Here is a 72,089-nt window from a genome sequence, read left to right as displayed (position 1 = left end):
ACTTTTCAATGAACTTACTCAAAGTTAGCGTGTTAAATCCTTTCTTGTTTCTGAGCATCATCAAATATGTGCCCCAGATTTCATGTGGCAATGCATCTGCTAACTTTTCAATCAACTCCTCATTATCTTTGTTAATACTCACCCTTCTCATGTTAACTAACAAATTGCAATATCTTTCTATAATCTGCTTTGTGCTCTCATTCTTCAACCCTCGAAACAAATCAAACTCTTTCTTCAAAAGCGATTTCTTGTTCTTGATCATTTCCTGACTACCAACAAACTTTGATCTTAACGCTTTCCAAATCGAATAAGAACTTCTATTATGTTGCAATAAAACCATGATGTCTTCTTTCACAACTTGTTGTAGTAGACTCAGCATCATTTTCTCATTTTTGTATTTTCTTTTATCATCTTCACTCATATCCTTGATAGCAATCACCTCTTCATCGTCATTCATTGGTCTCACATACTTCGTTTCAACACATTCCCAAGCATCTAAATAGTTTGCTTGTACCCAGTTTTCAAAACGACCTTCCCAACCTTTATACTCCTCAATGTTCATGAGTTTGGGAGGTTTTTGCATAGTCCCTGTTTCATTTTCCAACATCGTGTTTTGTGCAAGACTGATTGGGGTAACCGGAGTAGCGAATGCATTATAAAATTCCTTGTCCATGATTCGGATTTCAAAAAATTTCAAATTCTGTCTTTTCAAGCGAAATAAGTCTTTGAAGCGGAATCAAAAATGAATTTTCAAGCAGGATCACCAAATACTTTGGAGCGAAATCACTCAACACTTTGGAGCGGAATCACTCAACACTTTGGAGCGGAATCACTCAAAACTTTGGAGCGGAATCAACACTATACTTTCAAGCGGGATAACGATCTCAAGCGAAATTAGCAGAAACTTTCAAGCGGAATATAAATTTCGAGCGAAATCAAGACCAAATCCAAGTGGAATCACGCTGACATCATCATTCTATCGAGCATTTTCAAGCGAAATTACCAAAATGTCAAGTTTTAGATTGATTTTCGGTCTGAAACTTTCAAGGCTTTGTTAAAACATGATTGCGCACATTCTGTGTGAATTTTAGCCAATTTTAACCGTGAAAAGTTTTGAATTTTGAAAAAGAAGGTGTAGAAATTAGAAAATGCTGCTGAATTGGTATGAACTCTTCTTCCTGAGCTCTGATACTACTTGTAGGATCGTTTTCAGACCCGAACAAGTCGATCAGAAGAGTTTTACTCAGTTTGAACGGCGGAAACAGACAAACTGAGGTCAATTCAGCAAGAATATCACTTTAAACTGTCTCTTTGATTGATATAATGACTTTTACAGCGTGACAACACTTCGGCAGCACTTCGTTGCAAACCAGAATGAATGATTTTCTGATTTAGCTTGGGAGGACCTATATATAGGCTCCTGATTCCGCTTGGACACATTCCAAGCGGAATTACATTGATAAATTCAAGCGAAATCATTGACTATCTCTCGAGCGGAATTAGAACATGTGATTTCGCTTGAAATGTCAAGATGTCATTTCAAGCGGAATCTCTACTAAATCCACTTCCTCGTTTTTCGTGGCCTGATCTAACTAACTCTATAAAAGACTCGATACAAGACGAAGACGACGGACGGATGCACCAACAAATATGAACATAGATGGACTAAGCTGTTGAACGATGCAAACTGTATGGATATGATACGTAATTGTGTGATAAACTTTGATGAAAAGTTGGAACAGTCACTTGCCCTTAGTGGAGTCTTCCTACAACAGTATTTATCACACCGCTGTTAAACCGCTACGTGTGAAGCGTTAGATGGAACGTAATAAGTCAATCCCCGTCGTGTTGAACGGAGACCGAAGATAAACAATCCACTGGTCCGAGATGGTCCTGAGAAAAACTAGAGGCAAGAACATTCAGATACGTGATCATATCGAGACAGCCGCGGAATACAGAAAGATTACGCCGATGAGCGGCGGAAATCGTAAGAATTTGAGATAAGAAGTATGACTTTAATGAGAGCCTCACCTAGAGAAGGCATGGTGTGATTTGGAAAACGAAAAGGTTGAATCCCCAGTGTAGGGATCAGAACCATTGCTCACAAGATGAAACTTCTAGAAAAGATCCGTAGTGATCGCGACTCATTCTATGCGTTTAAAGGAGTCTGACTTAAGGAACAGTCATTGTTCCCACAAATAAGATCCGCGTCAATGACAAACGACAAAATTACTATAAAACCTGTTAAGGTTCCGGACCAAGAGTCCACAAGACACAGAAAAGACATAATTGATTTACATGAGTACAATAGAATTCATGTCATGACCCATAGTACATGGGAACATGAAGACAAATTTTAAACATAAGTTACCACACTTGATTCACAACCCCCCTGTGACCGATGGCATCGCTTGAATTTCGGGACGAAATTCTTTTAACGGAGGGAGTCTGTGACAACTATCACTTTTCCGTACACTCCGTACACTAATTGAAGAGTAATCCGTGCTTAAATAATTGTGCATGATCTAGTTTACAAGACAAATGAATTTTTGATTACTGTTATATACATACAATGGCATTTCATATTCGTTACTACATGCAACACGATATAGTGCTAATAATGCAGTACAGAATTGGCACCATTATCAGACAAACAAAAAAAAATACTGACGATGTTCAGTACATAGACAAACAATATTTTGAGGTCCAGTATGAGCCAGAGACCAAGTAATACACTAGTATAGTGTGTAGGGAAGTAAGGACCACAAAACTGCCTTTCTAGGTGAAAGACAAAGTGCCGAAAAGTGCCAAAAACTCACAAAAAGTGCAAAATTCTGCACTAGTCAACAAAATTCAGCATTTTAACATGCTAGTAGCATGCAAAAATATGGCAAAATGGTCCTGTATGCTTTCCTAAGTGTCAGGAATTAAAAGGGCCACTAAAAGTTACATAAAGGACACTATACGGTATAACTTAACACTTTAACGGAACGGTATTTAACCAAACAACCGGACAATACCCAGAACACCAAAATATTGTTAGAAGCATTGTTTTAGTGATATGAAGCTAGTTATGAGCACTACTCATCATATTACTACTTAAAAACACTAAAACACAATTAACCCCTAAATTAAACACTTAATAAGTAACTAGATTGTGCAACTAACAATTGAAATGAAACCATACCCCCCCCCCCACATAACCGATTAGGGACAAGGGTCCCACCACCTTGATTTCTTTTGATTATTTTATTAGATATGTAAGATGGATATGGAACACATTAACCTCTAGTTAATGGAGTGTTGGGAAATTTTATTTAAGAACCATAAGGCATAACCTCTACATCATTCATCATCTTCACTACACCATAACTTCTCCCTGTCTCTCAATAAGCTTACGGCCGAACACCCCTCCCCACCATCACCATTTTCAGTCATTCATCCATCAATTCCTAGTATGATACAAGGTGCTAGAAGGTGAATAACGAAGCTTGGAACTCACGGAACTTGAAAGACCTCTTGCAAGTGCTTTTAACCACTTCATCTTCATCTTGTTCTTCCCTAGCCATAGTGCTAGTAGTAAGTTCCATTGACCTTGTTTTTACCCACAATTTTAATGGTTAAAGTATGAAGTAACTTGGTAAATTAAAGATCATAAAGAAACATAAGCATAAACATGAACATAAAAGCTCTAAAACATGAAGATCAAGTCGTTCTAGTGTATGTATTGAGTTTGTTTGATGATTTCTTGTGTGTAAGGTGTAGATCACCATATGAAGCTTGCTAGGTGGTGATTAAACACATGATCTAGCAAGTGTAAGGATGGATCTTGAGAAGTTTATAATGATCATCCTTTATGTAAATCATGAACTTGAAAATAAACTTGTTTTAGTGAATGATGATTTGTGACATGATATATGTAACACCTCGAAATTTTACGTCCAATAATGTATTGACACATGTCTTAGGTTGACACCTGGTATTAAATACTAAATAAAGGACTAAAGTTGACAAACATTGAAAATATGTAAATTTGAGGGATAAAAATGTCAACGAGGGATAATTATACTGTTCAGTAACCCTAAATGATGCTCGTACCTTCAAACGAATGAATCATGGATCGTACGGAACGAAATACGAAAGAAAGTGAGAGATAACAAACTATAGGGGTTAAATGTGTCAACATGTTTAAGTTATACCTCTGAGTGACCCTTTGACAAACCCGAGACTTTGTAACAGTAAATTACGCTCACTAGAATGTACGATATTAATTTCGCGAAGTTCCGTTTTAAAACGAGAAAATTATGATCAAATTCGTATGCGAAGGGTTAAAAGCGTCAAACATTGAAAGTTATGACTTTTCGGGAATTAATGAATTAACCAAGGGTTAATAAGTTGGGAAAAAGTTCCGAGGCCCTTATTCGTAAATAAATGAGGCCCAAAACGCAAAGTTACCCCTTCGAAACCGAAAGGCCAGTGCAATAATTACAAAAGATTTGAAAATCTTGAAAAACAGGTCTCAGGCGGGCCGCGTTAAAGAAACAAGAGATCTTACGCGGGCCGCGCTGACAGTGTAGATATGGGCTCTGACAATAGGATTCAGGAGACCCGCGTGAAGGTTGCATGATCCTTAACGCGGGTCGCGTCAGCCTCCCAGATGCAGAAAGGTCGGACAGGAGCATTGTTTGGTGTTTTAACCGACTTTCTGAGCAATAATGAGAGAATGGGTACCCCCTAAACGTCCCCTAGCACTCAGGGACACATGTTGATGATCTAAGAACACTTGTAGCACTTATTGTCAATGATCTAAGGGCTTATGATTGCTATAAAAGGCCACATTGTTGCAACAAGTTCTTCACACCTCCAATCTGCCTTCTTGATCACTTCTGGAGCTCAAGTGCCTTCTTTTCTCATCCCTGGTCATGCATAGGACTCTTGTAAGTATGCTTCACCCTTTGTGGTTTAGTTTTTGCTTAGATTTAGCTTAAAAGTCAATCCGTCGTAATTAGCGATTGACTTAACGATAAATCACAAATGGTCCAGTGATTTGTCGAACCAAAGGTAGTTATATGTTGGTAATCATGTGGGCTTTAAACCCTTAAAAGGGCACCCTCTGATTCCCACTCTAACTAGTCCGAATGTCGAGTCAAACTTGCTTAGAAAAAGTCAACAGAATGCTAACTTGCGATTTTATGCATAATCAGTAACGTAGATGGCGTGTAACCTGTTTTAACACTCATATACCATGATAATAAGTATATTAACTAGTCTGAGCTTGTTTGATCCGACCATTTACTATTTTGACCCGGTTCGGAACCGAAAGTCGCAAAGCTTTGACTATTGCTTTAACTTCATTTTTGACCCGTTATGGTATGATTTAGATATGCCTTAGGACTCTCTTAGGACCAGGTTACATGATGGTATAACCCTCTGTGACCGGTCCATTGTTTGTCCGAGTCTTTAGCACATTTCCATTAAAAGCTTAAAAGTTGACCGTAACGCCCTTTTCACTTTAAAACGAGAATTTGTGACATAAGAAAGGACAATAACCTTAGTTACTGATTTCTAAGCATGTCCCTAAAATTTCATGTTAACCCGAGGTCTAGAATAGGAGTTATGCTAAATAGCGCAATTACGGAAACTTTGGTAATTAAACAGCGCAATTTGCGTAAAGCCTATCTAAACCCAAATTTCGACATCAAACCTTTTACACACTGATGTAAAATAATATTTTGGGATTTTTAAAGATTTTTAATTATTTTTAACCTGCTCATCACCTGCGGTTATGGCATCGATTCGGTAAATACCGAATATACCCTTTTCGGACATAACTTGAGTTCTACAAGGTATTTTGACCCGATTCCAGTTGCTACTGATTTTAAATAATAAGTAAAGTATTTTGGACTTTATAAACTGTTCAGAAAACTCAGATTTCCTGTAGAACTCGGAAATCTCTTTTATAATCTTTAAAACGACCGAAACACCCCTACGGGGCATATATTGGAATTTAACTCGTTACGGGCATTATGGAAGGTATCCTACTGATACCACAACCTCTTTAAAGCATATTGACTAAGGAAACCTGTGTAGGACTCTTACGGTTACCCGTTACGCCTTTTTGCACGCACAGTTCGGTTTATGTAACTAGTTTACATAAACTAGCCGAAACGGGTCAAACCTTGTCGTTTTTACCTCAAATTCCAGAGTGTGGTTATATTCCCCATATGAAACAAGTCTCCAAACTTGTTGGGTCCAAACCACATTCCATTCCCGGTTTTCGCCTTTCACGCGATTAAACCGTAATTATCCTTTGAAACTGACCGGTCTAAGCTAAGGCTAAATTAGGGACCCGTTAGGATTCTAATGGGTTGTTATAAACCTTCGTTCTAGAATAGGAGACCAGTAAAAGATACTTGCATTTGTTTATTGAGGTTATTACTTGCTCAGGTAAATACTTTTAACTTATTTTCCGTTATACGGGCTTGGGTTACGGTATTTAAAACACCGCTTGGTCGGGCAATTGACCCCAACTCATTAGCAGTTGGGTATTATCAATGTGACCCGTTTAAAAATTGGTTTTGTTGGCTTTACGCCTTTGGGAGCTTAATGACCATGTCCCGGATATCCTTTGCAGCATTTTACGAAATGGCCACGACCTTGACGCGCGGGTGTAGGCGTACACCCGACAATGTGTCCATAATTATAAAGGTATAACCGTTGGTTTTCCCGCCATGGTTTTATGCTATGTGGTGTGTCAATTAACCTTAAACCCGGCACGACCCGGGCGACCGAACGCATAGTGAATATGTAATTCTTTTACAAGATTTAATTGATAAATTATCCCAAGTTATAAAGAGTTTGTGCCTTGTGCATTCAAATCAATTTTATTAAACATTTTACAAAAGTGTCGGTTGAATGTATTTACCAGTGTAAACTGACGTATTTTCCCCAAAAGATTAAATGCAGGATCTACACGTAATAGGCTGGCCACTCCTTAGCATCGTTAGAGTCTCGCAAGCTTGGGATGCCACTATCTGTTGAACAATATTTCTATTTTTATTTTGATCCCCTGTGGATTCATTTCAACTACTTGTGATACTTGGATATTACATTTGATGGTTGAAATATAATCTATCTTGATGCTTTCGCTGTGCATTTAAATATTGTGTGGTTTGACTATATTGTTGCCAACTACGTCACGGTAATCCCCCACCGGGCCCACCGGTGATACACGTGGAAATCGGGGTGTGACAGGTTGGTATCAGAGCCAACGTTGTGTGAATTAAACACTATCCTTATGTGTTTAATCTCAATGACACAATTGCACATACTCGAGTCTAGACAAGAACATAGGACAAATTCGAATTGTTATTCTAGTTTGTCTTTCATTGTTTATTGTGATTTAAAAATTTGTTAAGCAGGAAATATGCCACCAGCAATTAGAAGAGGAGGAAGAGGCAAAGGGCCGATCACTACTCACAATGATCACGAGGCCGGACCTTCACATATGCGAGCTCCTTCCAGCACAAGGAGTGAAGAACCTCAGAGGCGTAGGAGGAACCTCTTTGAGCCTGCAAGACGGTCCACCTCACACAGTTCGACACCTTCATACCGTCACTCTTTTGGACCAAATTCGAAGAACGATCCCAGTAACCCTCAACCTTCATTTATACCCTTCCAGCGTTCTGTTTCGCACCGTTCCTACGGCGATCCTACTCCTTTCTTCCAAGGCTAGTTCAACCCGGCTGATTACGTCCAAGAACCAATAGGTTATAACCCTTTAGGACCTGAAGACCATTTCTCCGAAGATAATGCGGTAGATATGGACGAGGACACGGATCCCATCGAACCCGCAAGAGGTACTCCCAACCATCCTATCGAAATCTCTGATGGGTCATCCTTCCATGGAACACCCTATCAAGGTCTTGACAGTTTCCAGGTGAGGTTTAACCAGTGCGAGTGGTACTTTACACCCTCTCACCATTCAGCACCTCACCAGCAGCAACAGCAACAGGATCCCTCCGAGGATTCGCGTTTCGTGGCAGTTACGCCACCACCTCCACCGCCACCAGTTCAACAAGCACCTCCAGATCCGCCAAGGCGTAGGAGATCAGGCGCGCGGATGTCCACCTGAGGAGGGGAATTCCACTTTAGCACCCCTCGCCACTCGAGTGCAAGTCATTTTCCGTCGTTGCCTGAAGAACCACAGTTAGGGGAACCTTCGGGTCACCCTGCTGAGGTGAATTCTGCACCAGTTGCACCACCTCCGCCACCATTCGGCTATGACAATCCGATACCAGCGTACGCCGGTTCCACAGCGTACAACCCGTTTGAGCAGCCGACTCACACGCACTACAACTATAATTATGCGGATGCCGACCCATACGTGGTAGCGGCCAATTACAACGCCCTCCATCCCGACAGACCTTATGGGGATCCTTGGGGATTAGGACACGCAGTTCATGGGTATCCAGCTCCTGCTAGGACTCCGGCTCAGCACGTAACGCAGCAGCCACGTTTTTCCCCACCGGAGCAGGAAGAAATCTTTCACCGTTTAAACAGGGTAGAACGAGACTTTGAGCAAGAATGTAAGAACAATCGTGGATTCCTTAAAGGCCTAGCAAACCTGTTAAAGGGAAAGAAGAAGCGAGATCATTAGTCCTTATATGTTCTATTGTGTTTACTATTACAATCAAGTCCCTGCGAGGACATTTGTCTTAGGTATTTTAGTCCCTGCGTGGACAATTGCCTTTCAGTCCCTGCGAGGACTTATCTTTTTGTCCTTGTGCGGACATCTATCCATGTATTTGGTCCCTGCGTGGACTTGTTTTCTATAAACCACTGCGTAGGTATTTGTCTATTGAAAGTCCCGTTTAGGGCAGTATGTAATCATTATTATGATTAATGGAATGTTAAGTTTATAAATTTCATTTTTGTCATTATATACATTATTATATGAAATAAATCAAGAATCATTCCTTTTAAATTAATCTGCCTACCATCTATTAAATAAAGAATCTTAATGGTGAGACCTAGCCTGGTGTCATTATAAGACCCGGCCAAGATGGTGAGACCTGATTTAAAAGATTCAGATTCCAGTTAACCTCTGTAAACATGTTAACATTCATGGCAGATGTGATTCGTTAAAATCACACGCGTCATTCTTGTATAAGAAACCTTCTATGGGATTTCAAAACCCAAATTAATGATTTGTAAATCATGGGTTAAATCATCAATTAAGATGATTACTTATCAAACATCCATTAGTGATGTAGTGCCTACGGGCCATACTTATTGTCATATAAGACAAAAGACAGTTGTAGTCTATGACTCCCTGTCAGAAAAGGTAAAAGAACTATGGTTCAAACCTTCATGCCTTGATTCTCTGAAATCCTGGCTGATAATATAAAACGTCCTTGTGACTAGGCTTTTGTGCCACTAACAATATTGTTTGTAATTAGGATAAGTTATATTCAAATCCTAAATAAAAGTGAGTAACAAATTAACCAAACATGGTCTATGTTTACCATGGTTAATGAATTGCCATAAAAGACAATTCCATAATGAACTCCTAAATAAAACTTTGTCATTATCTCCTGTAACAGATTCAAGTTTGCAATGGCTGACCCAACAGGAGCTAATAATCAAAATGACAATGATAACGCCCAAATTAATATTTCGGGCGCTGAATTAAAAGCTTTGGTAGACAACGCTGTTAAGGAAGCCCTAGATCGGCAATATGAAGAGTACAGCGAGTCTCGAAGCAGGACCCTATCTACACCACACTCAAAGCCAAGAACCCATTCTAAATCTCACAGCAAACCACCCTCGACCCTGTCTAAGCCTAAGAAGGACGACGATCGGCACTCATCAAATGAGAATAGTGTCCGTCCTAAGAATAAAGTGTTCGAAGATGCACCTCGCGCCAAGGGTTGCACGTATAAATACTTCGTTTCCTGCAAACCCCGAGATTTTACTGAGGAAAAAGGCGCGGTGGATTGTATGACCTGGCTAGACGAAATGGACACGGTAGTGGACATTAGTGGTTGTGCTAAGAGGGACGTGGTGAAGTTTGTATCCCAGTCATTCAAGGGTGAAGCCCTAGCATGGTGGACATCATTGGTTCAAGCCTCAGAAAAGGCTGTTTTGTATAGCATGTCATGGGAGGAATTTATTGCTCTCATCAAAGAAAACTACTGCCCTCGGCACGAGGTTGAGAAGATAGAATCAGATTTCCTATTGCTGGTCATGAAGAACCTGGATTGCCAGGCATATCTCACAAGTTTCAACACTCTGTCGAGATTGGTTCCGTACCTTGTAACACCGGAACCCAAACGGATCGCGCGCTTCATTGGGGGTTTGGCCCCAGAGATAACAGCTAGCGTGAAGGCTTCTAGGCCTGCTACTTTCAGATCTGTGGCAGATATATCTCTGTCTCTCACACTGGATGCAGTGAGACAGAGATCTCTGAGAAATGCTGATAGCGAGAAGAGGAAACGTGAAGATGACGATTCACGTAGGTCTAACAAGAAGGACCAGGGGAATTGTGACCACAAGAAGGGGTCAGAGAACAAGAAGAATGATCGACAGTCGGGCGATAGGCCCAAGTGCAATGTGTGCAAGAAGCACCACTTCGGAAAGTGCAGATTTGAGCAAAAATCCCAGCTAAAAGCATGTGGGATATGCAAGTCCTCTGAGCATAGGACTCTTGAGTGCAAGAAACTCAAAGATGCAACTTGTTACAGTTGCAATGAAAAAGGGCACATCAAGACTAATTGCCCGAAGATAGTGAAGAAGGCTGAAGAAGGGAAAAAGACCAATGCGAGGGTCTTTCAGATGAATGTTCAAGAGGCTATCCAGAATGACAACGTCATAACCGGTACGTTTCTTATCAATGATGTATTCGCAAGAGTATTGTTTGATTCTGGAGCAGATAAATCCTTTGTGGATGATAAGTTCTGTGAGTTGTTAAAATTGCCTGTTAAAACCTTGAATGTGAAATATAAAGTAGAACTAGCTTATGGGACTATGGGAACAGTCTCAACTGTTTTAGATGGATGTGTTATATCCATTAGGAATCACTCATTTCCTTTATCCATGTTACCCTTTAAACTAGCTGGTTTCGACGTAGTATTGAGTATGGATTGGTTATCGCATAACCAAGCCCAAATCATGTGCAACAAGAAACAAGTGGTAATCAAGACTCCGTCTGGAGAACCGCTTACCATCCAGGGAGATACTCGTCATGGATTGCCTGCACAAGTATCTATGCTAAAGGCATCCAGATGTTTGAAGAAAGGATGTGTCATTTATATGGCACAGGTGACTATTGGTGAGGAGAGACCCAAGATTGAAGACATCCCAGTCATCTCTGACTATCCTGAAGTTTTCCCAGAAGAACTACCTGGTTTGCCACCAGACAGGCAAGTGGAATTCAGTATCGACATCATTCCAGGAGCAGCGCCTATTGCGAGAGCGCCATATAGATTGGCACCCACGAAAATGAAAGAATTGAGGACGCAGCTAGATGATCTGCTAGCCAAAGGTTTTGTTAGACCAAGTTCATCACCTTGGGGAGCTCCAATCTTGTTCGTTAAAAAGAAAGATGGTTCGGTGCGTCAATGCATCGATTACCGTGAGCTGAATAAAGTTACAATCAAAAATAGGTATCCTTTGCCCAGGATCGACGATCTGTTCGATCAGTTGCAAGGAGCAAGCTATTTTTCCAAGATTGATCTACGGTCAGGATACCATCAATTGAAGGTCAAGGACGAAGACGTGCACAAGACTGCATTTAGGACTCGTTATGGTCATTTCGAGTTCCTAGTGATGCCTTTTGGGCTCACTAATGCACCTGCCGTATTCATGGATCTCATGAATCGCGTTTGTATGCCTTATTTGGACAAATTTGTCGTTGTCTTCATCGATGACATCCTCATCTACTCAAAGAGTCAAGCTGACCACGAGAAACATCTTCGATGTATTCTTAAACTGCTTCATCAAGAAAAGCTTTATGCCAAATTCTCTAAATGTGAATTTTGGCTACGAGAAGTCCAATTCCTTGGACATGTAGTTAGTGAGCGTGGTATCCAAGTGGACCCCACCAAAGTTGAAGCCGTCATGAATTGGCAGGAGCCGAAGACGCCTACGGAGATTCGCAGTTTCCTAGGTCTAGCAGGATACTACAGACGCTTCATCGAAAACTTCTCAAGGATTGCTGCACCCCTAACTTCCTTAACTAGGAAGGGTATAAAGTTTAATTGGGGCCCTAAGTAGCAAGAAGCTTTTGATATCCTCAAACAGAAGCTAAGCAATGCTCCAGTGTTGACATTGCCGGAAGGAATGGAAGAATTTGTCATATATTGTGATGCATCGCACACCGGTATGGGTTGTGTGCTTATGCAGAGAGGCAAGGTGATTGCCTATGCTTCACGACAATTAAAAGTGCATGAAAAGAATTACACCACCCATGACTTGGAGTTGGGTGCCGTTGTATTTGCACTAAAGCTTTGGAGGCATTACTTGTATGGCATTAAATTTGTGATCTATTCCGATCACAAAAGCCTTCAGCACCTGTTTAATCAGAAAGATTTGAATATGAGGCAGCGACGTTGGATGGAAACTCTGAACGACTATGACTGTGAAATAAGATACCATCCAGGCAAGGCCAACGTAGTCGCAGATGCCTTAAGCAGAAAAGAGAGAGTGAAACCGATTAGAATTAATGCCAAGAGCATTGAAATCAAGAACAGTCTGAATGAACGATTGTTAGCTGCACAGAAAGAAGCTGTGTCAGAAACTAACTATCCCAACGAAAGGCTAGGAGTAACTGAAGAGCAGTTATCCTGTGGCAAAGACGGAATTCTGAGATTGAATGGAAGGATATGGGTTCCTGTTTATGGGGGTCTTCGTGACGTTATCCTTCAGGAAGCCCACAGTTCCCGATATTCCGTTCATCCTGGAGCTAATAAAATGTACCAGGACTTGAAGGCAAATTTCTGGTGGATAGGCTTGAAGAGGTCTATAGCCACCTACGTAGCAAAGTGTTTGACTTGTGCGCAAGTAAAAGCGGAACATCAAAAACCGTCAGGCTTGCTACAACAGCCCTAACTTCCCGAGTGGAAGTGGGAAATGGTGACGATGGATTTCATCACCAAGTTGCCAAAAACAAAGAAGGGAAACGATACAATATGGGTAATAGTTGATAGACTGACTAAGTCAGCACATTTCCTACCCATAAAGGAGACTCATAGCTCCGATATGTTAGCCCAGTTGTTTGTAGACAAGATTGTAGCCCTTCATGGCGTACCTGTGTCTATTATCTCTGACAGAGATACAAGATACACGTCACACTTTTGGAAAAGTTTCCAACAATCTTTGGGCACACAGCTAAACTTCAGTACGGCTTACCACCCTCAGGCAGATGGACAGAGTGAGCGTACAATCCAGACGTTGGAAGACATGCTTCGTGCATGTGCAATCGACTTAGGTGGCAGTTGGGATAACCACCTACCATTAGTCGAGTTCTCCTATAACAACAGCTACCATACCAGCATTAAGGCTGCACCTTTTGAAGCCCTATATGGTAGAAAGTGTAGAACGCCCGTTTGTTGGGCAGAAGTTGGAGATGTCCAGATGACAGGACCTGATATTATATTTGAAACAACGGACAAGACTGTCCAAATTCGCGATCGATTGAAAGCTGCCTGAGACAGGCAGAAGAGCTACGCAGATTTGAAGCGTAAACCATTCAATTTCGAAGTAGGCGACAAGGTATTGCTTAAGGTATCACCCTGGAAGGGGGTGATGCGATTCGGTAAGAAAGGCAAGTTAAGCCCGAGATATATTGGACCCTTCGAGGTAATCGAACGTGTCGGATCGGTTGCCTATAAGTTAAACTTACCGGAAGAGCTCAGTGGTATCCACAACGTGTTCCACATCTGTAACCTGAAGAAGTGTTTCGCTGACGAATCACTGGTTATACCGCATACAGATATACACATCGACGAGAGCTTAAAGTTCGTTGAAAAACCTGTGTCAATCGAGGATAGACAGGTCAAGAAGCTTCGCAGGAAGTATATACCGATTGTGAAGGTAAAATGGGATGCCCGTAGAGGTCCCGAGTACACGTGGGAGGTAGAATCCACGATGAAGGAAAAGTACCCTCATTTATTTCAATAAATCTCGAGGTCGAGATTTCTTTTAAGGGGGTGAGGATGTAACACCTCGAAATTTTACGTCCAGTAATGTATTGACACGTGTCTTAGGTTGACACGTGGTATTAAATACTAAATAAAGGACTAAAGTTGACAAACATTGAAAATATGTAAATTTGAGGGTTAAAAATGTCAACGAGGGATAATTATACTGTTCAGTAACCCTAAATGATGCTCGTACCTTCAAACGAATGAATCATGGATCGTACGGAACGAAATACGGAAGAAAGTGAGAGATTACAAACTATAGGGGTTAAATGTGTCAACATGTTTAAGTTATACCTCTGAGTGACCCTTTGACAAACCTGAGACTTTGTAACAGTAAATTACGCTCACTAGAATGTATGATATAAATTTCGCGAAGTTCCGTTTTAAAACGAGAAAATTATGATCAAATTCGTATGCGAAGGGTTAAAAGCGTCAAACATTGAAAGTTATGACTTTTCGGGAATTAATGAATTAACCAAGGGTTAATAAGTTGGGAAAAAGTTCCGAGGCCCTCATTCGTAAATAAACGAGGCCCAAAACGCAAAGTTACCCCTTCGAAACCGAAAGGCCAGTGCTAATTACAAAAGATTTGAAAATCTTGAAAAACAGGTCTCAGGCGGGCCGCGTTAAAGAAACAAGAGATCTTACGCGGGCCGCGCTGACAGTGTAGATATAGGCTCTGACATTAGGATTCAGACGACCCGCGTAAAGGTTGCATGATCCTTAATGCGAGCCGCGTCAGCCTCCCAGATGCAGAAAGGTCGGACAGGAGCACTGTTTGGTGTTTTAACCGACTTTCTAAGCAATAATGAGAGCATGGGCGCCCCCTAAACGTCCCCTAGCACTCAGGGACACATGTTGATGATCTAAGAACACTTGTAGCACTTGTTGTCAATGATCTAAGGGCTTATGATTGCTATAAAAGGCCACATTGTTGCAACAAGTTCTTCACACCTCCAATCTGGCTTCTTGATCACTTCTGGAGCTCAAGTGCCTTCTTTTCTCATCCCTGGTCGTGCATAGGACTCTTGTAAGTATGCTCCACCCTTTGTGGTTTAGTTTTTGCTTAGATTTAGCTTAAAAGTCAATCCGTCGTAATTAGCGATTGACTTAACGATAAATCACAAATGGTCCAGTAATTTGTCGAACCAAAGGTAGTTATATGTTGGTAATCATGTGGGCTTTAAACCCTTAAAAGGGCACCCTCTGATTCCCACTCTAACTAGTTTGAATGTCGAGTCAAACTTGCTTAGAAAAAGTCACCAGAATGCTAACTTGCGATTTTATGCATAATCAGTAATGTAGATGGCGTGTAACCTGTTTTAACACTCATATACCATGATAATAAGTATATTAACTAGTCTGAGCTTGTTTGATCCGACCATTTACTATTTTGACCCGGTTCGGAACCGAAAGTCGCAAAGCTTTGACTTCAGTTCTGACCCATTATGGTATGATTTAGATATGCCTTAGAACTCTCTTAGGATTAGGTTACATGATGGTATAACCCTCTGTGACCGGTCCGTTGTTTGTCCGAGTCTTTAGCACATTTCCATTAAAAGCTTAAAAGTTGACCGTAACGCCCTTTTCACTTTAAAACGAGAATTTTGGACGTGAGAAAGGACAATAACCTTAGTTACTGATTTCTAAGCATGTCCCTAAAATTTCATGTCAATCCGAGGTCTAGAATAGGAGTTATGCTAAATAGCGCAATTACGGAAACTTTGGTAATTAAACGGGGCAATTAGCGTAAAGCTTATCTAAACCTAAATTTCGACATCAAACATTTTACACACTTATGTAAAATAATATTTTGGGATTTTTAAAGATTTTTAATTATTTTTAACCTGCTCATAACCTGCGGTTATGGCATCGATTCGGTAAATACCGAATATACCCTTTTCGGACATAACTTGAGTTCTACAAGGTATTTTGACCCGATTCCAGTTGCTACTGATTTTAAATAATAAATAAAGTATTTTGGACTTTATAAACTGTTCAGAAAACTCAGATTTCCTGTAGAACTCGGAAATCTCTTTTATAATCTTTAAAACGACCGAAACACCCCTACGGGGCATATATTGGAATTTAACTCGTTACGGGCATTATGGAAGGTATCCTACTGATACCACAAACTCTTTAAAGCATATTGACTAAGGAAACCTGTGTAGGACTCTTACGGTTACCCGTTACGCCTTTTTGCACGCACGGTTCGGTTTATGTAACTAGTTTACATAAACTAGCCGAAACGGGTCAAACCTTATCGTTTTTACCTCAAATTCCAGAGTGTGGTTATATTCCCCATATGAAACAAGTCTCCAAACTTGTTGGGTCCAAACCACATTCCATTCCCGGTTTTCGCCTTTCACGCGATTAAACCGTAATTATCCTTTGAAACTGACCAGTCTAAGCTAAGGCTAAATTAAGGACCCGTTAGGATTCTAATGGGTTGTTATAAACCTTCGTTCCAGAATAGGAGACCAGTAAAAGATACTTGCATTTGTTTATTGAGGTTATTACTTGCTCAGGTAAATACTTTTAACTTATTTTCCGTTATACGGGCTTGGGTTACGGTATTTAAAACACCGCTTGGTCGGGCAATTGACCCCAACTCATTAGCAGTTGGGTATTATCAATGTGACCCGTTTAAAAATTGGTTTTGTTGGCTTTACGCCTTTGGGAGCTTAATGACCATGTCCCGGATATCCTTGGCAGCATTTTACGAAATGGCCACGACCTTGACGCGCGGGTGTAGGCGTACACCCGACAATGTGTCCATAATTATAAAGGTATAACCGTTGGTTTTCCCGCCACAGTTTTATGCTATGTGGTGTGTCAATTAACCTTAAACCCGGCACGACCTGGGCGACCGAACGCATAGTGAACATGTAATTCTTTTACAAGATTTAATTGATAAATTATCCCAAGTTATAAAGAGTTTGTGCCCTGTGCATTCAAATCAATTTTATTAAACATTTTACAAAAGTGTCGGTTGAATGTATTTACCAGTGTAAACTGACGTATTTTCCCCAAAAGATTAAATGCAGGATCTACACGTAATAGGCTGGCCACTCCTTAGCATCGTTAGAGTCTCGCAAGCTTGGGATGCCACTATCTGTTGAACAATATTTCTATTTTTATTTTGATCCCCTGTGGATTCATTTCAACTACTTGTGATACTTGGATATTACATTTGATGGTTGAAATATAATCTATCTTGATGCTTCCGCTGTGCATTTAAATATTGTGTGGTTTGACTATATTGTTGCCAATTACGTCACGGTAATCCCCCACCGGGCCCACCGGTGATACACGTGGAAATCGGGGTGTGACAATATAAGACTTGAAAATTTCAAGAATAATATTTTCATGAAACTAAAGTTTATTACAAGATCTAACATGATCATGATGTTTAAAGGAAATAAACATGTTTTAAGTGTTAAATAAAAGCTAGAAACATATTGTTAACAAGAAAAATACAAGAAGAAATATTTTTAGAAAATCTTCATACAAGTTGTGAAGATCTAAATTCTTCAAGAATGATATTTTTAAATAAATAACCACACTTTAAAGGGGTAACTAAACTTACTAAGTACACTAGTAAGTTACTACAAATTTTTACAAAGTTTCAAGTTCATGACATAGTGTAAATTTCATATTTTTGACATATGGTGAGTGTTGAATGATTTGTTGATGATTTTACAAAAGAAAATGATATGCTTGAAAGCATGGAAACCTCCATTTTTAGGGGAAACTATGGCAAAATTTTCTAAAAATACCAACACTTAGAAAATATTTTCTAAACAAGTGTTTATAAGTGTATTTTTAACTATGATTTTCCATATAAACTTTGCCATAGATTTTTGTAACAAAAATACAAGCATTGGAGGTTGGTTTTTACAAATAAAAAAATGGGTAAATATGTATTTAGAATATATATATTTACATTAAAATCATTGTGAGTGATTATGTGAAATAGTTATATTATTTTAGGAAAAATAATATAACTTACAAATACCAAGAATTTACAACACCAAAATAATACCAAAAATTACATGGAATGAAATATATAAGTTGCACACTTGATATTGTAAAACCAAACGCAATAACGTAATTTACGAAATATTCCGAGAAGTACCGTTACAACATATTTTTGGTAAATATTATTTTGGATACAAAAGAAACGAAAGTATGATTTGTATTATTACAAAATATATCATATTTTCGACAAAGAGGAAATATATTACTTTTGGAAGTAAAAATATATTTTCTTAGAATATTTAGAAGATACATGATTTTTGAAGAAAAATATATATTTTCTTGACGATACAGTATTTTGGACAAAACAAGTCTACGTATATTTTCTAAGTGAAAATATATTATTTTGAAAATTACAAATACAAGAATACAAGAGTACCTGAATGAAATACTCCCATCCTTGGGAAGGAAACACGACAACAAATACTTGAAAAATATTATAACTCCGAATGACGTAAAGACATAAAGATAACGTAACTCAAAACATGAATACTAAGGCAAGGCACGGCCCGCTTGTCTAATAGACCCTAGCACATTGTAGGTAGTCGTGTTTGCTGACGAGATTGAGTTACAAGTACTGAAGACGCAAAACAGTGAGTTCATGCTCCCCCTTTTCTTTAACTGTTTTTGGTTTTATAACTCTCGGGGGTGAAATACATGTTACAAATGCTTAAACGGTATGAAACGCCTATAAAATACTAGATAATGTGAGCATAGACTTAATACTAAAAATGCCATAAAGTCTTGGTGAAAACTAGTACCAAGCCATTAAAAACATTCGTTAATTAGGGACGAGGGTTAGATCTAACGGGTACGGACGAACCCCACTCATGGTCACAACTAGTACCTAGTAGTGCTTCGGAGTCCCAGTCGAGGTTAATCGACACAGTCGAGGGTAATCGACACAGTCGAGGGAAATCGACACAGTCAAGGAGTCATAACAAGTACTCCCCATGTCCTCACGGAGTCATAACAAGTACTCCCTATGTCCTCACATGCCTTAAAGGAGCCATTACGAGTGCTCCCTGTGCCTTAAAGTCCTTGTAAAACATTCCTGTTCATACACACTTTTCATACCTGTTTACAAAAGAGTCTCTCAAAGATTTACAAGAATTACGATATACAAACAAGACGCATGAACTCGCTCAACTTTTGTTGATGTTTTCCAAAATTACATGTATTTCAGGTAACAGGATGGATCTTGGACGCAGGTGTCGAATCTAGAAGCTTAGATGTCATCCATTTTTGTTGTTTTGTAACCTAGTCGAAGGTTATGTTTTAAAAACTTGAATAAACAATGTTTGTAATACTTAAATTTTATGAATGGATGAACATCGTTTTGATCATGTAGTTGTTTATTACGATTGAATGCAATGATATTAAACCAGTCACACATCATACGCTTCCTCAAAAGTCAGGGTGTGACATCTAATACACACACGGACATACGGACGGCAATTAACCCCTTTAAATTACATAAAATAGTAATGTTCAAAATAGAATAGGTAACAGAACATTTGTAATAAAATTGGGTGGTCATCGTGGTGTCTCAACCCATTAATACCTATTCTAGATATATTTGTCAGTCCTTAAACTCATCATATAATATCGATTTTAAGATAACAACATGAGTTATTCAGGAGTATCAACAGTTTAAATGAACAAAATATAAGTAACAATGATGAAGTAATATAGTAATTAAGCACGCAATATCGAAAACCTTCTTTGAGACATTTAAACAAACACTTCGCGTGAACTAAGGAACCCATAAGCAAGAAATGAAATTTAAAACCATGGAGCCTGAAATCAAAAGTCTAAAGTGCAATCAAGAATAAATTTAAAACCCAGCTTCAATACAAAACTTAGAAGAGTGAGTAAAGCATAAGAAAATTTATGGAGAATAAAACAAAGGGGAACCGAGTATAAACATAAACTCACCTTTAATGGAGTTCACAAAACTTAGATTAGAAGATTCACACTGAAAAAAGCATTGGATGAAAAGATGAAGATGTAAAGTAGAGAAAGGTATAAAGGCAGAGGAAACGTGGAAAAGGAGGAATGTGGCATTGGAGGTAACGTGGCGAGAGAAAGAAAAAGATGCTTGAATGAGTTGTACACAAAGCTTAAATAAGTTGTAAAAAAAATTACAGTGAAAACAACTCACATAAGCATTAGGGGAAATTTATACAACACCAATTGTCATATTTTATTATTATTATTTTTTTCTTTGGTTTAGGAGATTAAACTTTGCAAAGATAAAATATGTCAGTGTTGCACACTTGCATTCCTTCAACCTTTCACAAGTATGTAACTTTATTAATTTATTTTTAATTTAATGTATATTTCCTTAACCATATTAGAAGTTAAATGCCATTTTAGTGCCTGTGGCTTCGGTCATTTTGACAGTTTAGTTCAAATGTTTCATTTTTCACCTGTGGGTCTAAAAATGTTTCACTGTTGCCATTTTAGTCCACTGGGTTAACTTCGTCCATTATTTGTGTTAACGAGAAAGGCAATTCAATCATTTTATATGTCCGAATTGCCCTTCTAGTTCACAGAATTACATATAAAATGACCGAATTGCGCTTCTTGTTAACAAAAAATGGATAAAGTTAACCTAGTGGACTAAAATGACAACGATGAAACCTTTATGAACCCATAGGCGAAAAATGAGACCTTTGGACTAAATTGACAAAATGGCCCAAACCACAGGGACTAAAATGGCATTTAACTCACCATATTACTTACAAAGTTTCTGTTTATTTTTAACAGAGTAAACTGCCATTTTGGTCCCTGTGGTTTGGGCACTTTTGCCATTTTAGTCCAAATCTCAAACTTTTTAAATCTGGGTCCCTGTGATTTCACTTTTATTGCCATTCTAGTCCAAATTTCAAAACCCCCCTTTTTTAACTGTTGCAACCTGCCTATTTTGTCTTTTAGTTCAGGGGCATTTTTGTCCATTTAATTTTAATATAACATATTAATAATTAATAAATTAAATTAAATATATTTAATTCTTTTATACCCCTTATTTAACATCATCTTCCCCATTTAACCCTAACCCACAAAATGCAGATCATCTTCCCCAACGAATCTTAGCCACTTGACCGTGAATAACCACCACCACTACTGCCGTCGGTTTCCAACATCACCACAACTTCCATCATCATTCTCGATCACCATCTTCAACAACAGCAAGCCACCATCAACTTCAACAACATCAATCATTAGAGAATACAAGAAAAAGAGAAGAAAGGGGAAACCCATTCTTACCGGAAATTTGTCGAAACGAAAGTACCGCCGCTGATCACCCTCCTTGTTCACCGTCCCTCGGGCCACAACCACCACCGAAACGCCGCAGACGGCGGCGCTGCTGCCGCCGTCGTCACCATCATTGATCACAACTTTACTGATTTCAAATTCTTGAAAACCCTAACCGTAACCCTAAAAAACCTAAATCCACCGACACCCAGAAGCTACTTACAAAGAAAAAAAACACCACAACACTATCATTGATCAATACAACCAAGGGTTATTAGCTATTAGTGACCAATAATCTGGTACTGAGAGAATTGGTGATAAAGATTGGTTTCTCCGGTGGTAACGGCGTTGGAGGAGCTTCTGGAGGTGGTAACGGCGTCGGCGGCGGTGGTGGTGGCGGAGGTGATGAAGAAGATGAAGCAACAGATGGTGATGAAGAAGATTGTGATGATCTGAATCATCTGATGAGTTGAAGAGGAAATGAAGAGTTTGGAGAGATAGATGAGAGAGAGTGTGTGTGTGCAGAGATATTTAAAGTTAATACATATATATATTTATTTAAAGTTAATAATAGGTTATAATAAATTAAGATGGACGATTATACCCCTGAACAAAAAGACAAAACAACCAGCTTTCAACAGTCAAAATAGGGGGTTTTTGAATTTTGGACTAAAATGGCAATAAAAGTGAAACCACAGGGACCCAGATTTAAAAAGTTTGAGATTTGGACTAAAATGGCAAAAGTGCCCAAACCACAGGGACCAAAATGACAGTTTATTCTTTTTAACATGATATTATTAACTTTTTTTTTAATTTAATGTAAATTCCTTTAACCATATTATTTTTATATGAATTTGTCATTGAACTATGCTTATTTTTGTTAACGTTTCAATGTTAATTTTTTAGCGGTTTCCATTTTCTTATAGGAAATTTTTAATATTAATTTGTAATTTTAGCGTACTTATTATCAACCCGAACCCGCCTACTAGTTGGTGTGCAATAACGAAGTTAAATTTTATTATTAGTACCCCAAATAAAAAGTTCTAATTCCACTAGTGGACTAAATCTCATATAAACCAGTTAATATTTAAGACATTTAAGGAAACCACGGTGAAGGTGGATGCTATGAAGGAGTTGTGGTGGTTTTTTAGTCACAGAAGGATAGAAAGAAGATATCGGAGATGATAGAGAGAGTATATATTGTGTTATAAGTTTGGACTAAAATGACAAGTTAGAAAAGTTTATAATGAAAATACCAAAAATACCTCTGGTTAAAAGTAGGGTTTTTAGACCGAATTATGCAAAGTGATCAAATTGGCAATAAATGGGAAAAATCAGGGATTTAGAGAAGAAAAAAATATTTAAACCAAAATAGTAATTTAGGACAAATCTCAAGGACTAAAACGGTAATTTACTCTAAAGATGCCTATTAATCTTGGCCGAAAGTCTATTTTATTATGATCCCAATTAAAAATCATGGTTCCGCCAACGAAAAACAATAACGATCACTATACAAACAAATTATGCAGAAAGCACCCTCAAAGATTCATGCTATGACAAAACAGTCCTTCACTCTCCTTTCCCGCCACCTTCCCTTCACCGTCGGCAACACAACTTACCCCACTAGCACATCATGGAACACCCACTTCCGGGAGCTAACCAAACACGGAAACTACCAACAATCCCTCACTCTCTACCGCCATATGCTCCGGTCCGGTTCGACCCCAGACGCCTTCACTTTCCCGGTCCTCCTCAAGTCCTGCGCCCTCCTATCACTCCCAATCTCCGGCACCCAGCTCCACTGCCACATCATCAAAACTGGGTGTCACTCAGAACCTTTTGTACAAACCGGTTTGATATCCCTTTACTCGAAATGTTGGTTAATTGAAGATGCACACCAACTGTTCGACGAAAGTCCTCACTCGCAGAAACTTACAGTTTGTTACAATGCACTTGTTGCTGGGTATACCCGGAACGATAGGTTTGTTACCGGGTTTGAATTGTTTTGTCGTATGCGGTTGTTGGGTGTTCGGGTTGATGCGGTTACCATGCTTGGTTTGATTCCGGGTTGTAATGATCCCGGACGGTTGATGTTTGCGGAGTCTTTACACGGGTTTGTGGCGAAATGTGGGTTGGATGCTGACTTATGTGTTGCGAATTGTTTGCTTACGATGTATGTTCGGTGTGGGTCGAAAGAACTTGCGAGAAAGTTCTTTGATTGGGTACCGGTTAAAGAGTTGGGTACTTGGAATGCTATGATTAACGGGTATGCGCAAAACGGGTATGCAACCGAAGCATTGGAGCTTTATCGGGAAATGGAGTCGTTGGGTTTGGATCCTAACCCGATAACGCTTGTTGGTGTGCTATCGTCTTGCGCACACCTCGGTGCGCAAACGATCGGTGTAGACGTAGAAAAGAAGATACAAAATAGTAGCTTCAAACACAATATTTTCGTGAATAATGCTTTGATAAACATGTATGCTAGATGCGGTAATCTAACAAAAGCCCAAGAAATTTTTGATAGCATGGTAGAAAAGAATCTAGTATCATGGACTGCGATTATAGGCGGGTATGGTATGCACGGCGATGGTGAAACTGCAGTCCATCTTTTTAACGAAATGATACAGGCCAGCATTAGGCCCGACGGGCCAGTTTTTGTCAGTGTCTTGTCTGCATGTAGTCATGCAGGATTAACTGATATCGGGTTGGGTTATTTTGATTCAATGAAGATGGAATACGGGTTAAAACCCGGCCCGGAACATTACTCGTGTGTTGTGGATCTTTTGGGCCGGGCGGGTCGGCTTGATGATGCTCAAATGATTATTAACAAAATGCCGATGGAACCCGATGGTGCGGTTTGGGGAGCGCTTTTGGGTGCTTGCAAGATTCATAAAAACGTTGACTTAGCAGAGTATGCATTTGACCGTGTGATTAAGCTCGAGCCTACTAACATCGGGTATTACGTTTTGTTGTCGAATTTATACACGGAAGTTAACGATACGGAAGGTGTTTTACGCGTGCGGGTTATGATGAGAGAGAAAAGGCTAAGGAAGGATCCGGGTTATAGTTATGTTGAACATAAAGGAAGAACTCATCTATTTGTAGCTGGTGATCATAATCATCCACAAACAGATGAGATTTACGCGATGCTGAGTCGACTCGGTGATTTAATAGATGTTAGTAGTGGGGATATGGTTCATAGTGAAAGATTGGCTATAGCGTTTGCGCTTTTGATAACTGAAGTCGGGCAGGATATTCTTGTGATAAAGAATTTACGGGTTTGTGGAGATTGTCATGTGTTTATAAAGTTGGTTAGTAAAGTTGTAGACAGGCGGTTTATTATTAGAGATCCGACCCGTTTTCACCATTTCAAAGATGGTGTTTGTTCATGTAAAGATTACTGGTGATTTAATTGATTATTGTTTTCGTACCTTGTATTTCAAATGGTTTGCATATGAGTGTTACGCTCGGGTCAAGTTGACCCGTAACCACTTCTTTGTCAGTTTACTACGGCATGCGGGAATCATTGGCCTCCGTTGACCAGTTCTTGTGCTTCAACAGTGTTTGTATGGTGAAATGAGAATGAAAATAGATTTTGAAACCCATCTTCCTAAATTTGTTGGTTTGATACCCATTTTTAAAACCCTGCCGTATTTATAAAGAGAACTTTCGATTTGTGAATGAAAATGGGAACTGATTTAAGGATTTAGGAACAAAACAAATGATGCATCGATTTATTAACAGATTTGCATTGCTCAGATATACTTTGGAGACTCTAATAAACGGATGGTTCGGTTTGGGGATCGCTTTTGGGTGCTTGCCAGATTCATAAAAACGTTGACTTAGCCGAGTATGCATTTGACCGTGTGATTAAGCTTGAGCCCACAAACATCGGGTATTATGTTTTGTTGTCGAATTAATACACGGAAGTCAACAATACGGAAGGTATTCTACGCATGCGGGTTATGATGACAGAGAAGAGGCTAAGGAAGGATCCGGGTTATAGTTATCTAAGCAGTCAATAGCGGTGCTATAGCGGTTAGCGGACCTCAGGGTGTGTAGCGGTCCAAATAGCGGTGGCCTATAGCGGTTCCGCTATTAGCGGCGCTATTTGGCCACTATTTGCCGCTATTTGGAAACCTATATAGCGGTTATAGCTTCAACTCATTAAAAACCCAAGTCGAAGAGTGTATTGCTTGGTCCTTAGTTGCTAGGTAATAATAGAGAAGAAATGGTGGCTAATCGAAGTTGCTGAATCAAACCTTACATGCTGATCGAACCTTACCTTCCCTGCTGTAACCGGAACAGAGCATCCATCATCATCATCGTCTAAAGAATGTGTATCTGGGAATGGGAACAGTGTGAATGTGGATGCGACCGTTCCTCTTGCAGCAGTGAAGAAGAGATAGGGAGTGGGAAAACGGCGTATGATGAAAGTGAGGATGTTTAGTATTATTTAAGTTTGGGTATTTTAACATATACCCCCTCCATCTTCATTAGTTTATATTTAGTCCTCATACTTGTGAATTTATATATATTTTTCAGAGATATATTTATATATATATATATATATATATATATATATATATATATATATATATATATATATATATATACATAAATTATGCATGGTATAAAAATTAGCGCTATATCACCGCTATACCACCGCTATAAACTATATATCATATAGCAGACCTTGACCGCTATCCGCTATTTTACCGCATTAACTGCATTGATAGTTATGTTGAACACAAAGGAAGAACCCATCTATTTTTAGCTGGTGATCATAATCATCCACAAACAGATGAGATTTTCGCAATGCTGAGTCGACTCAATGATTTAATAAATGTTACTAGTGGTGACATGGTTCATGGTGAAAGATTGGCTATTGCGTTCGCGCTTTTGATAACTGAAGTTGAGCAGGATATTCTTGTGATAAAGAATTTACGGGTATGCGGAGATCGTCAAGTGTTTATAAAGTTGGTTAGTAAAGTTGTAAGTTGGGTTAAACAATCAAATTTTGGATCCCCGACCCAACTAGGAAATTGTGTTCCCATGTAGTACACAATCTTAAGGCTTTTCAACTTCTCATAAGGCCTCAACTCTCCAAGTATTTCATATTTAGTTTTACCATTCCGAGAATATCACTCCATTCCAATTGCCTCCTTCGCATGTAATGCATCTTTAACTTCGTGCAACCCCTCAATGTAAAGTTGACCTCGAAGATGCAACAGACCTTTCAAATCGGATATTCTATACTCACCAACTCCTCTAATAATGAATCTGGATAGAGTTTGAAGACCCGTCATTCCACCAATACCTAGCGACATCTTGTTTAATCGTGGAGTATCACTAATGTCAAGATGCTGCAAGTTTATTAACTTTACCAAACTATTTGGCAAGCTAGATAAGTAATAACATCCCTACACCAACAAGCTCTGGAGATTTAGAAGGTCACCGACTTGTTAAGGTAAACGTGCAATCTCAGTGTTGGAAAAATTGAGGTACCGCATATGCTTAAGACTACCAATGGACAGTGGAACCTCTGTGATATTATAATTAGCTAGGCTTAACACCCTTAGGAATTGCAAGCGGGGAAGTAGTTCTATAAAAATCTTGTTAGAAACATAGAAAAATGCATCCCAATTCCCAACTACATAACCTTGTAACCTACGTGGCCAATAAAGTTCTCAGACGTCTAGCTCTTTGTAGTGCCTTGAACTTTTTGTATGCTCAGCTCCGTATTGTTCACGGATAAATGAAAGGTGGTGGAATTTCTCCAGAATTTCATTCCTATCGTAAACATCTAGCATAAAAAAGAATTCTTGTGCAACACTCATAGCCAAGTCGTTTTTAAATCATGCATTGTTTGTATATCGTGATTTATCATTTGGTGAAAGCAGAAAAAATGACCTTGAAACTAGTTCTTCAAAACACACCCGACCAAAGCTCTCCATCAATTTGTCTCCATATGGTTGATATAGAAATGACGCTTCACTTTCATATCATTGTACAAAAGTTGGGCAAGAGTGGTTTTACCAATCCCAGTCGTACCAACTATGGACACTACGGTTACGTTTTGAGTCGGACTACTTAAAGATTCCCTTCCCAGCAACATCCCCAACAATGCTTCTTTATCACCTTCCCGACCTAAAAGTTTGGATTCGTCAATTAGCTAGTGATTTTCCTCTAGTGGTCTACTAGCAATATTTGACCTTTCAACATTATCATTCAATCCCAAAAGTTTTTTTCTCCTCGATGAGATCACACAATTTGGTAGTTACTCCTTCTATCTTGTAACTCATCTTACGACCATACTTAAGAGCATGAAATTTGGTTGGAATGAACTTTAATACCTTACTCGTGTTGTTGGTGGTGGTGGCATAAGATTCTTGATTCAACTGGCGTCGCATAGCTTCCGTGGCTAAATCATCGAGTATATCGTCTATCTCATATGCCAAATGCTGGAGTATGTTTAGCCACAGTTGAACGGATCTATCTCTTATGTGCTTCTGACCTGCATCCACCAGCACAGCTTGGATCTGCGTCAAAGTGTTACTACATTTGTTGAGCTCAGAATAGAGTCCTGCAGATCAAGCCAGCCTGATCAAGCCAGCAGAGGCCAGCTTCTCAAACAACACAGTGATGAACGCTCCAATAAAGAGTTCACCAATAGCCATTTGAAATATGAAAATGGAAAGATGGTTTGTTTTTTCGTGGGTTTAGATTTCAGAGAATGTTTGGGAGGTGATTACTTATTGTGGTAGTTGAAAACAAGGTAATCGCTTATTGTAAAATAATCCAATTTTACATGAAAATTTCCGCTTACTTACACCTAGCGACAAGTATCTTGATCATTATATGATACAATGTATAATGTCTTGATGCTTTTGTCTTGTAAAAATAGTCCAACTTCACAGATTATTATTTCTTAATTTAGAGGTCATGCTTAAGAGCCTTGTTTAAATTAAAAAATATTTATTTATTGATTTTGAGTACATTTTCTAAATGCTTATCTTCAGTCCAATTCTCACTTTCCTGCAGTCCAATTTAAATGAACAGGTCTTTCCCCAAACTTGTGTGAAATAAATGTTCACAGATCTGTCTCGCTTTTCTTTGTTTCTTGTCTGCGTCGGCATCTTTCCTCTGTTGAGCTGCACATAGGTAAGTTCAATGTTCTTCCTGAATCACACAAATCACCAAGAATACAATTAAAAGTCACCCCATCAACTAGTTTACGCGTTTTTTCAAATACCTCGAGTGCGTCGTCAAGACTCCTGACGTTACAAAACGAAATGATTACAGAACGAAAGATGGGCTCGCTTCGAGTAAGAAAATACCAAGGGAAAGGTTTTCTTTTCTTACCGTCCTGCAAAACATATGGATGAAAATTAAGTACAAAGTTCTAGTCATACATATACTAAATGCAATCGTGATCAAACTACTGATAGTTGTTTGTTAATGTCTAGCCATTTTTCTTATAATTTCCTATCTTTTAGAGATTTTCACTGCCCTGTATGTGTGACTTATAACTAAATTGATTAAATCAAGAAAACAACCAACAACACAGGTCCAATTGACCGAGTCAACAGTTGGAATCAGTTACAAAAAAAAAGGGATTGAACAAGGAATCTAGACCTCATCAAATTGAAGTAGTTTGGTTGAAGCATTTTATCAAACAGCTTGTGTGTACAATAAGCCATCACATAAACATGATAGATATCAAACTATACATGCCATTTAAGCACGAAATGCACAATCGTATCTGAACAAAACATAAAGCATGACATAAAAATAAAGCTTAATGACGAATTTCATAACTTCAAAGCAACGTCAAGAACTCGAGTATCAAAAAGGGCATTCTAACAAAAATATTTTTTTTAGGGTAAATTACACTTTTTGTCCTTAATATCAGATTGCAACGAAACTTCAATAATTACAGTCAGAATCTTTTATTTGTAAAACTCATTACACCATAGGTTTTTTAGCACCAACCAGGTTACTTTTCATAGTTAAATCTTGTCATGTGTGTTGTACTTGTGGGTATAAGTGTCTTTTTACCCTTTTGTTATAAGAATTATAAATAAAACACTTAATCCATATATATAGTGAGTGAGAAAGGGATAAGAAGCCCTAATTCATCCACCTGCCACCATCTACCATCACCACCCGGCACAACTATCATCTAAATCCAGCCACTACCATCTTTCTCATCGTTACAACTTTGTAACAAGAACTCCACTTAAAGTAACCCACTGATGACAAACCCCTTGGATCAGAGACATATCTCGATGGAGGCTCGCAGTTGTGGCCGGATCTCAGAGTCGCATCTACCGATCTCGACGGAGGTTCGCATTTGTAGCCGGTGAGGGCGACACTTGAAAAACAATTGTTGGTACTGACACCGATGTTTGGCCGGTATCAGTTTGATAGTTTGATTCGTTATTTAACATAACTATACCGACAATCAATATCAATTTGTTTCTCACGGTAAAAAAAAAAAAAATCATTTGTATTTGACCTTTATTATAGATAAAAATAAGCACTTCACAAGAGTAATTTAGAAATTTATAAGACATTATAGAACATTACTAAAATAACCAAACCCGTAAACACGTCATTTTATAAAAGTAAAAAAATAAACCGTGACGTAGCTTTGTTAACATGTGCACTTGTGCTTTGATCAATTGTTAAAAAATAACTATCATCGATCGTCTCTCCTAAACTCTTTAAGACATTTTCCCTACACAACCTCCGACCCAAACGGACAAAATCATTGAAAAGCCTCCTTATATTCTATTGTTGTTTATATGTAATTGGTAAGTTCATAAAGCTTGTATAAGCATATGAAACTGTAAATCAAAGTCCAAATTTGTGATCCACATAACATGAATTATAACAACAATTTTCATTGAGGAACACAAGCCTCAAGAAGAATTTTCTTCATATGATCCACATAATCTTGCATTTGTTCTCTTGAATGTGTTGGAGATGGATATACACAAGCACAATCTAGCTCCCCGTCACGGATGGTATCGAAGATTGCAAGTGAAGGACCCACGCTATGAACGGAAGAACAACCAATGCAATCCAATAAACCGATTTCTTTATGTAACTGATTGGTGTTTTCAATTAGGGGATCTTCAAATACAGAAAGGAGCGAGGTTCTCAAAGAAGATGAAGGTGTTAAACCCGGGTTATCAATAGCTTTGCACATAAGGAAGTTTAAGTCGGCCATGTCTGTAAAATGTTTATTGTTGTTTTTCGCGTTTGCTAAGGTTGTATAGATTCTTCGTGCTAGATCCCATATATCTTCCCCTCCTTTTACATCGTGGGAATTTATGAGGGCCGAATGGTAAAATCCTGTTTAAGTCAAACAAGTCAATATTGGTTTGTAATTTCGGCCAATTTACTTATGAATGAGAAAATTCGAAGAAAAAACAAATTATGGGTTATCTTTAACAATGCATACATGTAAATTTAAGCAGCGTACATGAAAATGAATCTTACCAATATTGCGATCACTAAGAACAGGATCAAGTTGTGAACGACAATCGATGAGAGTTGCAAGTGAATATTTTTCCCATTTTTCATCAGGAAAGTTTTTAGAAGCATGAGCAGCAATAAATCCTGCTGCTGCTAACAGCGCAAATAGTTTGATCCCTTTTGATTTGCAGCCCTGAAAAATTAATGTCACAATGCAAGTACCAGAGATTAATAGCCTTTAAAAACCAGCTTTTAGCGCATTGTTTAAATGATGCTATCACTCCTCATCAAACAAGAGGTATGCTTTGACTATTAAGGTCAATCTTACTACTTTTAATCCCCAAATTTGATGTAAATTCAGTTAGTTCTTTGAACAAATTTGCCAAACGACGGTGAACCTTATGATAAATTCAATAAATATAAAGTTATAGAGGAAAAATGGTAAAGACATATATATCATAATTGGATATGAAAAATAGTACATTTGACCTCAGAAGTCAAACTACACATCTGTAATAGATCATGTTCCAGAGTCCATAGTCACATGGTTCGCGTTACGCTCCGGTACGGGAACGTAAAACGGGATCGCAATTCGCTAGGTCCCTAAAATTTGGTACGAGGAGGGGTAGGCTCATTTCGGATCGCTTCGGTACGATGTACCATATAATGTGGAATCCAGACTAACCATCCTTCTTGTGCCAAATGCCAAGAAAACACTATAGATTGCAAGATTTAATAATTTTAACAAATACTAAACTACTGATTGCAATGTGTTAAAATATTATTAACAAACAGAATTTAATACTTTTAAATAACAAACGCCTCGCATATGTAATCAAACCAACCAAGCAACAAAACCACTTACATTAAGAATCCGATCCGTCTCCTCCACTCCAATCTTCAACCTAACAAACCTAGTCGAATCCGGAACACCACTCTCCTTCACCACCAAATTCGAAAACCGAAACGAATTAACCGAGTACCCAATCACATCCTTCCCCCGCAACCAAAACGGCTTATTCCCCTTCCCAGCGGGTACACAATCCTCAACCGCTAACCCCAACCCCAACCCCTCCTCCTTCACAGTCTCCTTATCACAATACAACCCCAACAACTCCTTCAACAAACACGCAGCCGCAGCCCGATCACACACCGCCGTATGCACCCGCAACACTACCACTGTCTTCTCTTGTCCCAACAACCTGTAACAGGTAACAAACATGACGTCAGCCTCGGTCACCTGATCGGGTTTGTTAAAAGTTGTCCAACTGTTTGTGTTTAGTTCGTGTTCGATTGTTTGACAGAAGGATTGAAGGGGATCGGAGGGGGTGTGGAGTTGGAGAGTGGGGGGATTGGAGGGGGTGTGGAGTTGGAGAGTGGGGGGATTGGAGGGGGTGTGAAGGGAGAATTGGTGGGTGGAGGGGTTGAAAATGAGTTTTGATTGGAGAAGAGGGTGGGAGGATTGGAGTTTGTGGATGCAGGATTGAAGATGGGGGAGATTAGGGGGTGTGGAGAAGAGTAAAGATAATACAGTAATGCCGGTGCCACCGGGGACGGCTCTGCACCAGCTGTATTCGGTGCCGCCGACGGGACGGGATGACGGAGACTGTGCAGACATTATTATTATTATTTTGGTGGGGTTGGAGTGAGGGAGACGATGGGTTTTGTTCTAGCTACTTCAAGTATTCGTGGATTATTGGATGATAAACCTTTTTCTTTTTCTTTTTATTTAATTATTTATTATATTAGTAACTGAAAAGCTGTCATGAGTATGGCATGTCTGATAGGATAACTGAGAGTATGGCATGTCACGGACTATTGTGAAGGAACGAAAAAAATTTATTTGGTTGGTCAAGCGCAAATTGGATCACCCATTACATAACGTTATAAGGGGATACGGTGTGGGTGCGGTAAACGATCGGTGAAAGGGTTTGCCGATCGGTGTACACCACCACCAACCAATGTTGCCGCACGGTTTCATTCCCAATCGGTGTTTCATTGCCGAAGCGGTGAAATGAGGGAAGGAGAGAGTGTGTGTGGGGGAGTGGGGTCCATGCCATTTTTAACCAATCACACCTTTTTTCTTTTTTTTTTATAAAAAGTTTACCACTTTACCAAGTTTCTAACCATTGCCAACACTTTTCAGCAAAGTTTAAACTTTTTCTCCTCTCTGATGTGGCACTCTCTGATTGGTCCATTTTAAAGTTTATCACTTTCACCTGTTTAACCACTCCCTACACCCTAAGAGATTTCATTATAAGAATATGGAGTATGGTGGGGCTTGGGTTGGGGCATTTGTTGACACGTGAAATGGGAGCCCCCCAGCACTCAAATCCACGCCTATGGGGTATGATGGGGCTTGGGTTGGGGGGCATGAGTTTGGTTTGGCCATTGAGAGCCCGCATGTCACCTTACTAGCCCTACTGGCCCGCCCCACGCCCGGCTTCAAACCCACGCCAATGGGGCCACGCCCCAAACCCACGCCCCAACCCAAGGCCCCGGGGTGGTGGCTTGGACGTTTTCAGCCAACCCACGCCCCAACCCAAGCCACATACCCCATGTATTTTTTTTTATTTCATTCCCTCTCTCATCCTTCATCGCTACCATCACCATCACCCGCCGTTGTAGACCGTCGCCGCACTTCACTAGTCACCACCACCACCGACCACCGCCATCTACAATCGATTTTATTCTTTCGTCTTTCCCTGCCTACAACAATACAAATTAATGATTCATTTCATTCCCACATGGTAACTAAACCAGTCCATGAAATGGTAATGATCCACTTCATTCCATTACCTCATATCATTGTGAACGGCGCTAGGGGACATGTAGGCTTGGCTGGACGCTAAACCAGTGGCGGAACTAGCCCACTAATTGAGGGGTATTCCTAAAAAAAATATACCGGGCAATTATAAAAAAAAACAATAATAAATAAAGTAAAACAAATACCTAATAGATGTGTCATCTTTCATTTTCATAGCTTGAAATCGTTCCATCATATCGTCGCCTTTTACTTTATCAAAAGTTTATCTTTCAACCGCACAAACCATAGCATTGTTCAAATATTCCAGGCTCATTCGATTGCGTAAATCCGTCTTGACATGCTTCAATTTAGAAAAAAAAAATATTTCAACGGTTGCGGTTGCGACCGGTAAAACCAAAGTTAGCTTCACTACCTGATAAACCAAAGGACAAGAACTATGTGTTCCGGTTTCCACCATAAGACGAGTAAGATCACTTATTCAACTATAATATCGTTTTGCGCCTTGGGCTAACTTCATTAATTATATTTAGGGACTCTTTTCAATTTTATTATTGTTAATTTGGGCTTATTTTATCATTCGGGCATAATTATTCTACAAGATTTCGGGTTGAAAATGTTTGAGCTTATAAAAAAATGGGATTTTAGTAATATCAAGTATCATATTTTTTGGTTAGAGGTATCCTCGAATTTTTAGGGGCATCCTTTATATAAAACCAGAAAAAAAGCACTACGAATACGGGGTTGAGCCGTAGCCCGTGCTACGGCTCATATTACTATAGTTCCGCCCTTGCTCTAAACACCATGTTAGGGCGCCATTCGCGGGCGTAAGGGCACAAGCGCCATTCCATTAACGACGCCAACGACACAAGCATGCACATGCACTACCTTCTCCAACCAATCACATCATTTCCTTTTAATATTATTATTATTACTAGTAATTTTGCCAATGCGCGTTGCGGCGTGATCACTTAGCAAAATTCAAATGGAGAATTATAAGTAAAACACAAACAAATTAATTCGAGTTCATAGTGCTAATGTCCAGGATCCTTGTAAATATCGAACATATGGGTTATCGCTTGCCTTTTATGTAACGATCCACGCGTATTTAAAGATATTGGGAGAACGTGGAAAATAATAACTAAGACGATTAGGACCCGCGCGTCACGATGAACCTATCAAACGGGAAAAAATAGACGGCTATAAAAACGTTGAACCACACACACACGTTGCGTTAACTCGCAAATTTAGAATGAAGCGTAAAACAAAACGTAAAAACGTTAAACCACACACATACGTGACACCGTGTTAACTTGCAAAACTTAGAACAAAAAGTAAAACAAACATTTTGCGAATTATGAAAAGTGTAGGGTACCAACGTTGAAAGTAAAACAATTGTGAGGTTAAATTGGCAAAGATAGAAAGCTTTTGGGTTAAAAGCAAAAAACCAAAGTAGCTTTGGGATAAAAGTGTAATTATATAATTTTCTTTTGAAAACATCTCTAAACATAGAATACAACTTAACTATGCACCACAATGTTGTTAATTTATAATTTACAATGGGTTAATGTAAGTATTTAGGTAGCGTTTGGTATGAAGGAATGAGAGTTGGAATGGAAAAAATTATTACGATGGAATGAAGAAAAGAGTGTTTGGTTGGTCGATGGAATGAAATCACCCATTCCAAAATGCATTCCATTCCCTCAAAATCATTCTATCCACCCCCCTTGTTTTTTTTCCATTCCATTCCCTCTTCAACCTTCATTAACAACACCACAACCCACCACCGTTGCCACCACCCACCACCATCGCCACCCGCCACCTGATGCCGTCACCTACCTTCGCCGCCACTCACCACCGCCTCCGCAACAACCCACCGTCGTCACCACTACCGCTACCACCATCGCCGCCGCCAGCTCCAACCACCACCACCACGCCCACCATCGCCACCCACCGATGACACCATCACTGCTACCGCAACCATCACCGCCACCAACTCCGCTACCACTGCCACCCACCTTCGTCCCCGCCACCACCGTTATCGCCACCCACCGTCACCGCTGCCACCTTCGATCACCGCCGCCACCGTCACCGCTGCCACCTTCGATCACCGCCGCCACCCCCTCCCTCTCCGCCACCGCTACCCACCTCCGCCACGGCTATCAACCGCCACCGCCGTTACCACCTTTGACCACCGCCGCCACCACCATCGCCACCTCCACCACCCACCTCTGCCGTCACCTGCTACCACCGCCGCTGGTACCACGGCCGCCATCACCACCCACCACCACCGCTGTCGCTACATCTGTCACCTATCACCACCCACCATCACCGCCTACCACTGACCACCGCCACCACCCACCACTGACCACCTCCACCCAATTCTATTCCTTCATCTTTTCTTGCCTACCAAACAACAAGAAGCAATGATTCATTCCATTCTGACAAGGTAACCAAACAAGACATGGAATGGTAATGACCAATTTCATTACCTCATTCATTCCATTTTCTTGTCCATTCCATTACCCAGTTCATTTGATTACCACATACCAAATAGACGCTTAAATATGACACACGTGAAGCTTTTAAAAACTTCCACAAAATAATAAATACTAATGTAAGTATTTAAATATTACACACGTGAAGCTTTTATAAAACTTCCACAAAATAATAATAAAATTGTCTTATGATTATAACTAATTTTTTTTGTTCATAAATGAGTATGACATATACCCTTTGATTTGAACCCTTTAAAAACTAAACATTAGTTATTTTAAATATTTATTTTTGTTTAATATGAATTTGGAAACATTCCTATATTATACTAGAAAATTATGAAACTAATAGGCTATAATACTAGTTATTTTGTTCGGTGTTATACTACTATGTGAAAGGTTCATTTGAGAAGAAAATTTTATTGAGAAGAAAAAGAATAAAACGGTATAATTGTAAACATTAAATAGTTTTTTTCTCATCTCATTTATTATTATGTTTGACTAATTCATTAGTCATTAAGACTATAATACTTCACACTAAATATTTTTGCCTACACACATCAAAAGTTATCCTACACATTTCGAAATTTATCCAACACATATTGAAATTTATCATACACAACTCGTAATTTATCCTACACGCCTCGTATTTATCCTACACTATAAATGAAATTTTATTTTTATTTTTTGTGAAAAATATATATCTTAAAAATAAGTTAAAAATTTAATATAGTTAATTATTAAAGATGAAACTACCAATTAATGATGTATGTAAGTTTACTAATATACCCTTATAGTTACATTAAGTACAAATATTAAATGAAGTCTAATGAAGCATTTCTATTGGTTGAAATTTCTTCTTTTTTCTTCTTACAAAGAATTTCTTCTCATTTGAACCCTCCACATACTACTATAGTGGTTATATAGTGGTTATTTATATCTATGGTCATATTTTTTTTTTGAAAGATACGACGTGTCAATAACTGTGACACCAGGTGGTGTGGCCAAGGTCGACTACTCGGTCGGCGTCAGCCCCTTGGCTCTCCTCGGATGCACGAAAACCCGACCTCCACCCGCCCGAAGGCACGACAGTGGAATAATTAAAACCTCGCCTCCCATCCAAGTCGAACCGGCACCACCCGTATTCTCTCTTCACCTGGATACTGTAGAAAATAACGAGAAGAGTAGGAATCGAACCTGGGTCACAAGAAACACCAATTCTTTCCCCAACCACTCTACCACTACCTCATTGGCTCTATGATCATATGATAAACGAAACAATGGCCGTGCATCAACTTTTAATCTATTATCTACCTTACTATCTATAAAAGGAGAAAACGCGCTGACATAAGAAAAGCTGATGTGGCAGCCATAGAGGCTGTCCAACAATGCATTTCTTATGTCATTATTGTATCATAAGTCTTAACATATAAATCACTTTAAAATACATTTGAACCTCTACCAAGAAAACCACTGCCCATATCCATCTATACTTTAATAGCCAGCAGAGGTTGAAGGTTCATACAATGCCATTATATCAGCAGAGGTTAAATGCCGGTAATTTCAAATTCAAAATGCATGGGAATACGTAATTTGCAATTAATGCATGTCACTCACTCACTCACTCCTGTCAATCATCTTCTTTTATAAGGTTTTTCTTCTCATTTCCCTCCTCATATTTGATCACGCTCCCGACTTCTCTGATTTCGGATTTTGAAATTTGAATTCATTCCGAATTCCGAATTAGAAGCATGTCAACATCAGTTGAGAGTAACAATTTTAGTTTTGTTAACGCTTTGAATCCTGGGAAAGATATGTGGCACATGAAAGCGAGGATCATCCGAAAATGGAATCAAGGTTATAAAATGGATCTCATCTTCATTGATGAAAAGGTAATTTGTATTTGTGTTTTTCCATTGTATCAGAGACTGTAGGTTTGTATGCTAAGAAATATTTTGTTTAAATGTTGTTTAGGGTGCTAAGATTCAAGGAGGCATTAAAAGTCATTTGATACCTGTATTTTATGGACAACTTCAAGAAGATGATGTTGTTATTCTGTCGAAATTTGGTGTGGGTGAAAATAAAGATTTATATAAAGTTGTAGCACATGAATATAAAATCAACTTTTATCGATGCACAACTATTACACCTGTGAGAGATTGGCAAGGTGTTGAGTATGGTTTCAACTTCAGAGCTTATCAAGATATTCTTCAAGGAGAGGCAGTAAAATCTTTGAGTGTTGGTAGTGTATTTTGTAATCATGTCTTTTCTACATAAAATTAGAAATTTTTACTTACTCTGTTGTATAATGTGATCATATAGATGTTGTTGGATCTATGGTTTGGTGTGAAGATCTTGAATTCTTTGGCCGACCTCCAAAAGAAACTAAGAGGATGAATTTCGATATTCAAGACTTGGAGTAAGTGGTCGTTTACATGTTCAGTCATGTACAAATCATTGTTTGTATTTAATGTGGAATGATGTAAATAAATGAGATCAAGAATGTTGGTATTTAATGTGGAATCATTGTAATGATAATAAATGAGATCAATAGTGTTATCTAAAGAGATGGGAATTTCTACATGTTCCCATATGGGTCAAGTAAAAAAGTGTGTATTTAAGGAACCTATCAAACAGGTTGAAAGGTGGAGAAAGTTTATTTTTAATTCACTCAACTCCCTAAATCGTCTTATTTTGATTTATTTTTTATTTTAAGGGATAAACAACAAGCAGTTAGTTTGGAGTTGGTGATGTTCCCTATAATATTTTCTATTTGTTATAAAGTATTTGGATTTAAATTAATTTTGTGATCATTCTCTTCAGCCATCACCACCAGCTACACCAGAAACACCCATAAGTGTTCGGATTTGCTAAATCTCAAATGTGTGTTGGCTGATGTTTCTTAATTTTGATGGTGTTTTATCTATGATTTTTTATGCAATTACAATTGTCATTTAATTACTCAATGTTGTTTTGATTAATAGTGTAAAATTGCGGGAACGGCAATATGGTAGCGGCAGGAGAAAGGACTGATTAGCATTCACATAGTTGACCATGCTGACTTTAAGGCATGATAGTTGATAAAGAAAATTAACTTTTTAACCCACCAATAGTTGTCACACCCCCAAAATCCACCATGTGGAGTATCACCTCTTGGAGGCGTGACATGACCAGGATCGAGCCACCAATCATATTGAACAACGTAATTAAGTAAATAAAACCAACCACAATACAATTGGTGACCAAAAGCTAGTTAACCAAGTTTAAATTAAACAGCGGAAGCATAAACGTAAGTCCAAAACATAAGTTCCATAGTTCATAAGTTTAAAGTCCAAAGTGTAAGTTTAATAAGTTCATAAGGATTTAAATATTAAGCACGAAACATAACAATCCGTATCCCACAACGACCTCTCCTCGTGCAAGCTCTGTGAGCATCTAACGACCTGTAAGGCATGTAACAACGAGTCAACAACAAAGTTGAGTGAGTTCACGGTTGGTTGTTAAGTTTTAAGTTGTTTCCGAAAACATGGTTTGTCTTTCGTTGGCTTAATTGCCGTGGGGGTTACCCCATAGTTGAAAGTATGATTAACCAGTTCCTTCATTATTACCCAAACCATATCCATAATCAGTGGGGGCTTCCCCATGTGAACTACTAGACCGTACCATATCGACTACTAACGAAAATAAGTTGTGCCCTACATCAGTGTCTATCATCACTGACAGTTTGCCATAGTCCATTAGTACACGCCTGTCCGACTGGCACGGTGTGAGGTTTGTCAAACCTAATAGCGCTATTAACTAATGACCCGCTCGCCATTGGCCTCGGCGATTAAGTCGATATAAAATGAGGGACTTAATTATAGAATTTTGTCTAGTAAGTTTTAAAGTTGTTGTCCTACCCAAGGAGGACGAACGTATGTATTCTACCCAAGGAGAATACGCAGGATTAATATTGGCATCCTACCCAAGGAGGATGGCGGTACATATCCTACCCAAGGAGGATATGTAGGTTTCGTTTTAAATTTTTTAACCCATTCCCAACCACCGGGAATCTCATGCCTTAGAAAGTGTGTGAACTCACCTCGGTTTGCTCGGTTAGATTAGTTACTCTAATAAACGGGAATCAAGCACGTCCTAATATGGTACATATAACAATCAGTTTCTCATGCATAACATGTATCCTACGTACGGTTTATCTACTCATTACTTCTATCACGTACGACACAATTCTAATGTCAAGGTACTTTGTTAAGTTGTATTATTTACCCTAAAATAATATAACTATCTCATAAAATAAGCAAGTATCCACACAAGTGTTCTAATATAAGATATATATTCTAAATATATATTTACCCATTTTTATTTACAAAAACCAACCTCCGACACTTTGTATTTTGTTACCAAAAATTATGGCGAAGTTTATATTCGAAACACAAGTTATAAAATATACTTGTAACGCTTGTTTTGGAAAATATTTTCTAAGTGTTGGAATTTTTAGAAAATTTGGCCAGAGTTTCCTTTGTAAATGGAGGTGTCCATGCTCATAAGCATATCATTTTCTTTTGCAAAAAAAAAGTCATTCAACAATCACCAATCAACCATATACAATTTTTACTTAACAATTTTGTTAAAAACAAGCATTAATTTTCTACATCATGAACTTGAAAGTTTAAATAACGTTGTAGTAATTTTCCAGTGTTCTTAGTAGATCTTGTTACCCTTTAAAATGTGATTAGTTCTTTAAAAACTTCATTCTTAATGAATTTAAGTGTTAACAACTTCCAATCATATTTTCTAAAAATATTTCTTTATGAAATTTTCTTGTTACACAAGTGTTTCTACACTTGTTTATCCACCAAAAATGAGATTAACTTAGGTAAGATCCAAGATTTAATAAAACTTATATTTTTAACTTGGTTCTTTTGAAAAACCACTCATGGATCTTTAGATCTACATGATATTCATCCTACCTTGATCTTTATTTTTCAAGAAAACATAGTGTTCTTTCAAGTTCTTGACCTTTATGTGGATGACCCATCATCCTACAACAAATCTACTTCCTCATCTTGCTAGATCATGTTTTTAATCATGATCTAGCAAGACCATATGATGATCACCATCAAACACATGAGTAAACAATAATCAACAAGCATCACAATATATGAACATCATGATTTCTTATGGTTTTAAGCTTATGTTAAGGTTTCAAGTTCATGGTTCTTGGTGTTCTTCAAGTTTAACATTATGAATCATACTTTAACCACTTTCATAGGATGTAAAATGAATGGATTTAAGAGACATACCACTAGCTCAAAGCTAGGGGAGTTCAAGTGAAGAAATGTGGTGGATAAAAGAAGATAAGAGAGGTCCTTCCACTTCCGAAAGCACCGAGCTTCGTTGTATGCACTTTAACACCTATGTATGCCCTTAGATTGGTTGAAGATAATCAAGTGATGATGGTGGTGTGTGGTGTGGTGGTCGGCCGGGACCAAAGAGGGAGAGGGGGAGATTTTTGAAGTGTGTTATGTGTTGAAGATAAGAATGATGATGATCTTATGGTTTTATAGAAAATCCTCCAACATGTTATTGTCCATTAGACCTAATGTGCCCTTAGTACAATGCAAGCCCAATAAACAAATGAAGAAAATCACAGTGGGGATCCCACTTCTAGAACCGGTTTTGGGGGGGGGGGGTGGTTTACTTGGGTGGTGATGGATGGTTAGGGAAATTAGTTAGATTCTAAGTGTTTAGTTAGGGATTTATGTGTGTTAAGTAATATATAGTGTGTTAGGGTGTTCGGGGACCATAGCTAGCTTAGTAAAATAAAAACAATGCCTCTAGCATTATTTTGGTGTTCCGGGTAATGTTCGGTTGTTCGGTTTGATACTGTTCCGTTAAAGTACTAAGTTATGTCGTAAAGTGTCTTTTATATATCTTTTTGTAACACTTTTAATTTCCAAAACTTAGGGAAGCATACAGGACTATTTAGTAATTTTTTCTGCACAAGACTAGTACGTTAACAAGCACATGTAAGTATGACACAGAAATCAGAAAGCAGTTAAGTAATTCAGCACAGTCTTCAAGCACTTTAATTAACATTAATTAATCGTACGGATACATGTAATTTGGAGGGTTGTCACATTCTCCCCCTGTTAAGAGAATTTTGTCCCGAAATTTAGCACGTGGTTACTGAGGAAGCTAGTTGAGTTGCGTTGGTTTCCTGGGTTTCCTGGGGTGTCACATCATCCCCCCGTTGGCTTGGAATTTCGTCCCGAAATTCTGCAGTAGCTTCAGTCTTAGTAGTGGTTGCACTTTTCTTAAACAGCTGGGGGTACATGAGTTTCATTTGGTCTTCTCGTTCCCAGGTATATTCCGGGCCACGACGGGAATTCCAACGAACTCGGACGAGAGGTATTCTAGTACGCTTGAGAATCTTAACATCTCGACCAGTAATCTCTACTGGTTCCTCGACGAATCGTAGCTGGTCGTCGATAGTGAGCTTCTTTAAGGGAACTATGAGGGTTTCATCTGACAGACACTTTTTCAGATTCGACACGTGGAATACATTGTGAACTCCGCTGAGTTTTTCCGGTAGATTCAGCCTGTAAGAGACTTTGCCAATTTTCTCAATGATTTCGAACGGTCCGACATAACGCGGATTGAGCTTGCCTCGTTTGCCAAAACGAACTACACCTTTCCAAGGTGAGACTTTGAGTAGCACCCGGTCCCCAACCTGGAAATCGAGTGGCTTTCTTCGCTTATCAGCATAGCTTTTCTGACGGTCACGAGCTGCCGCCATTCGTTTCCGTGTCTGAGCAATTCTCTCGGTTGTATCTACTACAAGTTCTGGGCCAGTGATTTGGCTGTCACCAACTTCTGCCCAACAGAGAGGTGATCGGCACTTCCGTCCATACAATGCCACGAACGGAGCGGCATGGATACTGGTGTGGTAACTGTTGTTATACGAAAACTCCACTAACGGGAGGTGTTTTTCCCAGCCATTACCAAAGTCGATTACACATGCCCTAAGCATGTCTTCAAGGGTTTGGATGGTGCGTTGATGTGTGTAAAATGCAACATATAAATTACATCAAATAAGGCATAAAACTAACCCTTTTTAAGTACTAATGTTGGAAAAAGAGTGTTTTTGTCTTCCTTTTGTATTTTCAGGATGAAATGAGCTCAAATTCACAAAAGAAGCAAAAAGACAGCTAATTCTAACATAAATACAAGAAAAGGAACAAAAGTAGATTGCCCGAACCCTCAACGGCATCCTCCCAAGCAAAGAAAAGAAAAGAGAAGCCTGAACACGCCCCGTGCTCAGCCAGCACGGGGCCGTGCTGTAGAAGCTTCTATTGCCCACCACGGGGCCGTGTCCAGTGAGCACGGGGGCGTGGCGAAAGTACAGCAGGCGCATTAATTGTAATTGCGAATTACAATTAATGAAGAGAGAGAGTGTCAGACGGGCACGGGGGCGTATCCAGCGGACACGGGGCCGTGCCCAGCCTTCTGTTCAGCCTATAAATAGGAGTGCTTGGTTTCATTCCAACTCATCCCTTGGCACACCACCTCTCTCACACTTCATCCACCACCCACCACCACCATAACACCATCATCCACCACCATCATCCATTGTCCATCGTAGAGTGTGTGAGTCGTCTCGGGATCCAAGATTGATAGTAAGAGTTCTTGACAATCAAGGCCATGTTTGCCTAAGTGTGACAACTCGTAATTCGAGCCCACTTCTGTGTAACACTATGTGCTGATGTGAACTGTTACGAATGATAGGACGTTATGATTTTGTGTTTTGTGTTATATGAGTGCACGTATGTATGTTATAAACAACCCAACCGCACAACACACCCACTCGAATCACATAAGGCCTTTGGGCCGTAGAACTTGTAATCGGAACTTAGAGGCAACCCATGAGAGGGTTCGGCCCACCCCTTATACCGTGTAAACACCTTAGGAACTTGGCTCTTGTCTCATTTGTTACCATTCACATCACACACACATAACCCTAGCTCTCCTCTCTTTCGTCTCCTTCTCTCTCGAAGCCGGCTCGCTGTGTTGTGTTTGTTCTTACATCATCTAGCATCGGTTAGTGGTTTATGATCTTGTTTGATGATATTATAACCTCTGTTTGTTACATGAATAACTAGTAGAATTGTATGATTGTCGGCTCACATGAATAGATTGAATGAGCATAAAATCGGCTTGTTGTGAATGATTAGAAAATGGTAGATGTTAAATCGGGTTTGCACGATGTTAACCAAGAACCGAATGCTTAGAATAATCGGCTATGAATGTGTTCTAATCAGTCTATGTATTTGATAGTCTTGAATCCGCTTATGTATTTGAATGTTGTAGTTGATAGTTTATGTAATTGTCAGCACATAATCCGATCATATGTTCTGTATAATGATGACAAATTGTTCCTGTTGATGATGTTAAGATATGCATGAATTTGGAATAATTGCCATTTGATTCGATTTGTGAAACTGCCTTGGATGTTTGCTAAAATTTCGGAAACTGATAGAGCTGTGAATTATGGAAAGTAGGAAATTGGTTACATTCTGATCTGGACACGGGTTGCGAGTCGAGACCAGCCCTTGCGACTCGAAACCTCAACACTAGCACAAGCAGCACAAGTCGCAACCGAGGTTGCGAGTCCGGTTGCGACTCGTAACCAGACCATGACAAGCCGAGACCGGGGTTGCGAGTCCCGTTGCGACTCGTAACCGGATCTTACCTAGCCGAAACCCCTCGTTGCGACTCGAGATCGCTGGTTGCGACTCGGGACCTTTCTTTGTTGCGACTCGAGACCATGTAACCGTTCATGCTGTTATTGGGCCTGCACAATACGAGCCCAACAGGTTGGGCTGAACACTTGGACACTGTCTGTTTACGTGATGTCTGTTTACGTGATTGTATATGCTGATACCTATACGTGGAATGCGATGTCGAATACTTGTACAACTTGTTATGATACGTGTAGAACAAACATGCAATACTTGAATACAAACCTGACTTGTATGATCAACATGCTAGGACGGGGTTGATCACTTTGTAGCTTAATTGAACTATTGTGTATCATACCGAGCAACCCCAGGCGAGTTCATTGCATTATCTCAAGCATGCGTCCCGGTGGTTTGGGACAACTAGTAAACATTTGGACGGGAAACATTGGGTAAACAACTTAATCGGTTTTGGTCATTGCCTGGAGGGCAATGGGGGTAATTGGTTGATAGCGCTATTAGGTACTAATTATCTGGGTTTCACTATGGTTGTTTAGAGGCACACTCCTCGGTTACGTAAGGGCGGTTCCCCTAGGGTAACTAACCGAACAACATAGTGGGTTGCTAAGAGGCACACTCCTCGGTTACGTAAGGGCGTAGTCCCTAGGGTAATCTAACTTGAGCAACATCGTAACATATCATTGAATCGTATTAACATATATCCGGTAACACAACGCGTAATAACACCTTGAACTCACCAGCGTAGTCTGACACACTTGTTTGCATGCTTGTAGGTCATTAACACTTGGAACATGGTCTTGCTATCTGGGAGTGCTGGAGTGGTCATGGATCGAGATTCTTGGATTTCTTTACATTGGAAACTTTGGTTTTAATTATTATGAAACAATTGCTAAACGATTTATTCAATGCTTCCGCTACACAATACTTTGGGATTTGATATTATATTTTATTTAAGTATTTACTATTGGTTCAATGTGATTGGTGGCTCGAACTCTGATGCGTAACACGCCTCGCGGGATTTCCGCAAGTGGGATTTTGGGGGTGTTACAGTTGGTATCAGAGCCACTGGTTATAGTGAACTAGGTTTTAAAACGTTTTGTAAAACCAGACTATAACCGAACGCCTTCGAACATCGATCATGACACTCAGCTCCAGATTGCAAGGTTCGTCTCTCCCTTTATACATTACTAGCTTAGCAGTCACACACCCACAACGTATATGAACTGACACATTTAATACTATAGTGACTTGATAGTGTGACACTACTCTTCGACTCATGTAGATCATAGACCTGTAATACCGTCTGTTGTGTTATTTGAACGGGGGAAACTTCGAGCGCAAGCTAAGAGGCTCTGAGATAAACATGCAAATCGCCTTATTATTATGGGTGCACACTTAATAATAACGCGGGGTGCATGCAAGTCCCAGTGCGGCTTATCGAGCGTGAGAAGGGTTCTGCCTTACTATGTGTAAACTTGGTAGTATATAGATATCTGTATGACACCTGACTTCCATCTCGTTTCGATTTCTAAATCGGTTTATTCCCAACTATAGAAACATGAGTGGACGAGGACACGGACGTGGCAACATCAACATGACTCAGGCTGAGTTGAATGACCTAATCAATACCCGCGTGGCTGAGGCTTTAGCAGCCTATCAAGCTGGTACGGAATGTACCAAGTACTCTTTACTCTTATACCACCGTACACGTCTTTTCATTCCTATAATGTGTTTCCTCCCGTTATTTAGGTCAACAAGCGCAACCTCAACCTAACCAGCCTGCGTGTACATTCAAAATGTTTATGGACTGCAAGCCACAGACCTTCACCGGGACTGAAGGGGCTGTGGGACTTCTAAGATGGTTCGAGAAAGCAGAGTCTGTGTTTGCTATCTGCAACTGTCCCGCTGGGGACAGGGTGAAATATGCTGCGGGTACCTTGGCTGATGGTGCCCTAACATGGTGGAACGCCCAAGTACAGTTGTTGGGCATCGAGGCAGCGAATGCCACAACTTGGGAAGACTTTAAAGAACTTATCAGGGAGGAGTACTGTCCTCGGGACGAGGTCCAGAAGCTGGAAAACGAATACTACGACTTGAAGATGGTTGGATCTGAAGTCGAAGCGTATGTGAAGCGATCGTACGAGCTGGCCGACATGTGCCCGAACTTGTCTCGGCCTATGTCCCGGAGGATTGAGTTATTCATCAAAGGGTTGCCTCCGCGTGTGAAGAGCTTGGTCACTGCAGCCCATCTCAATGATTTGACCCAGATCGTTCGTCTGACTCATAAGATTGTGGATCAAGAGGTGGAAAGCGATTCGTTACCTCCGCGCATTTCAGCCACTGCTGCTGCGACACCCACTGCTACTACATCTGCCAATGATAACAAATGAAAGTGGAGCGACTACGACAAAGCATCCAGTGCTGGTCAGACCCAGAAAAGGCCAGACAACAGCAACCGCAACGTCAGCCAGTCGTCTTCTGTCAATCAAGGCCAGGGAAGTGGCCACAGCCAGGGTTCATATGCAGGGAGAAAGCCACGGTGTAACAAATGTGGCTATCATCATTGGGGGCCGTGTGGTCGGACGTGTAACAAGTGTGGTAAGCCAGGCCATTAGGCCAGGGATTGTAGGACCTCACAACCCAAACACCAGCAGCAACAGAACCAGCAAAACCAGAGGCAACAGGGGCAACCACCCCAGCAGAACCAGGGTTTCAGAAAGGGGTGCTATCAGTGCGGTGACGAGGGTCACTTTAAGCGGGATTGCCCTCAGTTAAACCAGAACGCTAACGACAACAACCGCCCGAATAACAACAATGCTGGGAACAACAACAACGGCAACAACGGGGGTAATGGTGCTCGGGGCAGAGTGTTTCAGCTTGGAGCAGGGGATGCCAGGAATGACGGCAACGTTGTAACTGGTACGTTTCCTGTTAACAATCGTATTGCTTCTGTATTATTTGATTCGGGTGCCGATTGGAGTTACGTGTCCCTAGAGTTTAGTCAACGATTAGGGATAACCCCAACACCCTTAGAGGTTAAACAAGTAGTAGAACTAGCAGATGGTAAAACGATAGAAGCCTCGAACGTCCTTTTCGGGTGCAAACTAGATCTCGTGGGTCAGGTGTTTGATATTGACCTCCTTCCCGTTACGCTCGGTAGTTTTGACATAGTGGTAGGCATGGATTGGTTGTCTAAGCACCAAGCAGAAATTCTATGTAAGGAGAAGATTGTGCGTATTCCTCTCCCTGATGGAGAGTCACTGTTAGTTCAAGGGCATCGTAGTGGGACGATGGTTGGGATTATCACGACCATGCGTGCACAACAGTATCTACAAAAGGGGTATCCTGCACTGTTAGCGCTAGTTACCAACGCTCAGTCTGAAGAAAGTAAGATCGAGAATCTACCAGTGGTGCGAGAATTCGCTGATGTATTTCCAGAGGAGCTACCAGGATTACCTCCTCACCGTCAAGTAGAATTTCAGATTGATCTTGCACCAGGAGCGGCTCCAATTGCTCGAGCTCCTTACCGGTTAGCACCAGGAGAGTTACAGGAATTGTCTAATCAACTGCAGGAGTTGTTGGACAGGGGCTTTATTCGACCCAGTTCTTCGCCTTGGGGAGCCCCAGTTTTGTTCGTAAAGAAGAAGGACGGGTCATTCCGTATGTGTATCGACTATCGAGAGCTCAACAAGGTGACCATTAAGAACCGCTATCCGTTACCACGCATCGACGACTTGTTCGACCAGTTACAAGGGTCGAGTTTCTATTCAAAGATCGACTTAAGGTCGGGTTATCACCAGGTAAGGGTCAGGGAAGAGGATATTCCCAAGACGGCTTTTCGAACACGCTACGGACACTATGAGTTTTTGGTCATGCCGTTTGGATTGACCAATGCACCAGCAGTTTTCATGGATCTCATGAACCGCGTATGCAAGCCATACCTCGACGAGTTTGTCATAGTATTTATTGACGACATCTTAGTCTATTCCAAGAACAAGGAAGATCACGAGCGTCACTTACGTCTCATTTTGGAACTCTTGAGAAGGGAACAATTGTATGCGAAATTTTCTAAGTGTGACTTTTGGATTCGAGAAGTACACTTCCTTGGGCATGTTGTTAACGAGAAAGGGATACATGTGGATCCTGCGAAGGTGGATGCAGTTAAGAATTGGGCAGCACCAAGGACTCCGTCTGAGGTGCGTCAATTTCTTGGTCTTGCTGGATACTATCGAAGGTTTATTAAAGACTTCTCAAAAATCGCGCAACCTCTCACCTCACTGACATAGAAGAACACGACGTACTCTTGGGGAACGAAACAGGAAGAGGCCTTCCAATTGTTAAAACAGAAGCTTTGCAGTGCACCGATCTTGTCTTTACAAGAGGGCACCGAAGATTTTGTGGTATATTGTGACGCGTCAATTCAGGGTCTCGGTTGCGTGTTGATGCAACGCGAGAAGGTAATAGCTTATGCTTCTCGTCAGCTGAAGGTGCACGAGAAGAACTACACGACACACGACTTGGAGTTAGGAGCGGTGGTGTTTGCGTTGAAGATTTGGAGGCACTATCTGTACGGTACCAAATGCACTATCTACACCGACCATAGGAGTCTCCAGCACATCTTCGACCAGAAAGAGTTGAATATGCGACAACGACGATGGGTGGAATTATTGAACGATTATGAATGTGCCATCAAGTATCATCCGGGCAAGGCGAACGTTGTAGCCGACGCCCTCAGCAGAAAGGATAATGCACCTAGGCGTGTGCGAGCATTGCAACTCACGATTCAGTCCAACCTCCCTTCCCAGATACGAGACGCTCAATTGGAAGCGTTGAAACCAGAGAACATTCGAGCTGAAGCTTTACGTGGCTCGAGACAACGACTAGAACAGAAGGGAGACGGCGCTTACTATGTAACTGGACGCATTTGGGTCCCATTCTTTGGCAACTTACGGGAACTTGTAATGGAAGAGGCACACAAGTCACGTTACTCCGTACATCCTGGATCAGATAAGATGTACCATGACTTAAAAACTACGTACTGGTGGCCTAGCATGAAGGCTCATATAGCAACCTACGTCAGCAAATGTTTGACTTGTGCTAAAGTCAAAGCAGAACATCAAAAGCCCTTAGGTCTACTGCAGCAACCAGAAATACCCACATGGAAGTGGGAGCAGATCGCTATGGATTTCGTAACAGGACTACCAAGAACTCAGGCTGGGAACGACACTATTTGGGTGATTGTTGATCGCCTCACGAAATCAGCACACTTCCTAGCAATCAAGGAAACAGACAAATTTTCTCAGTTGGCAGCAGTGTATCTTAAGGAAGTGGTTTCTAGGCATGGAGTGCCAACTTCTATCATTTCAGACCGTGATCCGCGTTTCACTTCAGAGTTATGGCAGTCAATGCATAAATCATTTGGTTCCCAACTCGACATGAGTACCGCTTATCACCCGCAGACGGATGGTCAAAGCGAGCGCACCATCCAAACACTTGAAGATATGCTTCGGGCATGCGTACTCGACTTTGGAAAAGGATGGGAGAAGCACCTACCATTGATAGAATTCTCCTACAACAACAGCTACCATTCAAGTATTAAGGCAGCTCCGTTCGAAGCACTGTACGGACGAAAATGTCGTTCACCTCTCTGTTGGCATGAGGTGGGTGATAGCCAGATCACAGGCCCTGAGTTTGTTCTTGAAGCATCGGAAAGCATTGTGTAGATCAGAAACCGTATGGCCGCAGCTCGTGACCGACAGAAGAGCTACGCTGACAAGCGTAGTAAACCGTTGGAATTTGAAGTTAATGACCGCGTTATGTTAAAGGTTTCACCCTGGAAGGGTGTGGTGCGTTTTGGGAAACGCGGCAAACTAAACCCTCGTTATGTGGGACCGTTCAAAATTCTAGAACGAATTGGAAAGGTGGCTTACAGGTTGGAATTACCGGCTGAGTTGGGTAATGTCCATGATGTATTTCACGTATCGCAGCTAAAGAAGTGTTTGGTTGATGAAACACTAGTAGTACCATTTCAAGAGTTGAAGATAGACGACAAATTGCAGTTTGTCGAAGAACCAATTGAGATTATGGATCGGGAAGTTAAAGTTCGTAAACACAGCCGTATACCGATTGTGAGAGTTCGTTGGAACTCAAGACGTGGTCCAGAGTTCACGTGGGAACGCGAGGACCAGATGAAACTTAAGTATCCACATTTGTTCCCCGAAGACCAGTCAAAACCTAGCGAACCTAGTGTTGATGCAACTAGCGAATTTCGGGACGAAATTCCCATTCAAGTTGGGGAGGATGTGACACCCCAGGAAAACTAGCAAACGATGTAACCTACCTAGCTTTAACTTATATAGCTTACGTTAGTGAGTGCGTACCAAATTTCGGGACGAAATTTCCTTTTAGTTGGGGATACTGTGACAACTCGTAATTCGAGCCCACTTCTGTGTAACACTATGTGCTGATGTGAACTGTTACGAATGATAGGACGTTATGATTTTGTGTTTTGTGTTATATGAGTGCACGTATGTATGTTATAAACAACCCAACCGCACAACACACCCACTCGAATCACATAAGGCCTTTGGGCCGTAGAACTTGTAATCGGAACTTAGAGGCAACCCATGAGAGGGTTCGGCCCACCCCTTATACCGTGTAAACACCTTAGGAACTTGGCTCTTGTCTCATTTGTTACCATTCACATCACACACACATAACCCTAGCTCTCCTCTCTTTCGTCTCCTTCTCTCTCGAAGCCGGCTCGCTGTGTTGTGTTTGTTCTTACATCATCTAGCATCGGTTAGTGGTTTATGATCTTGTTTGATGATATTATAACCTCTGTTTGTTACATGAATAACTAGTAGAATTGTATGATTGTCGGCTCACATGAATAGATTGAATGAGCATAAAATCGGCTTGTTGTGAATGATTAGAAAATGGTAGATGTTAAATCGGGTTTGCACGATGTTAACCAAGAACCGAATGCTTAGAATAATCGGCTATGAATGTGTTCTAATCAGTCTATGTATTTGATAGTCTTGAATCCGCTTATGTATTTGAATGTTGTAGTTGATAGTTTATGTAATTGTCAGCACATGATCCGATCATATGTTCTGTATAATGATGACAAATTGTTCCTGTTGATGATGTTAAGATATGCATGAATTTGGAATAATTGCCATTTGATTCGATTTGTGAAACTGCCTTGGATGTTTGCTAAAATTTCGGAAACTGATAGAGCTGTGAATTATGGAAAGTAGGAAATTGGTTACATTCTGATCTGGACACGGGTTGCGAGTCGAGACCAGCCCTTGCGACTCGAAACCTCAACACTAGCACAAGCAGCACAAGTCGCAACCGAGGTTGCGAGTCCGGTTGCGACTCGTAACCAGACCATGACAAGCCGAGACCGGGGTTGCGAGTCCCGTTGCGACTCGTAACCGGATCTTACCTAGCCGAAACCCCTCGTTGCGACTCGAGATCGCTGGTTGCGACTCGGGACCTTTCTTTGTTGCGACTCGAGACCATGTAACCGTTCATGCTGTTATTGGGCCTGCACAATACGAGCCCAACAGGTTGGGCTGAACACTTGGACACTGTCTGTTTACGTGATGTCTGTTTACGTGATTGTATATGCTGATACCTATACGTGGAATGCGATGTCGAATACTTGTACAACTTGTTATGATACGTGTAGAACAAACATGCAATACTTGAATACAAACCTGACTTGTATGATCAACATGCTAGGACGGGGTTGATCACTTTGTAGCTTAATTGAACTATTGTGTATCATACCGAGCAACCCCAGGCGAGTTCATTGCATTATCTCAAGCATGCGTCCCGGTGGTTTGGGACAACTAGTAAACATTTGGACGGGAAACATTGGGTAAACAACTTAATCGGTTTTGGTCATTGCCTGGAGGGCTATGGGGGTAATTGGTTGATAGCGCTATTAGGTACTAATTATCTGGGCTTCACTATGGTTGTTTAGAGGCACACTCCTCGGTTACGTAAGGGCGGTTCCCCTAGGGTAACTAACCGAACAACATAGTGGGTTGCTAAGAGGCACACTCCTCGGTTACGTAAGGGCGTAGTCCCTAGGGTAATCTAACTTGAGCAACATCGTAACATATCATTGAATCGTATTAACATATATCCGGTAACACAACGCGTAATAACACCTTGAACTCACCAGCGTAGTCTGACACACTTGTTTGCATGCTTGTAGGTCATTAACACTTGGAACATGGTCTTGCTATCTGGGAGTGCTGGAGTGGTCATGGATCGAGATTCTTGGATTTCTTTACATTGGAAACTTTGGTTTTAATTATTATGAAACAATTGCTAAACGATTTATTCAATGCTTCCGCTACACAATACTTTGGGATTTGATATTATATTTTATTTAAGTATTTACTATTGGTTCAATGTGATTGGTGGCTCGAACTCTGATGCGTAACACGCCTCGCGGGATTTCCGCAAGTGGGATTTTGGGGGTGTTACAGTTGGTATCAGAGCCACTGGTTATAGTGAACTAGGTTTTAAAATGTTTTGTAAAACCAGACTATAACCGAACGCCTTCGAACATCGATCATGACACTCAGCTCCAGATTGCAAGGTTCGTCTCTCCCTTTATACATTACTAGCTTAGCAGTCACACACCCACAACGTATATGAACTGACACATTTAATACTATAGTGACTTGATAGTGTGACACTACTCTTCGACTCATGTAGATCATAGACCTGTAATACCGTCTGTTGTGTTATTTGAACGGGGGAAACTTCGAGCGCAAGCTAAGAGGCTCTGAGATAAACATGCAAATCGCCTTATTATTATGGGTGCACACTTAATAATAACGCGGGGTGCATGCAAGTCCCAGTGCGGCTTATCGAGCGTGAGAAGGGTTCTGCCTTACTATGTGTAAACTTGGTAGTATATAGATATCTGTATGACACCTGACTTCCATCTCGTTTCGATTTCTAAATCGGTTTATTCCCAACTATAGAAACATGAGTGGACGAGGACACGGACGTGGCAACATCAACATGACTCAGGCTGAGTTGAATGACCTAATCAATACCCGCGTGGCTGAGGCTTTAGCAGCCTATCAAGCTGGTACGGAATGTACCAAGTACTCTTTACTCTTATACCACCGTACACGTCTTTTCATTCCTATAATGTGTTTCCTCCCGTTATTTAGGTCAACAAGCGCAACCTCAACCTAACCAGCCTGCGTGTACATTCAAAATGTTTATGGACTGCAAGCCACAGACCTTCACCGGGACTGAAGGGGCTGTGGGACTTCTAAGATGGTTCGAGAAAGCAGAGTCTGTGTTTGCTATCTGCAACTGTCCCGCTGGGGACAGGGTGAAATATGCTGCGGGTACCTTGGCTGATGGTGCCCTAACATGGTGGAACGCCCAAGTACAGTTGTTGGGCATCGAGGCAGCGAATGCCACAACTTGGGAAGACTTTAAAGAACTTATCAGGGAGGAGTACTGTCCTCGGGACGAGGTCCAGAAGCTGGAAAACGAATACTACGACTTGAAGATGGTTGGATCTGAAGTCGAAGCGTATGTGAAGCGATCGTACGAGCTGGCCGACATGTGCCCGAACTTGTCTCGGCCTATGTCCCGGAGGATTGAGTTATTCATCAAAGGGTTGCCTCCGCGTGTGAAGAGCTTGGTCACTGCAGCCCATCTCAATGATTTGACCCAGATCGTTCGTCTGACTCATAAGATTGTGGATCAAGAGGTGGAAAGCGATTCGTTACCTCCGCGCATTTCAGCCACTGCTGCTGCGACACCCACTGCTACTACATCTGCCAATGATAACAAATGAAAGTGGAGCGACTACGACAAAGCATCCAGTGCTGGTCAGACCCAGAAAAGGCCAGACAACAGCAACCGCAACGTCAGCCAGTCGTCTTCTGTCAATCAAGGCCAGGGAAGTGGCCACAGCCAGGGTTCATATGCAGGGAGAAAGCCACGGTGTAACAAATGTGGCTATCATCATTGGGGGCCGTGTGGTCGGACGTGTAACAAGTGTGGTAAGCCAGGCCATTAGGCCAGGGATTGTAGGACCTCACAACCCAAACACCAGCAGCAACAGAACCAGCAAAACCAGAGGCAACAGGGGCAACCACCCCAGCAGAATCAGGGTTTCAGAAAGGGGTGCTATCAGTGCGGTGACGAGGGTCACTTTAAGCGGGATTGCCCTCAGTTAAACCAGAACGCTAACGACAACAACCGCCCGAATAACAACAATGCTGGGAACAACAACAACAACAACGGCAACAACGGGGGTAATGGTGCTCGGGGCAGAGTGTTTCAGCTTGGAGCAGGGGATGCCAGGAATGACGGCAACGTTGTAACTGGTACGTTTCCTGTTAACAATCGTATTGCTTCTGTATTATTTGATTCGGGTGCCGATTGGAGTTACGTGTCCCTAGAGTTTAGTCAACGATTAGGGATAACCCCAACACCCTTAGAGGTTAAACAAGTAGTAGAACTAGCAGATGGTAAAACGATAGAAGCCTCGAACGTCCTTTTCGGGTGCAAACTAGATCTCGTGGGTCAGGTGTTTGATATTGACCTCCTTCCCGTTACGCTCGGTAGTTTTGACATAGTGGTAGGCATGGATTGGTTGTCTAAGCACCAAGCAGAAATTCTATGTAAGGAGAAGATTGTGCGTATTCCTCTCCCTGATGGAGAGTCACTGTTAGTTCAAGGGCATCGTAGTGGGACGATGGTTGGGATTATCACGGCCATGCGTGCACAACAGTATCTACAAAAGGGGTATCCTGCACTGTTAGCGCTAGTTACCAACGCTCAATCTGAAGAAAGTAAGATCGAGAATCTACCAGTGGTGCGAGAATTCGCTGATGTATTTCCAGAGGAGCTACCAGGATTACCTCCTCACCGTCAAGTAGAATTTCAGATTGATCTTGCACCAGGAGCGGCTCCAATTGCTCGAGCTCCTTACCGGTTAGCACCAGGAGAGTTACAGGAATTGTCTAATCAACTGCAGGAGTTGTTGGACAGGGGCTTTATTCGACCCAGTTCTTCGCCTTGGGGAGCCCCAGTTTTGTTCGTAAAGAAGAAGGACGGGTCATTCCGTATGTGTATCGACTATCGAGAGCTCAACAAGGTGACCATTAAGAACCGCTATCCGTTACCACGCATCGACGACTTGTTCGACCAGTTACAAGGGTCGAGTTTCTATTCAAAGATCGACTTAAGGTCGGGTTATCACCAGGTAAGGGTCAGGGAAGAGGATATTCCCAAGACGGCTTTTCGAACACGCTACGGACACTATGAGTTTTTGGTCATGCCGTTTGGATTGACCAATGCACCAGCAGTTTTCATGGATCTCATGAACCGCGTATGCAAGCCATACCTCGACGAGTTTGTCATATTATTTATTGACGACATCTTAGTCTATTCCAAGAACAAGGAAGATCACGAGCGTCACTTACGTCTCATTTTGGAACTTTTGAGAAGGGAACAATTGTATGCGAAATTTTCTAAGTGTGACTTTTGGATTCGAGAAGTACACTTCCTTGGGCATGTTGTTAACGAGAAAGGGATACATGTGGATCCTGCGAAGGTGGATGCAGTTAAGAATTGGGCAGCACCAAGGACTCCGTCTGAGGTGCGTCAATTTCTTGGTCTTGCTGGATACTATCGAAGGTTTATTAAAGACTTCTCAAAAATCGCGCAACCTCTCACCTCACTGACATAGAAGAACACGACGTACTCTTGGGGAACGAAACAGGAAGAGGCCTTCCAATTGTTAAAACAGAAGCTTTGCAGTGCACCGATCTTGTCTTTACCAGAGGGCACCGAAGATTTTGTGGTATATTGTGACACGTCAATTCAGGGTCTCGGTTGCGTGTTGATGCAACGCGAGAAGGTAATAGCTTATGCTTCTCGTCAGCTGAAGGTGCACGAGAAGAACTACACGACACACGACTTGGAGTTAGGAGCGGTGGTGTTTGCGTTGAAGATTTGGAGGCACTATCTGTACGGTACCAAATGCACTATCTACACCGACCATAGGAGTCTCCAGCACATCTTCGACCAGAAAGAGTTGAATATGCGACAAAGACGATGGGTGGAATTATTGAACGATTATGAATGTGCCATCAAGTATCATCCGGGCAAGGCGAACGTTGTAGCTGACGCCCTCAGCAGAAAGGATAATGCACCTAGGCGTGTGCGAGCATTGCAACTCACGATTCAGTCCAACCTCCCTTCCCAGATACGAGACGCTCAATTGGAAGCGTTGAAACCAGAGAACATTCGAGCTGAAGCTTTACGTGGCTCGAGACAACGACTAGAACAGAAGGGAGACGGCGCTTACTATGTAACTGGACGCATTTGGGTCCCATTCTTTGGCAACTTACGGGAACTTGTAATGGAAGAGGCACACAAGTCACGTTACTCCGTACATCCTGGATCAGATAAGATGTACCATGACTTAAAAACTACGTACTGGTGGCCTAGCATGAAGGCTCATATAGCAACCTACGTCAGCAAATGTTTGACTTGTGCTAAAGTCAAAGCAGAACATCAAAAGCCCTCAGGTCTACTGCAGCAACCAGAAATACCCACATGGAAGTGGGAGCAGATCGCTATGGATTTCGTAACAGGACTACCAAGAACTCAGGCTGGGAACGACACTATTTGGGTGATTGTTGATCGCCTCACGAAATCAGCACACTTCCTAGCAATCAAGGAAACAGACAAATTTTCTCAGTTGGCAGCAGTGTATCTTAAGGAAGTGGTTTCTAGGCATGGAGTGCCAACTTCTATCATTTCAGACCGTGATCCGCGTTTCACTTCAGAGTTATGGCAGTCAATGCATAAATCATTTGGTTCCCAACTCGACATGAGTACCGCTTATCACCCGCAGACGGATGGTCAAAGCGAGCGCACCATCCAAACACTTGAAGATATGCTTCGGGCATGCGTACTCGACTTTGGAAAAGGATGGGAGAAGCACCTACCATTGATAGAATTCTCCTACAACAACAGCTACCATTCAAGTCTTAAGGCAGCTCCGTTCGAAGCACTGTACGGACGAAAATGTCGTTCACCTCTCTGTTGGCATGAGGTGGGTGATAGCCAGATCACAGGCCCTGAGTTTGTTCTTGAAGCATCGGAAAGCATTGTGCAGATCAGAAACCGTATGGCCGCAGCTCGTGACCGACAGAAGAGCTACGCTGACAAGCGTAGTAAACCGTTGGAATTTGAAGTTAATGACCGCGTTATGTTAAAGGTTTCACCCTGGAAGGGTGTGGTGCGTTTTGGGAAACGCGGCAAACTAAACCCTCGTTATGTGGGACCGTTCAAAATTCTAGAACGAATTGGAAAGGTGGCTTACAGGTTGGAATTACCGGCTGAGTTGGGTAATGTCCATGATGTATTTCACGTATCGCAGCTAAAGAAGTGTTTGGTTGATGAAACACTAGTAGTACCATTTCAAGAGTTGAAGATAGACGACAAATTGCAGTTTGTCGAAGAACCAATTGAGATTATGGATCGGGAAGTTAAAGTTCGTAAACACAGCCGTATACCGATTGTGAGAGTTCGTTGGAACTCAAGACGTGGTCCAGAGTTCACGTGGGAACGCGAGGACCAGATGAAACTTAAGTATCCACATTTGTTCCCCGAAGACCAGTCAAAACCTAGCGAACCTAGTGTTGATGCAACTAGCGAATTTCGGGACAAAATTCCCATTCAAGTTGGGGAGGATGTGACACCCCAGGAAAACTAGCAAACGATGTAACCTACCTAGCTTTAACTTATATAGCTTACGTTAGTGAGTGCGTACCAAATTTCGGGACGAAATTTCCTTTTAGTTGGGGATACTGTGACAACTCGTAATTCGAGCCCACTTCTGTGTAACACTATGTGCTGATGTGAACTGTTACGAATGATAGGACGTTATGATTTTGTGTTTTGTGTTATATGAGTGCACGTATGTATGTTATAAACAACCCAACCGCACAACACACCCACTCGAATCACATAAGGCCTTTGGGCCGTAGAACTTGTAATCGGAACTTAGAGGCAACCCATGAGAGGGTTCGGCCCACCCCTTATACCGTGTAAACACCTTAGGAACTTGGCTCTTGTCTCATTTGTTACCATTCACATCACACACACATAACCCTAGCTCTCCTCTCTTTCGTCTCCTTCTCTCTCGAAGCCGGCTCGCTGTGTTGTGTTTGTTCTTACATCATCTAGCATCGGTTAGTGGTTTATGATCTTGTTTGATGATATTATAACCTCTGTTTGTTACATGAATAACTAGTAGAATTGTATGATTGTCGGCTCACATGAATAGATTGAATGAGCATAAAATCGGCTTGTTGTGAATGATTAGAAAATGGTAGATGTTAAATCGGGTTTGCACGATGTTAACCAAGAACCGAATGCTTAGAATAATCGGCTATGAATGTGTTCTAATCAGTCTATGTATTTGATAGTCTTGAATCCGCTTATGTATTTGAATGTTGTAGTTGATAGTTTATGTAATTGTCAGCACATGATCCGATCATATGTTCTGTATAATGATGACAAATTGTTCCTGTTGATGATGTTAAGATATGCATGAATTTGGAATAATTGCCATTTGATTCGATTTGTGAAACTGCCTTGGATGTTTGCTAAAATTTCGGAAACTGATAGAGCTGTGAATTATGGAAAGTAGGAAATTGGTTACATTCTGATCTGGACACGGGTTGCGAGTCGAGACCAGCCCTTGCGACTCGAAACCTCAACACTAGCACAAGCAGCACAAGTCGCAACCGAGGTTGCGAGTCTGGTTGCGACTCGTAACCAGACCATGACAAGCCGAGACCGGGGTTGCGAGTCCCGTTGCGACTCGTAACCGGATCTTACCTAGCCGAAACCCCTCGTTGCGACTCGAGATCGCTGGTTGCGACTCGGGACCTTTCTTTGTTGCGACTCGAGACCATGTAACCGTTCATGCTGTTATTGGGCCTGCACAATACGAGCCCAACAGGTTGGGCTGAACACTTGGACACTGTCTGTTTACGTGATGTCTGTTTACGTGATTGTATATGCTGATACCTATACGTGGAATGCGATGTCGAATACTTGTACAACTTGTTATGATACGTGTAGAACAAACATGCAATACTTGAATACAAACCTGACTTGTATGATCAACATGCTAGGACGGGGTTGATCACTTTGTAGCTTAATTGAACTATTGTGTATCATACCGAGCAACCCCAGGCGAGTTCATTGCATTATCTCAAGCATGCGTCCCGGTGGTTTGGGACAACTAGTAAACATTTGGACGGGAAACATTGGGTAAACAACTTAATCGGTTTTGGTCATTGCCTGGAGGGCAATGGGGGTAATTGGTTGATAGCGCTATTAGGTACTAATTATCTGGGTTTCACTATGGTTGTTTAGAGGCACACTCCTCGGTTACGTAAGGGCGGTTCCCCTAGGGTAACTAACCGAACAACATAGTGGGTTGCTAAGAGGCACACTCCTCGGTTACGTAAGGGCGTAGTCCCTAGGGTAATCTAACTTGAGCAACATCGTAACATATCATTGAATCGTATTAACATATATCCGGTAACACAACGCGTAATAACACCTTGAACTCACCAGAGTAGTCTGACACACTTGTTTGCATGCTTGTAGGTCATTAACACTTGGAACATGGTCTTGCTATCTGGGAGTGCTGGAGTGGTCATGGATCGAGATTCTTGGATTTCTTTACATTAGAAACTTTGGTTTTAATTATTATGAAACAATTGCTAAACGATTTATTCAATGCTTCCGCTACACAATACTTTGGGATTTGATATTATATTTTATTTAAGTATTTACTATTGGTTCAATGTGATTGGTGGCTCGAACTCTGATGCGTAACACGCCTCGCGGGATTTCCGCAAGTGAGATTTTGGGGGTGTTACACTAAGTCTCTTACATCACTTGGTGAAGACAAGTGTTTAGTATAATTCTTTTTATTTTTAATCTTTTGCACTTTTTATTTGGTTTTGTATTAATGACTTTAATAACTAGTTGCTTATGTTGAAGGTGATCTTTCCTTATCGTTTGTCCGTGGTGTCTTGGCATTATTTTACTGTCTATATAAAATAAAAGATTTTCACCATTCATATCTCCACGGTCTATATGGAGGTATGTTGGCTACCTGGTCGGGGGTTAAGGGAACGGTTTGGTAAGGGTCTTGCCCTTGTTCAGCGTTTAGAGATCCTGCAAGGGACCTGGGTCAAATTTAGTAGGATCTCCTTCAATGCCCATAGGTATTGGATGGCGGGGATCCAAACTCTTTGACCCCCTCATAAGTTAACTACTATTAATACTATAACCCGGCTATTTAGGACTGTATCCCTGCTGACTCAGACTACTTAGCCGAGGGTAACGTCACCGCCAAAAGCGGGGCCTACCATAATTTGCATTAATAACTTAATTCATTATCTTCCAATAATCCAACCCTTTAGGATTGTATCCTTGCTGACTCAAACTACTGGTTGAGGGTAACGTCGCCTTCAAAAGAGGGGCCTACTACAATAACTAAGATAATCTCTTAAACAAGTGCAAAAGTGCGAAAATAATCAAAGGTTATACTAATACACGAGTCGGATCCAAGTGATTCATCTTGTCTATCTGTTTTTATTTTATTTTTATTTTTCAGCATTTAGTTAGTTTTTATTTTCTTAGTTTAAAAACCTTTTCTAACTTTTTGATTTGATTAGACGTTGAGGATAAACCGGTATTAAAAGCTCTTGTGTCCTTGGACGACCTCGGTATCTTACCAACACTATACTACGCCCACGATGGGTGCACTTGCCCATATGTGTGTTTAGTGTTACTAAATATCGTGTTTTATAAATTTAAAACTTGGCTAAAGGTGTAAAAAGGGCTTAATTATACATTAAAAATATATTACACTACACACGCATCAAGTTTTTGGCGCCGCTGCCGGGGACACAAGGATTTTAAGAAAGTTAGGAATCAACGGCCTAATCATATTTTTATTTTTTTTAATTTTTTAGGATTTTCTTAGTTTTTCAGCTTCTACAGAGCTCAGCACGGGCCGTGCCCGCTGAACACGCCCCCGTGCTCAATCATTGGAACTGGCAATCTTGTTTTAAGTCAGACAGTAAGCTGAACACGGGGCCGTGCTCACTCAACACGCCCCCGTGCCCAAGATTCTCTTACTGAAAACAGAACCGTTAGATCCCGGCGGTTGGTAATTTCTGACATAAACATGAGTGATAGTAATTCTTTTTACTTTCGGCACTCTTATGGTATGTGGTGTCAATTATGTGGAGGCGAACATGAAGAATTAAAATGTTATTTTCTAAATTATAGGCCCCACTATATAGACCCACCAATCCCTTATAACCTTAAGAGCGGCGAAAGTAAAAATAAGCACTATCTCTCCCTCGAATGCGCCCAGCCAGATATTCTAGGAGAAATGCTCCTTGACGAGTTATTTCAACTAGAAGAACTAATTCTAAATTGGTCAAAAGAACTTAGGAAGGATTTTATTGATCCGCCCCAAGACGATGACCATAAAGAAATGTTGGAACCGCATTCCGACAACCTCGTTGCTCCCGAAAATACCTTCATACCTAGAAAAGACTTGGACGATAGTCGTCCCTGTGCCGATTGTGCCGTGAAGGACTCTCCATCAACTTCGTTCGATGCATACATAGACCTGAGCGATTCGGCATACACCTTCTTTAACGAGAGCCCGGGAAAGGGTTGGACTTGTCCACCTAGAATGAAAATAGGAATTACCCTCACCGACAACCTCTTGCGTTCTCGCCTTAGTATAGGACAATTAAGGTATCTTAGGCACTTTGGGGTTGTTCCAACCAATCAAGAGCCACCCGATACAGGAAGCTCCTTAAAAACTAGACAACTTCATAAAAATGATCCCTCGACACGGGGCCGTGTCCAGCCAACACGCCCCCGTGTTCACCAAAAGATTCCTTTCTGATCAGTACGTCAGAATACGGACAAACTGTGTCAGAATTCACCTGCACACGGGGCCGTGTCCAACGAACACGGGGCCGTGTCCAGGATGCTGTCGTTTTCTATAAATGCAGCCAAGAATTCTGCACATTTGGACCAACTTGGGACAGAGATTTGAAGGAATCTTCTCTCAAACTATCCTAGGTAAGTCTAAAAGGAGGTTCCAACAACCCATCTTGTACTTTCCTCTTCTAGCCATTTCCTTCTTTTTCATCTTTCTCCAAGAACTACCATTAAAAGTTTGAATTCTTCAAACTTTGTGGTAGAAAGCAATGAGTTTTGTTTAAGGAATCTTGGTAAAAACATGTTAAGTAACATTGTTTAAAGTTATTAATATCTAAAAAGCCTACATAAGTTCATAAAATAACTTAAAACTTCAAGTTTCCTTGCTTCAAAATTCTGCAGAAAGATGAACACGGGGCCGTGCTCAATGAGCACGGGGCCGTGTCCAGATACTGTTTCATCAAATAAACTGTTTTTCGGTTTATTTTTCGTAGAATGTCGAGTGAAAACAGCGAAACATCATCCGTTCATTCATCAAACAGTCGAAGAGGAAGGAGGCCCTCTGTTAAAGCTACTCTTGTGCACTATGTGATAGCATTAAGGGAGGCTCTCGACGAAATGACATCAGTAGAGGAGGTCCTAATTGACCGTATTAACGATCTTACGGTGGGACTCGAAAGCAGCTTCCAAGAAATTAACCTCTTGCACCAAAGGTTAAATATTCTTGTAGCACCCCCGATGGAACCAGTCCTTCCACAAAAGGATTGGAACTTGGCACTCGGGGTTAACAACCCTACCGGGTGGGAAGACTTTCCAGCGGAACCTCCCATGGAACACCAACAAGAGATTCCAGCGGAAATCGAAACTCCTCAAACTAATGCAAATGAGCCCTCCTTTCTCCTTCCAAGGGAGGTGGAGGAGTGGCTCGCCGACATGTGAGGAGGGCCACATCCGGGAGAAGGAGTTTTAAAAGCCTTATCTAACCAAGATTAGTAGCTTCTTGGAAATTTTGCTAATTAAAATAAAACATAAGGGTAGAACTCCATGGTTTAATATTTATGTTTTATGTAATGTCTCTCTATGGTTGCAATGAAATGATGGTTTCTAAAGTTTGATGGTTTATAATAAATAAAACACATTCGTGGTGGTAATGGATGAAAAAGGGAACGAGAAAAATGGCCCCATGCACAAGAACGAGGCAACCTGACACAAATCTCCATTACAGAAGGCTCAACACGGGCCGTGCTCAACCAACACGGCCCCGTGTTGAGCCACCTGCAGAAAAAACGCCCAGTTCAGGTAACTGGACACGGGCCGTGTTCACCAGACACGCCCCTGTGTCAAGGCTTCTGTCTCATTTCTTTAATTTCTGTTACTGGCACCTGAACACGGGGCCGTGTCCGGTCCCCACGGGGCCGTGTCCAGACTGCCAGTAACATAAATCTTTGCTTTTTAACACCACATTACACATCCAATCAACCTAAAAATTTATTTTTGGGACACATTGAGGACAATGTGTAATTTAAGTGTGGGGGGGAAGCTAACACCTTGAAATTTTGCAAGTCCTAACAACAAGCCTTACACAAAACTCTATTGGAACCGCTAAACACCCCAAATTTTTTCAAAAAAATTTCATTTTTTTTACTTGTCTAAAGTTTAAGTTAGGAATCCCAAGATTAATAAGGTTATATTTTTAGAAATTTTACAACCGAGAGCGTCGTGATAACAAGAACCAACATAAGAAAATTATGAAACGGCATAACAAATCTAGTTAAAATTTGATTATATATACTTGATCACATTAAAAACCCATTCCCACAAAAGTGAGTTTTGAGCCTTTATTGAGCATACAAATTTACATCCTTAGACTAAATGCTCATTTTTCGTTTCTTGTGTGAATAGCCGCTTGGTTCTTACAACTCTAGAACTTGCCACGACGATTCATTCCCGGTCCTTACCAACTTAAACCCAAGTAAGTAAATGATGGAGGCATTAGGACTAATCATTTTTCTTTCTACACCATTATTTTTCAATTTTTTTTACCACCTACCCAAAATCCCCCTAGTTAACCCCTTTGAGCCTAAACCTTTCGTTTCTTTAAACCCTTTTTACCCACCAAAAACCCTTTTTATTTTTCACCCTTTATTTTAGTAACAAGCTCGGTTTTTCGCAAGCTCGTTCTTTTATGAGACTGAAAAAAAAATATGATGAAGTTAAAAACAAACAAAGCTATGCAAACAAAAGCTTGTTTGGAGAAATACTTTAAAATAAAAAGTCACTAAAAACAATGTGTTTTACGAAAAACCGATGCTTTTTACGCTTTTCGCCCTTTTACTAACCACTAACCCAACCACCCACCTTTAGCCCAAGCCTAACCCTTCACCCGAAAAAGTCCTATTGATATTTACAAAGGTATAAAGTAAAAAAGGAGGAGGATTGATTGCTTGGCAAGCCTATGGTAGGCGTAAGTTCCGTGCCGCTCTCTAATGATTCACTAAAAATGCACCTTCGGCCGAGTGTTAAGTGATTTCTCCCGTGAGGTATGTGAACTTATATATAAATGAAATTTTAAAAAGGCATGTTATGCCCAAATAAGTAATTTATCTTATGAAACGTTCTAAATAAATCATAACGAATAGGATTGTAAATAAATAAAAATAAAACCCAAAAAAATTCTTGGATTCCCGACACTCTACGACAAGCAAAAAAAAACCTTCTCTTCTACCCATTCCATTTGGGAGTGCAAGCCACATTTAAAGAGTTTTGCTTGAGGACAAGCAAAAGTTCAATTGTGGGGGTATTTGATGTGTGTAAAATGCAACATATAAATTACATCAAATAAGGCATAAAACTAACCCTTTTTAAGTACTAATGTTGGAAAAAGAGTGTTTTTGTCTTCCTTTTGTATTTTCAGGATGAAATGAGCTCAAATTCACAAAAGAAGCAAAAAGACAGCTAATTCTAACATAAATACAAGAAAAGGAACAAAAGTAGATTGCCCGAACCCTCAACGGCATCCTCCCAAGCAAAGAAAAGAAAAGAGAAGCCTGAACACGCCCCGTGCTCAGCCAGCACGGGGCCGTGCCCAAGAAGCAGCAGAAAAGACAAACCTGTAGAAGCTTCTATTGCCCACCACGGGGCCGTGTCCAGTGAGCACGGGGGCGTGGCGAAAGTACAGCAGGCGCATTAATTGTAATTGCAAATTACAATTAATGAAGAGAGAGAGTGTCAGACGGGCACGGGGGCGTGTCCAGCGGACACGGGGCCGTGCCCAGCCTTCTGTTCAGCCTATAAACAGGAGTGCTTGGTTTCATTCCAACTCATCCCTTGGCACACCACCTCTCTCACACTTCATCCACCACCCACCACCACCATAACACCATCATCCACCACCATCATCCATTGTCCATCGTAGAGTGTGTGAGTCGTCTCGGGATCCAAGATTGATAGTAAGAGTTCTTGACAATCAAGGCCATGTTTGCCTAAGTTTCTTACATCACTTGGTGAAGACAAGTGTTTAGTATAATACTTTTTATTTTTAATCTTTTGCACTTTTTATTTAGTTTTGTATTAATGACTTTAATAACTAGTTGCTTATGTTGAAGGTGATCTTTCCTTATCGTTTGTACGTGGTGTATTGGCATTATTTTACTGTCTATATAAAATAAAAGATTTTCACCATTCATATCTCCACGGTCTATATGGAGGTATGTTGGCTACCTGGTCGGGGGTTAAGGGAACGGTTTGGTAAGGGTCTTGCCCTTGTTCAGCGTTTAGAGGTCCTGCAAGGGACCTGGGTCAAATTTAGTAGGATCTCCTTCAATGCCCATAGGTATTGGATGGCGGGGATCCAAACTCTTTGACCCCCTCATAAGTTAACTACTATTAATACTATAACCCGGCTATTTAGGACTGTATCCCTGCTGACTCAGACTACTTAGCCGAGGGTAACGTCACCGCCAAAAGCGGGGCCTACCATAATTTGCATTAATAACTTAATTCATTATCTTCCAATAATCCAACCCTTTAGGATTGTATCCTTGCTGACTCAAACTACTGGGTTGAGGGTAACGTCGACTTCAAAAGAGGGGCCTACTACAATAACTAAGATAATCTCTTAAACAAGTGCAAAAGTGCGAAAATAATCAAAGGTTATACTAATACACGAGTCGGATCCAAGTGATTCATCTTGTCTATCTGTTTTTATTTTATTTTTATTTTTCAGCATTTAGTTAGTTTTTATTTTCTTAGTTTAAAAACCTTTTCTAACTTTTTGATTTGATTAGACGTTGAGGATAAACCGGTATTAAAAGCTCTTGTGTCCTTGGACGACCTCGGTATCTTACCAACACTATACTACGCCCACGATGGGTGCACTTGCCCATATGTGTGTTTAGTGTTAGTAAATATCGTGTTTTATAAATTTAAAACTTGGCTAAAGGTGTAAAAAAGTGCTTAATTATACATTAAAAATATATTACACTACACACGCATCAAGTTTTTGGCGCCGCTGCCGGGGACACAAGGATTTTAAGAAAGTTAGGAATCAACGGCCTAATCATATTTTTATTTTTCTTTTTAATTTTTTAGGATTTTCTGTCACACCCCGACCACGTAGAACATACAAAACGTGGCGGAAACGTCGGGGAGTGTTGTAACAGAATCAATTGTTTCAAATCCATGGCAAATGAAGTTTCGTTTTATAAATCAAACATGAAAGTTTACATTGTCTAAACAAGAATCAAAGTGTACATAACATAAATTAACTAGTTCTTGTCTCGTTTTAAGTCACTAAGGCACAGGTCCGCCTAAGTATGTCTTGATAAGTCTTACGCATCATCTCCTGAAAACACATGTGAAAATAGGTACGTCAGCATAAAAATGCCTGTGAGATACATTGGTTTTGTGAAAACGGAATTCATGACTTGAGTTGGAGAAAATGTTTAGTCATGAACCTCGTATTTTTCTTTGTCTTGTAAATCATTTGAAAAACGGTAAGATCAAATGATATGTATAAATAAGAGAACAATGCCTGGTTAACTGAATGACCATGTAAAAAGAGTTTGTATAAGATTTGTTGTTTGTAAATCAATGTCTTGTGAAAAGCGTGTTATTTGTATAAAATGTTCTATGTCCCAAATTAAAATGATTCAAATAACGCTACGATATGTAATACCATACAAACACTTATATATAGGAAGTACCAGCGGCGTATCCACCATGCTTGTATCATATTACACATGCCTCGTTACTTAAATCACTTACTCAAACCAAACCATCAAGATGAAATGTTTAACAACGGTAGAAATGTTCATGTATAGTCAAATGTCTATTGTCAAATGTAATTCATGTCAACGGATACAACTGGTTTACACGGTTCAATGGTTACAGACGGTTCATGAAATCAAAAGGGGTAAGACGGTTCACATAGTCAAATGGTTACAACGGTTCAAAATGTAGGGTAATGTGTTCATATGCTGGATGAGCATATGCAACAGAAATGTAATGTGAAACAATGTACTACGTATGCACACAATGGGCGTACGTAGCATGAAATGTATTGTAGAGTACAACGGTTCAAAATATAGTATACTGTGTTCATATGCTGGATGAGCATATGCAACAGATATGCAGTGTGAAACAATGCACTACGTATGCACACAATGGGCGTACGTAGCATGAAATGTATTGTAGAGTACAATGGTTCAAAATGTAGAATAATGTGTTCATATGCTGGATGAGCATATGCAACAGATATGCAATGTGAAACAATGTACTACGTATGCACACAATGGGCGTACGTAGCATGAAATGTATTGTAGAGTACAACGGTTCAAAATGTAGAATAATGTGTTCATATGCTGGATGAGCATATGCAACAGATATGCAATGTGAAATAATGTACTAAGTACGCACACAACGGGCATACATAGCATAAACACAATGAAATCATGTACTATATATGTACTATCGAACATAGCAGTATATGATGTGAAAACCGGAAAGCATGAAAGTAGCAAGTAGGCACATGTGTTTCACCCCAAAACAGTTTGGAAAACAGTAAAAGAGGGGTTCAATGTACTCACCTGAGATTGCTTTGAATTCCTTGTATAATAACCAGATAATGCTAAAGATCACGGGATATCAAACGGCACCTAATAGGTAGCTATGTTAATATACCGGACCAAATCGGAAGGATCGGATAGTACGCGGGTTCGTAAACCAAACGAGTATGGAGACTCGTGTAATATGGTTTAACAAAGCCTACATACTATATTGAAACTTAACCTAAGTGCTTACGGTCCATCATGACCCGTTTAGGTAGCTTATGCTACCCTAACGCGTCGTTCGCGTAGAACGCGTCTGGAACGCCTAACATCGTGACTACAAGGTATAACCTCGGAAGGTTATAGCTATGGTCACCTAATGTGTTTGGTCGGATCATAATGATCGACCAAATGGGTCGGGTTCGAAAGTATAAGCGATGGTTTAGATCGCTTACCTTACGACCCTATATAAGCACTATACTAAAAGTGACGAGCTAAGCATGTTAGAACATGCTTAACTAAGTTTAGAAAACAGGTTTGGCATCAAAACAAACGGCTTTGATGCTCACGAGTAGTTTGGTTACAAAATATGCAAGAATGCACATTTTGGCCGAAACTACGACTCGTCACTGAGCCTAGTTAACGTGGTGATCAGTAGGTATAGTCACTACGGACTATAACCATCGTGATCACGCTCACGTTATGAAGTTCCATGAACTTCGCATCGACCATAAGCTGGTCAATGCAGAAAGTCAACAAAACGTTGACTTTCGGACTCGAAAAGCGATAAAAGAGCGAAAGAAGACTTACGGAAGGTCCCCGAGTGCTAATCTAGATCAAATAGCTCAGGTATGGAACAATGGTTCCAACTTAGAGCCTTAAGATCAGATTTTGTGGGTTTTTGGAACAAATGGGGGGGGGGGTATTTATAGGAAAAGTGGAACCGTTAGGATAGTTTATCGAATATCATGCCGCGATCTCGAGCGTACACTTGTCAAATTCTTGTGGTAAGTCAGAACTTGGCCCTTGGCTCCTGATTGGGTGAAAGGGCATTGCCCCTTGATCGAACGAAAGGCCAAACTGCATTAAATGCAAAGATTTTTCTGTCTGACAGTCTCACGCGCCCCGCGTAAGGATTTGGTAAATCCTTACGCGCCCCGCCTAAGGTTCCCAGATCAGAATTTACAATTTTGGTCCCTGCACTTCAGAAACACGTATTTTGGCCCATTTTTGGCACGTTTAAGCCCCGTTAACCTCATTTCAAGGCTCTAAGATGAAGTTAAAGTGTAGGGGACATGAAATATGCTCAAAAATATTCCGGATGTCGGTTCGTTTGGCCGTACGATTGCGATGTTCGCTTAATTACGACGGAATGCGCATAAGCGCGAAAGACGATCCAAATGACGCGACGAATGGATTTTTCTCATGCCCAACACTAAGGCATAATATAAGGATACTTACATAAATTTTTGGATGTCCGGATGTATTCAGAACGTAAGTTATGCGCGAAAGTGCAAACTTGTGCACTTTTTGACACTTTTAGTCCCTGAATGATCCAAAAGTTTGTTTTAGCATACCAAACACCTCAAAGCCTATTTCTAAGCTATGTAGAGGATATTTAGGGTATGTTTAACTTATGAACATGTTCCAGAATGTTCGTTACAGTTCAAATTGGCATACTTTCGCAGTTTGTCAAGTTTAGTCCCTGTAAGCGAATTAACTTGTTTTTGCTATACCCAAGCCTTCAAAACTTATTTCTAAGTTATGTAAAGGTTATTTAAGGTATGTTGAGTATATGTTGATGTTCCGGAGTATTTGTCGCATTAAACTGAGTACGTTTACGCACCAGTTTGCGTATAATGCTCTAGAAAGCAATGTAGAGTTTGAAATTGAACAATAATTGATATGTGCAAAACATACACATATTTATACAAGATCCCAAGTATGAAATACAATATTTCATCGGCTTGGTATTTGTTTGATGGTCGCGGTGACACAGGTGTCACAGTCTCCCCTACTTTAGGAAATTTCGTCCCGAAATTTATTCGTAGGAGTCTATTTGTGAATTTGCCAAATAACCACCAATGATATGTAAGGCAATATCTTGTCATTTCCTTAACGGTCATTCTTCCGAAACGAAAATGAACAGACGGGTCATTTTCAATGGTTGCTTCATCAGAATTGGAAATGAAGTATTACACAACGGATATTCGTTTCCTCAACGGATAATCTTCAGAAACGAAAATGAACTAACGGAGTCATCTTCGACGGTTGCTTCCTCAGAGTTGGAAATGAAGGATTATACAACGGATATTCATTTCCTCAACGGATAATCTTCAGAAACGAAAATGAACAAACGGGGTCATCTTCAACGGTTGCTTCCTCAGAGTTGGAAAAGAAGTATTACACAACGGATATTCATTTCCTCAACGGATAATCTTCAGAAACGAAAATGAACTAACGGAATCATCTTCAACGGTTGCTTCCTCAGAGTTGGAAATGAAGGATTACACAACGGATATTCATTTCCTCAACGGATAATCTTCAGAAACGAAAATGAACTAACGGAGTCATCTTCGACGGTTGCTTCCTCAGAGTTGGAAATGAAGGATTACACAACGGATATTCATTTCCTCAACGGATAATCTTCAGAAACGAAAATGAACAAACGGGGTCATCTTCAACGGTTGCTTCCTCAGAGTTGGAAATGAAGTATTACACAACGGATATTCATTTCCTCAACGGATAAATCTTCAGAACGAAAATGAACAAACGGAGTCATTTTCCTCGACGGGTATTCTTCAGATTTGGAAATGAAGGATAAACGGATATTCATTTCCTCAACGGATATTCTTCAGAAGTGAAAAATGACTAGCTAATTCATTTTTCCTTAACGGATGCTTCATCAGAATTGGAAATGAATAGGGTTAACTCTAGACACATGACAGAACTTGCTGTGATTTCTG

General features: G+C 40.6%; 3 protein-coding genes and 1 long non-coding RNA gene across 4 annotated transcripts; 2 read left to right on the top strand and 2 right to left on the bottom strand.

Annotated features, from left to right (window-relative positions):
- The first annotated feature begins 22,940 nt into the window (after positions 1-22,940).
- Positions 22,941-24,933, top strand: LOC110897450 (putative pentatricopeptide repeat-containing protein At3g11460, mitochondrial). Its single transcript, XM_022144199.2, has one exon. It carries the CDS (start codon positions 23,027-23,029, stop codon positions 24,908-24,910), a length of 1,884 nt encoding a protein of 627 aa, XP_021999891.1. The 5' UTR covers positions 22,941-23,026; the 3' UTR covers positions 24,911-24,933.
- A 3,311-nt stretch (positions 24,934-28,244) lies between these two features.
- Positions 28,245-29,547, bottom strand: LOC110902440. The gene is made up of 3 exons (XR_002571110.2): positions 29,142-29,547; positions 28,759-28,872; positions 28,245-28,685 (listed from the first exon to the last, which is right to left on the bottom strand). It is a non-coding gene; the product is annotated as an uncharacterized LOC110902440 (long non-coding RNA).
- A 729-nt stretch (positions 29,548-30,276) lies between these two features.
- On the bottom strand, positions 30,277-32,690 carry LOC110897449. The gene is made up of 3 exons (XM_022144198.2): positions 31,855-32,690; positions 31,014-31,182; positions 30,277-30,866 (listed from the first exon to the last, which is right to left on the bottom strand). Exons 1-3 carry the CDS (start codon positions 32,605-32,607, stop codon positions 30,412-30,414), a joined length of 1,377 nt encoding a protein of 458 aa, XP_021999890.1. The 5' UTR covers positions 32,608-32,690; the 3' UTR covers positions 30,277-30,411.
- Positions 32,691-35,709: 3,019 nt separating this feature from the next.
- Positions 35,710-36,183, top strand: LOC110900461 (extensin-like). The gene has a single exon (XM_022147348.1). The coding sequence runs from the start codon at positions 35,710-35,712 to the stop codon at positions 36,181-36,183; it is 474 nt and encodes a 157-aa protein (XP_022003040.1).
- Positions 36,184-72,089: the final 35,906 nt, after the last annotated feature.

This window comes from Helianthus annuus, chromosome 13 (assembly GCF_002127325.2).
Source record: "Helianthus annuus cultivar XRQ/B chromosome 13, HanXRQr2.0-SUNRISE, whole genome shotgun sequence".
In the NCBI taxonomy this organism is placed as follows: Eukaryota; Viridiplantae; Streptophyta; class Magnoliopsida; order Asterales; family Asteraceae; genus Helianthus; species Helianthus annuus.
Note: the sequence above shows the minus strand (reverse complement) of the source record. Positions and strands in the feature narration are given on the sequence as shown.

Bases quoted from the DNA above. Each gene is read 5' to 3' on its own strand.
- LOC110897449 (XM_022144198.2), bottom strand. From the start codon at position 32,607: ATGTCTGCACAGTCTCCGTCATCCCGTCCCGTCGGCGGCACCGAATAC. The intron at 31,183-31,854 runs GTAAGTGGTTTT...TTAATTTTTCAG, and splicing joins AGACGGATCGGATTCTTAAT to GGCTGCAAATCAAAAGGGAT. The intron at 30,867-31,013 runs GTAAGATTCATT...TGACTTAAACAG, and splicing joins TCTTAGTGATCGCAATATTG to GATTTTACCATTCGGCCCTC.
- LOC110897450 (XM_022144199.2), top strand. From the start codon at position 23,027: ATGCAGAAAGCACCCTCAAAGATTCATGCTATGACAAAACAGTCCTTC.
- LOC110900461 (XM_022147348.1), top strand. From the start codon at position 35,710: ATGACACCATCACTGCTACCGCAACCATCACCGCCACCAACTCCGCTA.